This window comes from Sceloporus occidentalis, unplaced genomic scaffold (assembly GCF_023333645.1).
Source record: "Sceloporus occidentalis isolate IW3139 unplaced genomic scaffold, rSceOcc1.0.p SCAF_6, whole genome shotgun sequence".
Classification (NCBI taxonomy): Eukaryota; Metazoa; Chordata; class Lepidosauria; order Squamata; family Phrynosomatidae; genus Sceloporus; species Sceloporus occidentalis.
Window position 1 is genome coordinate 99,193,754 of NW_028316986.1, and position 72,089 is coordinate 99,265,842.

The window sequence follows — 72,089 nt, forward strand, 5'->3', positions numbered from 1 at the left end:
TCTGTGATTGATGTCTGACAGACACTGACCATAGAACTGCCCTGGAGGAGCCTAGTAGAGTATTATCTCTAGGAATCTCTAGGGCTTTCAGTGCAACTTTCAGATAAAGTTGACCATAGAGTTGCACTGGAGGACCTAGATATTCCTAGAGAGAACATATTAATCAAATCCGTGAATAATCAAATCCGCAAATATCAAATCCGCAAATATGGAGGGATGACTGTATTTATCTGCTTGGTTCTGCTGCCTACCAACAGGGCCATATAGCACATTTCTTTAATCTTCATCTACCTTCTCCTTAGGCCTTCCTATCTTATTCAGTCTGCCAGAGGAACAGCCATGCATTCTAACAAATGCTAATATTCTACAATCAATTGCTTTTTAAAGCAGGTTATTAACTTCTTCGTTCATCAAACAATCTAGTGAGTTAGGCCACTTTGATAGAAAAATACAACAAATTAAAAATGTAATGATCTAATCAACTAGTTATATCCAAATTCTGGTCAAGAGTTACACTGAAAAAAATTGCAATGTTGAATTGGTGGATTGTATGGTTGCACAATCTTTCTCTAGTATCTTAGCCTAGACCCCTATTGACTCTGTCATATCCACATGGCTGCAGGATTAGTGCAGTATAAACACAATGCATTTTAAAGTATCATCTGTGTTTGCAGCATTGAAGTCCATTCTTATAGTCTGTCTAGGCCTTATACTAATTTGAAAGCAAAGTCTGGAGGTACTTAGTTCTCAAGAAATATTCATAGCCTTCTGAAGTTGATTCCTTTTTAGTTTGTATCAATGGCAGAATCCGTTAAGTGGTTCATGACATCTCTCCCATTAAAATCAATAGGAGTTGGAGACAGTGAACTTTGGCTGGATCATACCTTAGATTTGGAATTTTAATATTAATAATCAAGAGTATGATCAAGTCCATATTAGTCATGTTAACGCTGCATTGATTTCCTTGGCTGGGATTTCAAACTATATATTAGACATTCCCACTGAATTCAAAAGGATATTCAAAATGTTTGTCTTTGAATGGACTAAATATGTGGTGCTACTACTGTATGTGTGTGATGTTCAGGTTTTGATGCAAAAGATGCCATGTCAAAGTGCAGAAAAGTCCAATGAAATCCCTATATCTACCATTCTGCACCCCCCCCCCTCATTTTGTCACATACCTTATTTCCCAGACTCAAAATCTGCACTTCTTTTTTAATGCCACTTCTTTTTTAATGGCATTACCCTCAGTCCCCCTCCCCCAGTCCTGTTGCTATGACACAACATGTGTGCTAGTGGGCCTGTTAAAAGGCTACCTTTGAATACCTTGTTGTGCTCTGATGCTCATTAAGTACTTGGCCTTGAAAACAACTGTGGAACTAAAAGACACTTGAAGCCCATTGCTATGTGCTATGTACTAAGACTCATGCTATTGTACATTAAAAGAGTATGGTTTCAGTCATGTTGCTGTGCACTAGTATGTGTTAAAAAATTTTTGAAAAAGTACCAGAGCTATCTGTTGTTGTTATTGTCACACACACACATGCATGGACACACACACAGATACACATAGAGATCCCTCCTGGAAATATTATTATGCCTTCTGAGTACATAGGAAAAGTGGCAAACCTGGTGCTACTTTTCAGTTAGCTTGCAAATGATTGTGAATGCCCACATCCACTCCCCTTCACAACAGTTTTGATTAGCCCTGTCTCCATCAGGGATCTACAGTCCATATGTTGGACTGCAGATTCCATGGCCCTCACCATTGGCTAAGGCTGATGGCAGTTATACTTTGAGAACATCTAGAATGTCACATATTCTTCTGGCCTAAATGCACAAAGATGTTACAATGGCATTTCTGGCATATGAAACAGATGCATGAAGTAACAACATGTCAGTTAAATTATGTAAGTTAACATAATGGATAGTAGGGGGGAAATCAAAATAACAGAAGGCCATTACAAAATTACCCTTATCTAATTAATTATCTCACTGATGCTGGGACTGATAATTGTTTATGACAGAGGAAGTCCATCAGAGTTGGGGGAAATCTCCATAATATATCTAGATCCTCAACCAATTCCATCTTTCCAATGTCACAGCAGAGAGCAACAAGCTATGATTTGCATGCAACAATCGCATATCCATGTCATATATCAAATCCACTTGGTGCCAGTCCACTGTGTCTGGAGGCAGATTGTTAATCTCTTTCTGTTCTTTCCTCCTGATCCTCCTGATGGCCAAGGAGAATTAACGCTATCATCATACCACTTGAAAAATGCCCGTCATTATGATAACAGACATAGACAGTGCTATTGAGCTAAAGCTCCCTGCTTTGGAAGGGGCATCAATATCAAACAGGTAACAGCACTGATTCTCATCCCCCTCCCTTCAAGTTTTTGAATAATGATACATTTTAGGCAACTTCAGTGCTTGCTTTTATTGCATCAGACACCAAAATATTTTTTATAACCAGTTAGAGGAAATGACAACATTTCTACTGCATTTGGTTATGATCACAAAACTCTGGAACTTAAAAAAATATATATATTTACATAAATTGGAACAACTTGTATGTAAGTTCGGGGATTTAAAAAAAAACTAATCACATTTTGTACATTGGCAATTTCATTGGAATGTGTCGAAGGATGAGTGTAAAGCAATTAGATTCTAATTGAGGAATTTGCTTTACTTTTTTTGTGGAGCAGATTAAAGCTTTTTACTTCTTTTGTTAAGTGTGCATTACGACTTATTGGAAATTAATGCATGCCATTTAGTCTTGATATGTAATTAAGTCACTTTCTTTAACTTTTCATTTCTCCAGTAGGGAGCCTTTTTCTTGTTAGTTCAGGGAACTTAATCAAGTCAAGGAGCCACAAAGGCATTTTTCCTCCTTTGACAAGCAGCAATCTGTATTGTTTTAGTTTGACAGGCAATGGTTTATACTACATAATTTAAAACCAATTATTTATCCTGTCTTTTCTACAATAAAAGCACACATTTAGTTATATAACCCTCCCCCCTAAGAAAGATTCCATCCAATTAAAATACAGATTAGAGTTCGATGCCCAGGGCTTATGGGGAACAGGATAGGGTTAGGGCTGGTTTTCTGGCTGGTTTTCTGGCCACATGCTTCTCTGAATATCCTCTCCAGAAAGCCACCAGAATCAGCAATTCACCATTTAATTCAATATTTGTTCACTCAGATTGTTTAACATTTTAAAAAGTGCTCTCTTTTAACCCCAAATCCAAGACTATGGATTTCTGATGCATTCCAGTGGCATTTTTGGCAGTCCATGCAACGCTCACAGTTCAAGAAAAAGAAAATTGGTCCCTGGGTCTTCCACAGTTGCCGCCTCAAATTAGAGATTCATGTTATAAAACAAGAAGTGTTCCTTCTGAAATAAGAGACAGGCCTATTTTGGGTGCATCTGCAGTGTATAAATAAAGCAGTTTGACACAACTTTAAGAGGCTGTAGCTTCTGTGGAATCCTGAGACCTGGAGTTTCACAAGGTCTTCTCTGCCAAAGAGTGCTGGTGCCTTTCAAAATGACAAGTCCCAGGATGAAGCCATGGCAAAGTGATGTCAACCTGCATTCTTTCAACAGTATAGATGCAACCGCAGAGTAAAATTTCTTACACTATTTTCTGCATTTTATTACTTATTCTTTAAATAAGTCAAATAAGGATGCTTTCACTGCTTGCTAAAGGATGAATACTGAAAAGCCAATATAGTCTCTTTGGAAAGAGAGTTCCTCCATTTGGGTGTCAACACTGAAGAGTTCCTGTCCCATGTGCCCAACAACCGAACTGCATTTAGTGGTGAGGAGGAGGGCCTTCTTTGAAAACAATATTGTTACTTCATGTTTGCTTTCATGAGCAGAACACTGTTTTCTCACTACAGAAATTTATCTTAGGTCATTTTCTACAGATAGTTTGCAGATATCAAGCAAGAGCCTGATTGAGACTATGGATGCTATGACTTTCTTTATTGTACCACCATAACTAGACAATATTTCTTTAAATATTAATTTAATGCATTTTTCAAGGTCACATTTCACAAAGCCGCTAATGTCACAGCATTGAAAAGGAGAAATAATATTATCATATAGAAGCAAGTTCATTACAGATACCCTGGTGCCACATAAGTATATGTATATTCCCACTTTATCTTCCTCTTTCATGCAGAAAGTAGAAATTATTATTATTATTATTATTATTATTATTATTATTATTATTATTACCCAATGTGTAAACCAGCCAGCTACTTCCTGACATTCTTGAAAGGGATTTTTCACATTTCCAAGATCAGTTTGGGATCCAGTTATGCAAATGTATAAATTGCACAAATTGCATGGTTGAAGTATGATAGGTCCTGCCTTGTTTCATGGATTTTTTAAAATCTGAAGCACTGAATGGGTTGTTTGTGGCTAATTGGAATCAGATAAATCAGAATTCTGTGTTTGCTGTGTATGTGTGGATGCTTTGCTTGTGCAAATTGTGGAAATCTCAACAAATTATGGAAACAACATGATTCTCAATCCAAAAACCACACTTTATTAGGGCAATCAAAGACATAAAATATATTACACATGTTTTATTAAAATAATTTTTATTATACAAAACAAATTATACATTGCACAAATTATACACATAACATTTATTTCACATTATTATTACACAAGTTTTTTGAAGCTCACAGGCTTCTACTTCAGGCAAAAATCATTTAAAAAAAGAAATGTGATGATGGAAGATCACAGAGCTGCATGTTTCTTCAGTCCAGATCACAAAGGAATTGTTTTGGTTTTTAATGATGGAGAAAAAAGTTTAGGAACTTGCCTTGCTTTTGTGTTCCAAACACCTTATGGCCAACAAGGGATGTGGCCTTTACCTACACCAAACCTACCTTCACCACCAACTTACATGCAGCTTTAGCATCTCAAGAAAGATGAAGCTTATTGACCTGCTACTATAACATTTCTTCTACTAAAGTGACTTTTAATATCCATGCCTAATGAAGAAGCTGATCAGCTTTGAAGATAGCTCCATATATGCTTTTATATTTTATATATATAAAGATGATCCAGAAAAAGATCATCCACAAAAAGATGAAAGAGGAGAAAACAAGCCTGTTCTAACCTAATATATGACTACATACTTGTAAATAAGTGAAATATAGCACTCTGGTTTAGGTGTGTGTGTGTGTGTGTGTGTGTGGGCACGTGCGCCCACACACACACACACACACACACACACACACACACCTAAACCAGAGTGCTATGTTTCACTTATTTACAAGTATGTAGTCATATATTAGGTTAGAACAGGCTTGTTTTCTCCTCTTTCATCTTTTTGTGGATGATCTTTTGCGGGCCAATGCTAATGGCCTTTGTTCTGTTCTCGTTCTTCTCAATTTGTCTGCGGCCTTTGACACCACTGACCACTGTCTTTTAGTTGATATACTTTCTGATCTTGGGTTCTCTGTCCTTGATTGGTTTAAATCTTATCTGTCCGACAGATCTTTTGCAGTGATCACAGGTGGTCAGACTCCGTCCTCTGTCCCCCTATCTGTTGGAGTTCCCCAGGGCTATTTTGGGTCCCCTATTGTTCTCTCTTTATACATTGTCCCTAGGAAAACTTAGCAGTTCTTTAGGTTTTTCCTATCATCTGTACATCGATGACACTCAGCTGTATCTTTCCACCCCTGGCCTTTCTCCAAGTCTTGAACAGCAAGTTTCATCTTGTCTTACAACTTTCTCTCAGTTGATGTCCAAAACGGAGTCTTCCCTTCAGTACTTCTTTTCTGTTTCTGTTGATGACATCTCTATTTGACCGGTCCAGGAAGTCCGCAGTCTTGGTTTTATTTTTAATTCTTCTCTGTCGTATATCCCCCAGGTCCAGGCCACAGCCAAAGCTTGTAGATTCTTTTGTTACGATATTGCTCCATTTCCCTCAACCTCCACTGCCTGGTCCATGCTCTGGTGGTCTCCCAACTAGATTATTGTAACCTCCTTCTGGCAGGGCTTCCTCTTTCTCACCTTCATCCTTTAATTTCTGTCTAGCATTCAGCTGCATGCATTATTAAATCCACTCACCACTTTGAGCATGTTTCTCCTCTGCTATCATCCCTTCACTGGCTCCCCTTCCCCTTCATTATTCAGTATAAGCTTCTCCTGCTCACTTTTAAAGCCCTGCATGAGCTGGCTCCTTAATTTAGCTCCCCCTCACCATCCCACTCATGCCCTCTGTTCTGGTAGTCAAGGTCTGCTGTCTCAGCCTAGGATTTTTATTGCTCCGTCCTGGATTCGCCCCTTTTCACTTGCTGCCCCTCATTCCTAGAAACTCCTTCCCCCACGAACATGGCTCATCACTTCTTTAACCAGCTTCAGACCTGAACTAAATATACTGTTCAGCGAAATGTTCCCATGCATAGCATGATTATTATTTGATGTTTTTAATTTTTTGCCTTCTTTGTATTAATATGTATTATTTTATTATTTTGTAGAATGTAAGCCATAGGCAGGCTTAGTTTTATCTTTTTTTATTTTATTGATTGTATGTACAGCGCTGTGTAAATCTACAGCACTATATAAATAAAGAATAATAATAATAATAATAATCTTAAGTAAGTAGAAATATGGTTAATAAAATTGGGGTGGGGAACCATAATCAACACTAGAAATTGTTTTGGGAAAAATGTGATAACATTATTTACAAAGTCAGCTGGGGAAAGCAGGCTGGGAAATAAACACATGGTGCCACAGCTCTGTTCCAGGCACTTATAATGCTTTTTGTGGTTAGATGATGTATATGCTTGAGAAGACAGAATCAAAATAATATTTCATCCATTATGAATATTAATAATTATTGTGATGGTGCTCACAATATCTGGATTAAAAAAAAACTATATTAGTTTTTCTGCTTAAATAAACAAATGGCAGGTATATGACCTATTGAGCACTGAAAGAACTGCTCTGGGATAATTAGCCCTGGTGAGAGATTAATTCAATATATTTGCTTTTTTAAAAAAACTGTCTTCCTGCAAGAAATTTTATAGTTGAAGAACTTTTTGTCCCTGCAGCACTGAAAATCTTTAATCCTTTCAAAGCCTATAAAAAAACCTGATGACTGTTGGACTGGAAAACAATGAGATGGAAATGAAGATGCTTATCTGACTTTACGTCTGTGTTGTACTGTAGAAGGAGGTATACAACAGAATTCTATGTGTGCACATGGTACACCTGATCTTTTGCCTTCTGTACTTGACTTCTAGGGATGTGTAAAGAATTCCATTTCATTCCAATCTCTGTTTCTTGGACTGCTCACAGACTGGGTGAAATTTGAAATCCAGAATCCAGTAATTTAGGAATACCCACAGATACGTTTGAAAATGTACACATTTGAAAGAGCACACAAAGAACTGTGTTAATTTCAACTGTACACAAAATACTACAAGAATATTTGAATGTGTACAATTTAAACCATATGGATATGGAGCAGAGCAATGAAACGAACAGATTTTGTCCAATTTAAAACAATATGTGGTGGAATTAGACATAGGTCAGATGCTAAAATAGAAAAAAGGAGTACATCTATGGATGTGGAGTTTATAGCTGTACAATTCCTTACTGAGCATGCAGGGAAACATGCATATAAGGCTCCACATACAAGCCACTGAACTGAACTGGACAGCATAGAGACACAGGAGCTTATCCAATGGCATTTTAATTCAGTTTACCTCTATCCAGATTAAATCTTAATGCGGGTGGCATCCTGATATTATCAGATGGGTTTTGCCACCTAATTTGCCACCCAAATACAGCCTGGGCCCATCCCCCCTTCCAGGAGCACTCAGCCAACCATTTTCTCAAGCTGGAAAACTTTCAGATCCAAAAACAGCTGGGAGGAGCAGCTCTGGAAGTTGGGATGGACCTGGGATGTATTCGGGTGGCATATTAGGTGGCAAAAATCATCTTCAGTGACTAGAAGATAAAAAGAGGTAACAGTTGTTTTTGTTTTCGCTATCCAGGCACGCTCATAGTGTTCAGGAAAAAAGGACTCAGTGAGGCATATTAGAAATATTTCCCCCAAATTCTAATTGTAAAATCATTTCTGATTTGGAGGTAAATGTTTTTGCCTTATTTTCCAAACCAAAATGACGTGAAGCAGTGGGGTATTAGGAGAGGCTCATCCTGAATAATTTACCTAAATAAATATTATTGTTCGTACCCATAAGTTAAATCACTTGGCCTCTGATTGAGATCACAAGTTCTGAAAGACAGGATTTCTTTCCCAGACAGACAAATGGACAGACACAAATAGGGTCATCACTGTACATCATGCTTTACAAGAAAAAGAACAAGAACACGAACAAGGAAAAAACTAGTTCCCTCCTCTCAGGGTAATAATCTAAAGACACAATGTACAAGGGAAAAGGAGGGCAATGGGGGAGATGATTAAGTTTTGGTTTGGAAAATAAGGCAGTATCTCTCCCTCTCTCCCTCGGAGGCCAGGGCAGTTGTGTTTGGGGTGGATGGAGGGCCCTTTATCTGCTTTTGGGCCTAGGCATGGTGGAACCGTGCCAGCCTCATGATATGGAAACGTAGTAGACAACAGGGAGAATTCTCTCCTTATAGTTCAACTGGAAACTCATTTTATCTACCAGCTCTCCATTTCTATACCTCAGTAATGACTGACATAGATCCAGCAAAACAATTTTTCATTCCCAAAACGATGCTGTCTTATATCTATCTTTCTACTGCAGTCTCCTGTGCCTGCTACAGAGTAGGACAGAAACCCCTCCAGAATAACATAAAAAGAGAACCTGTAAAAAAGAGAACCTATACAAGTATGAATTAGTGAGAACTCTCCTTTTTTATTTATTTAAGTTATTCTAATAGTATTTTTCATTTTTAAAAAGTCTAAAAGAAGATTACACTGTCAAAAGGCAAAAAGATACAATAAAATAGTAAAATAATGATAACACAGAAATATCATTCATTGACATAATTAGGAACATTTCCAATCATGTTATTGTTCCACTGGATCTAAGGGAACGTGTACAAATATATATAGCTCCAGCTCTTCTGTCCTACAGTTCTTTCTTTCTTTTATGGCTTATACATCCCATCTTCACCTTTTTTAGATGTTAAGTTTGCAAGCAGATTCTGTTCAGTTTTGGGGTTCTTTTTAACATCAGTCATAGCATGCAGTCTGGAATACAGTAAAACACTAAGAAGATTTTAAGATTATACTAACTCCTTCCCCCCCCCCCCACCTTTTGCTTTCTCTCTCTCTTTCTCTCTCGCTTTCTCTCTTTCTACTCACTTTCTATATCTAGACAAAATTTTGATGAGCTTTTAGATCTGCTCCTTAGCTATTATTTTTTCTTAGTGTTTTTTCTTAGGTAGCCAAAAAGAAGCATCTGTAAGAGTGGCAGCAAAAAAGAGTCTTACTAAATCAGAGTAAATGAAACCATTTTTTCCCTCTTTTGATGCCACAGTCTGTCACACTGAACTCAAATGATTCTCTCATCAGTGCTACAGGAAGCATAAGCGGCTGACTCGACAAGAGAAGAATGGGGAGAATATGAAATATGACAGATTAGACGGAGGATAAGTGTGCGCACTCAGAATGCAAGAAAGAGACAAATTACGCCTTCAGAGCACTTATGTATGGGGAGTCTCTGGCATTCAGAAGTGGTCTCTGGTGTTCTGGTGATCAGTATTAGCTATTGGGGGTCTGACAGGTGATCATCATCAAAAGATTCTGGCAAAAAGCTGGCGTGTATCAAAAAGCCAGATATTGTCTTATATGAGAAGACAGTATACTTCACCATTTTAGTTTTATTTCGCCCTCCCTCCCTTGCCCTTTTTAAAAATCCTTCCTGTCATATACAAAGGATCTCCAAAGGCCTCTGTTATCCAACATTGTCCATCCTTGACATTCTAAATTCTAGTTGTTAAGGTACTTTGGCAGTTTGCTAAAAGTGAGGCAGTGCTTATAATTTCTCTCCTGTCTTCATCTCACGAAATCCTTCTGCGCAGCAGCCTACAATCAGAGGTACTTAAGAAGTTACCACACTGTGTCTGGGGTCAGCTGACAAATTTTTGTGTCAAACATCCACTAATAAAACTGTCAGTCCTCTTTGCTGTGTGGGTCTTTATAAATGACACAGAAAGGGAAGGATTTTTCATACAACCCATTGCACAAATATTGTTTGAAGAAGGAATGGCCAAAATGTGGGAAAGTTACGTTTTTGGACTATAGGTAGGTCCTGGAATTCCCCAGCCAATGATCTTGATGGCTTGAGGATACTTTGTGGAAGAGCACTCTTTTCCAGGAATCATAATTCTTATATTATCCCACTTTTCCTACTTGCGGTGGAGGGACAATATAGGAATTGGGTTTAATCTATCATGGAATGGATTGGGGAGAGAGAATCCAAGCATCTCAAAATAATGTGTGATGCATCCAGACTCTGTTTTCACTGAAAGTGGAAAAACAGAGTAGGAGTAGGAGAAACATGTAGGACAAAGAGTCTGTGTCTTATTAGAATGATAAAATCCTAAAACTAGAATTTTTATTTAATATAGAGATGGAGAGAGGGGTGAAAACAGTAGGAATAAAAATGGTGGAAATGTGAAAGTTGGTAAAGTTATTCCTGTTAAGTGAAACAAGAGGAAGTCATGATGTCAACTAAATGATTTTGGGAACAGACAAGTGTTCAGATTTTCTCAGACCCATCTTTGGCATAGGCCTTGGACTTTGTTTTCTAAGGTCCTTTGATACCATCTTACACCTTTCCTCAGTCGTTCATTTCTCTTTCTAGCTCCTGTCATCTGAAATGCACCTATTTCTTTCACTCTCCTTATGATATTCCTGTCCCAAAACTGATCTTACCATGCAGCATCTCTATGGCAACTCCTCAGTGGTAATACTATCACTACTGATTATTATTATTATTATTATTATTATTATTATTATTATTATTGCAGTAGTAGTATTTATTTGTTTTCTGCTTTTTCCAAAAAATGAAACTCGAGGAAGCTTGCCACTTAAAAGAACAATACAACTAAAAACATACAAAAGATGAACATTAAAATAATATTAAACAATTTACAGTATTAAAATAATTCACCCTCAAGTTAAAAGAATAAAATGCAATTAAAAAGATAGAAAGTTCTTAAAAACACTTCACTTAAAACAATGGAGCACATGCTAGCCCATTCTTTTAAAGCTTTCCGTTCTATCTTTATTTTTTTAATGTCTTTATTCAAAAAAAGGAAAAGAAAACATACAAAGATAAATAAAAACCATCCTATACCACTACATCTTACACATCATTTACAACTATAGTCAATCATGAAACTAACATGTACCAACTATAAATACATCTTTACTACACATATTCCATCTATATTTCTTTATTTCACCATTAAACAGTTCACTAACACTTCCATTCTTCCTTCTCTAACAAAGCTCATTCCCTTTTCACTTCTTCTCCATTCTTCTTCCTTCACTTCTTTCTTTCCCTTTCTCACTTCTTCCACTTTCTAATACCTTCTAGACCCCTTATCCTCCTAACCCTTTTACACCCTTCCATCCTTCAATTTCAACTCTCTTTTCCATTCCATCTCTCCTCCCCTCTCTCTATCATACTTGCTTCTGCCTTCTTCCACTTACTCAAACTTTCCATCACTTCTCAACCCCCACTTCATGAACTTCTCTCAATCATACCCTGACTTCTTCCCTTGTCTTTTCTATGATCTTCTTTACTATCTCATGACATCCTGATAAACTCCCAAAAAAGACTGCTCAGTATTTCCTTTCTTTGTTTATCCACTTCATTCAAAACAAGAATTTCATTTCTAATCAATTTCTAATCTATTTAAGCCTATTATTTTCTACATCACGAAACTTGTTGTTATCAGACCCCACAAACTTAAAAAAAAATTATAACTGGTTTCCATTCCTCACAGACTATTTCTGCTGATTTATTCCTTAACTATTAATTTATCTAATTCTATTGCTTCATATAGTTTAAGTAACCATTCTTCTTCTCTAGGAACATCTCTTATCTTCTGTTTTTGAGCATGAGACAACCTATAGTTTTCAAGTAATATAATATTTTCTCATATGTATTCTCCTTATCTTCATCTCATATTCCTAATAGGTAGCATTCCAGTGACATTGGCATCTTAATATTTAGTATAGAATGTTTCACAGCATTGATTTTTCCCAATATTTATTTGCCATTTTGCAAGTCCACCAACAGTGGGAAAATATCCCAGGAGCCTCCCCACATCTCCAACATCTGTTATCAGATTTTAAAATATATTTTAGAAATTTTGTCCAGTGGCATATACCAACGGTAAAACATCTTATAGAAATTCTCCTTTAGGTTTTGCCCGACCAAATATTTAAGTCCTTTCTTCCACATTTTTTTTCCCAATGTGCCAAATAAATCAGGTGTCCCACATTCCTGGCCCAGCTAATCATCTGACCCTTTACAACCTCTTCCTCCATGTTCATTTTCAATAAGGCTTTATATAATTTGGCATTAATTTTCCACAAATCACCACATATAATTCTTTCTAGCTCCATTTTTTGTAGTTGACACCCAGGAAACTTTGTCAGGATGAATAATAACCAGCAAGAATTTGGCACATTGCTTTTCCTGGTTCAGGTGGCTCACATGTCACATGAAGGACCCTTCACATAATATGATTTTAGGATATAATCTGGAATCCTATTTCTCTTACCTGAAATGAATGACAGAATGTTGTTTTCAGACATTTTCTAGGTCCTCAAGTGTGATTCTATAGTCACCCTCCCGAGAAACATGCTGGAGGACCTACAAATGCCTAGAGAAGTGTTCTTTTTAGGAATCTCCAGGTCTTCCAGTAATACTGGTCAACCTCTGGTGTAAGCATATCTTGGGCCCGAGTTACCTGAGGGAACGCCTCTCTCCATATAGTCCGCCTCGCACTCTCAGAACATCAGGGAAAAATTTACTAGTACATCCTAAGGTGAGATTGGCAGCAACTCACCAGAGAGCATTTACATCGGCTGCACCAATATACTGGAATAAACTTCGGATGAATTCCACATTGGATGTCTTTAAAAAGGCTTTAAAGACCTACCTCTTCCGGTTAGCATATCCTCTGGACTCTTTATAGAGAAAGTTTCCTCTGATAGAAATGGCTAACTACAATCAATAGATTCCATGTATGTGTTTGTATAGATACGTTGTGATAAGTGTTTTTATGATGTATGTTTTTTAAAGATCCTGTGAACCGCTTTGATCGTTCCAGAAGAGCGGTATATAAATAAAGTATTATATTATTATTATTATTATTATTATTATAATATCAGAGAATCATGCCAAAGAATCTAGAAAATCCCTAGAGAGGACATATTTTTCTGACACATGATAGTGAATTCATGTTATACAAATGTGTAAAATGTGGGCTGCCTGTCCCAACTTGTTGAGGAGGAATTATGCTGTGGAGCAAATAGTGCTATTTTGGTGTAACAGCCCCCCCCCCACACACACACACATACATGCACACACTTTTGTGTCCAGAAAATGGGTTTCCTGAACAGAAAAGCCACATGTTTTTCTCTGTAGCATAATCCTTCCACAACATTCCAGGACAAATTCAGGGAGGACACTGCAGAGGAATCTTCATTTTCTCTCATAGCAGGGAGAAAACTACTGTAATGATCTGTCCTCACATAAGAGCATGAAACAGTTGAGGATTTACATCCCAATTTGTAGTAAAGTTAGAAAAGAAAGCAAGAAGTACACTGTAAGCCATTCAAAGAGAAGCAGGGCAGTCTGGAAATAATCAGTACCAAGTACCCCTTTTAAAAGTATAGTCTCTATCCAATTAAAACTAGCAATATAAATTGCAGCAAACCACTCAGTTTAAATAATATTTAGCTTTATGGCACACATGAGGGTTTCTTCCTAAGACTATCTCATACAGAATGAAACTTCGGTGAAACAACATTATAATTACCGAAGTAATATTTCATGGGAAGCAGATTTTTAAAAAATAAAAAACTTAATTTCTTACTATGTGGAAGATCTACTAATTGTCACAGTTTTTGCACTCCTTCTTGGAATGTCTTATATTGGTAATGACATGCCATTACAATCTCCTGAGCAATGCATATTTTATCGTAGGTTTTTGTTTTACATTGTAAATGTTCAACAGCTTGCTAAAACCATTTACTTATAAAAATTAGTATAAGGAAAACTGGATTGCTTTCTGAGAGGGTTTCACTATGTATGCTACCAGAGCCTAAGCCTTCATCAAAATATTTAAACCATCATTTAGGGGTAAAGGTTCTTTCCTCCTCCTCACATCCTCCCTGAGAATGCAACGGCAACTTGAGAGCTCATGGGAGTTTTCCTGTTCCTTCACCTACTGAATGGCCATTGTTCCAGCTGCCTTACTCCCTTGGATGTACAGTAGTAGTCAGAGCATGCATAGCACACCTCTGCAGCCATTCAGTGGCTGAAAGGATGAAGCTGTGCCCAAGAGCTTCCCAGTAGTTGGAATAGGGGCACTGCACACAAAAGTTTATAATACCACCTTCCACAATGTGAAAATACATACCAGAAGTTATGCCTGCATATGTTACGCCTGGATATGTTAGCAAGATGATTCTAGCTTGGCTGTTATTTTTCATCTTCTGTATTGCACATTGAAATGGATGCCCTAGTACAGTGATGGCGAACCCACTGCACGCGTACCAGAAGTGGCACTTTGGGCCATTTCCTCGGGCACAGGGCAAGGGAGAAGGCAGAAGAGGCATGCGCGTGCCCGTTTCTACCCCTCCCTGCCTTTTCCTGGCCTCCATCTGTCTCTCGGAGACAGCTAGAAGCCAGAAAAGTGCACTCCGGAGAAGGAGCCAGAGGAGCGCACCTCTGGCTCCTCCTCATAGCCTTTTCCCAGCCCCCAGCTGCCTCTTCAAGAGAGCTAGAGGCCGGGGAAAGGGCGGGGAAAGGAGGAGTGAATGGCGCGCGCCAGTGCCTCCTCCTCAGGGAGCTTTGCCTGCCTCCAGCTGTCTCTGGAGAGACAGCTGGAAGCAGGGAAAGCTCTGTGGGGAGGGAGGCAGGGGCCCTCCCCATCTCCCTCCTTCCCCACTTACCTTTCCCTGCCCTCTAAGTGCCCCCAAACGGGGCACCTGGAGGGCAGGGGCCCTCCCCATCTCCCTCCTTCTCCACTTACCTTTCCCTGCCCTCCAAGTGCCCCAAATGGGGCACCTAGAGGGCAGGGAAAGGTCTGTGGGGAGGGAGGAAGGGGCCCTGCCATTCCTATTCTTCCCCTTTTTCCTTTCCTCGCCCCCAAAGGGCTTTAGAGAGCCCTTTGGGGTGAAGAAAGGTCCGGGAAGAGGAGGACTGGGGCCCTGCCCGTGGCTCTTCCCCCTCACGGGCCTTTGCTGACCTCTAGCTGTCTCTGAGAGACAGCTGGGGGCCCGGAAAAAAGCAGGGGAAGAACCCTGCCCAGAGGGTGGAAGCTCCACCCACAGAGGGTGGAAGCCACACCCCCTGGGCCAGAAGCCCCGCCCCAGCAAGCAGTCCCATCCCAGGGGGCAGAAGCCCCACCCCCTGGCACGCGAACCTAATAAGGTTCGCCATCACTGCCCTAGTATCCACTTTTCACATAATATTTAGGTGTACATCTGCTATGTTTAAACTGTACATTTAATAACATATCAAAATACTGGTCTTTTCCAAGTGGAAAGGTCAGATATCCCTGACCTATGACAATAATCATATTTGCTGTTGCTGTTGGATTTTTTTTTTTTTTCATTTCAAAGTTCTATACAGGTTTTAAATCCAAAATTATCTCTCTTTTTCTCTCTCTCAAGGGGTTGAATTTGCTTTCCTCATTCTCAGAATTCTCTTGAAGAAATTTAGGAGATTATCGCACTTACAAATAATGTGACTGCTCCCCAACGGGATACAGTCACATTTCAGGTTGCTACCAAGTATAATCACACGTAATTTGCTGCCACTGCTGCCAGACAACTGCAACCCAGCTGCATCCCGGGTCCCAGCCATACTTTGGAGGCCACTTTTCCAAAATGGCAAGCTCTTATTTTGGAAAAGCAGCCTCCAAAGCATGGCTGGTAAATGCAATAATCTCCTTAGTCTTTTTGCTAAGGCTAATATTTAGTATTTCCAGGTACATTGCTGGACCTATCCTTTACCTGGAGACCTGTCTGAATTCCTTTGGATGCTTGGCATGGATTTGTTCTACTCGTTTTGGGTAATGTTGCTGTTTCCTGTGTTGCTGTCTGCTTATTCACAGTTTTCTGTCTTTCAGAACTCATTTGCACCACCTTGGCTGAAGGCTATGGAGCAAAAAGTTGGGCTTCTCACCCTACTCCTTGTTATCCACATTTTTAAAAACATAAAATCAGCTGTCAAATCTGTCAGACACAGATGAGCAACAGCCAAAGAACCATATTTAGGGACTAATCATCTAATTCTTTACAACCTCATCCTCTATATTCAATTTCAATAATGAATACCACATGTAGGGATGGGAGGAATATTTAAAAAATAATTTAAAAGAAAAGTGCTGCAAGTGTTGGGAAACTCTGAGGAAGTGAATCCTAGACTAACAAGAGCCTTTGTCATTCTGGACTTTTTCTGTCCTTCAAGAGAAAGGATGCATTGACATGTTACAAGAGTTTTAGTGGGAGTTTTTAAAAATGATTTTTCTCCTACTTTTTGCAAAAATTTCAGAATGATTTTTATGTGAAAATGAAATGTACAGTTCTTTGGTCAAGGATATTTGATAGCTGTGCTCCCTAGCTAGAACCTCCAAGCAAAAAAAAAATGCAATGTTTGTGACATGAATTTTTATTTTCCAGGAAATCCCACTTTTTGGGTAAATGAAAATTAACACATCAAAAAAATGCAGAAAAGCTCTTATAATCTCAGCCAGCAGGGAGTGCCTGAAAGAAGAGAAAATGTCTGCAGGTGATCAGCCAAATATGGAGAGGGCAGGTGACCATTTTCTTTGAGCTCTATACTCTGGACATCTCATGGAAATAGATGGGGAAGGGGCATTCATATTTAACATGAGGATGGGATTTAAAGGCCACATAGTGAAGCAAGAAAGAAAGATTTTTCTGCTTCCTTCAAAGTGTCCAAGTACAGCAAATGAGTAGACAGAAAAGAGGAGTAGGGTGATCCTGACTGAATATAATCCTTTACTTTCTGTAACTTAGAAAAGGAAAGAAAAAAATGGAGGGAGAGACAGTGTTCCTCCATCATACCAAATAAATCATTAAATGATCTATCCTGGGGTGGGGTGGGAGATATGTGGATCCTCCTTCAGATACCTTGGTTCCACGCTATATAGAGCCTGGTAGCCTAACAAGAGCATCTTTAAATGTGCTCAGAAATTTCAGTGCAATTGTTCCAATACTAGTGAACCTCATGTTACTCACTACCCCAACTGCTGCCTATTTAGCAGATGGCTGTAGCTGAGTTGCCTTCAAGGGCAGTTCCACATACAGTGTATTGTAAGATTCAAGCCTGGATGTTATGTAAGACAAAGATAATCATGCACTCAACTTGGTCAAATATGACAGAGAAAAACATGCTCATTTTGGCATGAAAAAGGTTGCACAGTGAAGCTATCCCCAGCATATTAAATTTTTGAATGAGAATTAATCCCCAGGCTATTTTGAAGGGAATGTGTAAACAAGGAAAACCCCTGCCTTTGAGAAATACTTTGCTGCTTTTCCAGCCATGTTGGTGCTTTGCAACAGCAAGGAAAGATTTCAGATAGGATGCATGATGCTATTATAGTTGCATAGAAGGGAATGAGAATGAAACATCAAACGAAGATCGAGATTAGATCAGAGAGCTGGAGGTGAATAGAGATGAAGTTAATTCTAGCAAGATGCCTCCAAATCCATAGAGATAAGAGTTCTAACAAAGAAAGGGAGTTTTTCCCCCTTTAAAAGCTATGTCTTATATATGCTAGGTTTCCCCTAAACTGTTGATTAAAAGGAACTATGGGCCTATACAGACTGGCACTTTGTGCCAGCCTGTGGGCAGATTCAGGGAACAGCATCCTCACACTGAATGTCTTAACTCTGCCCCCATGGCACCATTTTGGTCCACATGGTGCGCGCCATCATGATGCACCTCTAGCTCTTCATCCACATGATACAGTGCAAAAGGGGCATCATAAAGCTGCACCACCATACCTATGGCGCCCCTTAGAGGGTGCAAAAAGGAGCTGCTTTTTGTAGCTCCTTTTTGCACTCTCCAGAGGCCAGATCAGGGCCACAGCATGAGACTGCCACAGCCCCAATCCAGCCAGTAAAGGGGCAGCTGCATGCTGCCCCTTAGGGGAGTCTGTAGAGCCTCTTTATCACCCAGTTAAATCAAATGTGAGAAACATAGGGGGAGGGGAACTTTTCCAAAAAATGCCGATTTAAGAAAACACAACAAAAGTTACAATTCCTTGCCATCTGAGGTGAACCAATGCTAATTAAGGGCAGGAGATAGAGTAGGAAAAAGTGACAGAGTTGATTATCAGGTTGGATATTATGGGATGCAGTTCCTGTAACTTTAGTCCCAAATAGAGTGTGGCACAGGATGAGAGACCATAAAATTCCATCTAGCTATTGAAATTTCTTATCCACCAATCCCCAATTCTAAGCCATAGCCATCTCCTCCCAATGTGGCTATTGACTCTCTGGTGGAGAGTGGCAAGAAGGGGTGCAGAGGAACAACCAACTCCATTCTTGTCACAAGTGCTTCTATGCCTGCTAATCTTGCTCTTCACTGGTGTGGCAACAACCATGTTGGGAGGAGACTGCTGTGGTTGAAAGTTGGGATTTGGAAAGTGTTGAAGGACAGTTACCTTCATCCCACTTCACTAGCTGTGCAGTACCCTGATTCTGCTGCATGAGCTGTTCAGGATTAAAGTTACAGGATATCCTGTATCCAACATGGCAACTCTATTAGTGGAAGGGGGCAGATTAGCTACAAGTATGCCATGAGACTTTTCATTCATATGACTAACAAAGGGGGTCCACATCTGAATGCATTCATTGCTCCTTTCTTACCAGTACCCAAATCAAAAAAGGAACTTTGCTGTGCTTTTTGGTGCCATTTTCTTGCTTTTTGTCATCTTAACTAGATAAATGTGTGCCTATCTGCTTGTAGCCTTGACACATAGATGTCTCATTTTTTATTTCAAGGCAAGAGCACATAAAATGCCTGGTGTGGGTAGCTTTAATAATGCAGGGTGCCTGTGCTCCACTCTGCATTTTCATGTTTTATGCAATCTAGTCCTGTATGACTCATTCAGTATGAGAAACAAGCTAAATAGAAACAGGTGTTCTGATATGTACTATGGCTTTCACATGTTTATCCTTAGACTATACAATGGATTTGATTCAGACTAAAAATGCATATCTTGAAAGTAGTGAGTTAAAAAGTAACTATGGCCTGATCCAGACCGGCACTTTGTGCCAGCCTAGATACATAGTAAGGTTGCCCAGGGGCGGAGTGTCCGCATGCCCTGCAACTCTACTATGTGACAGTGGCGTCATGGTGGCCTCCCATCTACACGGGGGCAACCATGACACCACCACCACTGCTGAGCACCCAAACGTGGCACACAGGAAGTGGTGTCATGATGGGCCACTTCCTGGTTGCAGCGCCACAACAAAGCAGCTGCTCTAGGCAGCTCCTTTCCAGGAACGAAGCCATGGGAGAAAGGGGCCAAGCCCCCAACCCAGCAAGAAAAGGGGCGATCTGTACCGTGCCAATGTTAATTATAACATGTTGAGGGTGGAGAGTGATGAGGGCATTGCAATCAACATAACTACTCACATTGTTACTTTTTGCCATGCAATGAGTAAGGATTTAGAATATTTAGAGTAAATACTATTCATTACTTTTTCTTGTTCTTGTTCTAGCATTTTGAGGGGAATTTTTCAATCTTTAGAGGATTTATTTACTTTTTATATCGGTTTCTTTTTAAAAAAAAATGCTGTATAGTGAATAATGTAATAAGTTGCTAGAAGATTGCAATGTTAATGTTAATGTGTTATCTCTTTCAGCTTCATGATGAGTTACATAACAATTTAAATTTTAAAGGCAACATTACAGAAAAATGTACATTAATTTTGTAGTGACTACGGTGCAGTACAGACCAGCAGGGAAATGCCAGTCCTTTGTACTGCGCAGCTGCACTGTAGCACCCAAACCACGCGGTGCAGCTGCACAGTAAAAAAGAAGCTGCCTAGAGCTGCATAAGAGCTGCATCGCAGCCCTTACAATGCTGCTCCCTGTCGGAGACGTGTGGGTGCTCTGATGCCCACACGTCATCCATATGGCACCCCGTGTCTGCAGTGCTGCTCAAAAATGGCGCCAACTGCATGTAGTAGGGCTCAGGAGAGTGGTTGGTGCATGCCCCCAAGCCCTACTATTGCCGCCAGGGCATCACCTCCTGGCAGCCTGTACCAGACCATTATTAGCCACTTCTAACTTATCTCACTGGTTTCAGTAAGACCCAGGTGCAACTTTGTGTCCATATCTTGTAATCTTCTAGTAATCTCAGTTTACTTTTCTCCAGGTTACACAATGAAGCTGATAATATTTAGAGGTAAAGGTTGAAATGAATTGAGGCTGGGAAGCTTTTGGACTACAGCTTCCAAAATCCTCAGCCACCATGTTCAGAGTTGTAGTCTGAAAACATAACTTTTCCAAGTTTTAAAAATTAGAAGCACAGCAAAGCTAGAGGGTTAAAAAAAAGGTTAATATCATGAATACAAACAATTCCTGAAATGTAAGAAATGATAGTTTTTATTTGTATTAAAATAGATCCAGTGCTATGCAAAACTGCAACCATCTATTCAAAGACAACCTTGACTTGATAACCTTGATAACCACTTGAGAGTATTGCAGAGAACAATTTGTGCAACTTTGGTGGGTTACAGACCGCCAAAAAATATGTAGTGACTACGTATTAGGGTTAGGAAGGTGCGGTGCTTCTGCATCCCTCTAACCCTAATACGTAGTCACTACGTATTTTTCGGCGGCGGCCATTCCAGACGGCCGCCGCCATGTTTACGTCTTGGACGCATAGCGTCCAGACGTGTCGCGGCGCCTATGATGTCGCGAGTGCGCCAGCGGCGCCTCGCGGTGTCATAGCTGCGCCGTGGAAAGAAGCTCCATTTTAGAGCTTCTTTTTTGCTCTGTAACGGAGCCGCGCAGTTTGGCTGCAGCGGCTCCCTCACGGAGCAAACAGCGGCGGTGGCAGATCGCCGCAAAGCGGCGGTTTATAACCCGCCTTTCATTTCTGGATACCATCATCACAAAGTCATGATGAAGAAAGAATCTAGTTTTCTATTTTTGCTCCACTGAACATCAACATTGGTACTGCAAGTAGTGATGGGGCAAGTATCCTTAGTCTGATTCTAGACTAACAGGTCAGACCAAACAAGTATGAAGGGAGGTAGTTGAAGGTGACAGATTATTCACAATGTCCTAAGCCCTGCTGTCTCATGACGAATGGAGCAGGAGATATAAGGTGCTTTTTAAAATTTTCCTGTCACATGCAATTCCTGGATGGGAGGTGTTATTTCTTTTCCCACTCTTTCTAGTTGGAGGAGTCAGTCATGGCAATTCCAGGATCTTATAAACAAAGATCAATCCTGAGGTCTCTCTCATGAATGAAAAGCAATTGGATCCAGTAGATCCAAAGTTATCACTGGCTCACTACTCCCACATACCCATCTCACTGACCAAGCCATTATATTGGAGGCAGGCCCAGGGATTGAAAAGTTCACTGCTGAATTTAGGGAAGCATATTTTGTTACTGACTTCTTCAAAAGGTTTGTTTTTGTTACTGATTTCTTCAAAAGGCCTTCCTAGCCCCTGCCCCAGGAAATATAAGAAAGAAAACAAATGGTTGTTGTTGCTGCTGCTGCTGCTGGTGTTGTTATATTTTCTTATATCCTGCCTTTCTCAAGGCAGAGAACAAATATAAAACAATACAATTTAAAAACAATACAAAATATTAAAATACATAAATATATAATTTTAAAAAATTAAACAACTTTAAGGATTAAAAGTTATAAATTAAAATATAATATATTAAAATACAAATTATTAAAATTTGTATAGCCTAGCATTAAAAACCCAGTCCTTCTCAGCTTAATAGGCCTGACTGCACAGGAAACGTCTTTACGTGGCATTGGAAGGATAGGAAGGATGACACCATCCTGGCCTCTCTAAGGAGGGAGTTCCAAAGCTTGGGATCAGCCACTGAGAGAGACCTCTCTCTTGTTCCCACCAAACGCAGCTGAGAGGGTGGTGGGACAGAGATAAGGGCCTCTCCAGATGATCTCAGTACTCTCGGGAGCTTGTACAGGGAGATAATAGTCCTTCAAATAGCTTGGACCCAAGCTGTATAGGGCTTTATAAGTCAAAACCAGCACTTTGAATTCTGCCCTAAAACAGACTGCTAGCCAATGGAGTTGCTACCAAACCCCCAGTATAATGAGACCAGACACAAGAGATGGGATAAAACAGGGCCATTTATTGACCTATTTATTAACTTCTTAATGAAGGTGCAACTAATTCCTAACAAAAACCAAGTGTGGAAGAAGCTGCATCTGGTGTCTTACCCCAGACCACGTCTGCAGCTTATCAGGACAATAACACCTGAGCCCTCAACGACAACCCAAAAGCTGGGTTATTCGCTGGCCAGCCTGCATAAGTAAGTCTAGCCAGAAAGCCCCCTTCCCAACCCATGAAGATTAAAGAAGAGGTTTATCTTTCAAGCCAGACCTAAGGGCAATTTCGTTCTGCCATCTCCCAGGTCGCAAGGCCTAAAGAGGTGGTTCCAGAAATGTCCCTTCCACCCAAATGGTGTCCAAGGTGCTCACCAAAATATCATTCAAATATTTATACCTTGATATATCATTATATAAACTAATCAGAAATCAACATTTTAAGTCAAATAAAAAATTATCCAGACTCCACCCTAGCCAATTTTCCATATGCTGCTGGACACAGTATAGGGTAGGTGAAAAACCCATGGAAAACGGAAAAAATTACTACCCAGCCCCAAGACAACCAAGTAAAACTTCACACTATACCAGTGGCAGGTGGGTGGATCGATTGAAATCTCACAATGAGACCAACAGGGGGAGCAATTGGCAAAGCTTGCCACTAAACACCACCACCACAGTCTCACTGCCATGGCATGATTTAACTGTTCTAGTCTCAACCAGTGGGAGGGCAGCAAACAGCCTATCCCCACTCCAACTCCTCAGTCATGGACGGGTGGGTGGAATGGCTACTGTTGCAACAAGGGAGTTGTATGCTCCATGTAACCAGCTCCAGTTGCCTGGCTGCAGCTCTTTGGACCAGCTGAAGTTTCTGAGCACTTTTCAAAGGCAGCCTCACATAGAGTGCATTACAGTAATCCAGACAGGATGTAATCAAGACATATTCAACTGTGGCCAGATGACTTCTCAAGGAACTTCTCAAGCAGTTGGTGCACATGTTTTAGCTGTGCGAAAGCACTCCTGGTCACCACTGATATCTGAGCTTCCAGGCTCAGTGCTGAATCCAGAAGTATCCCAAACTATGAACCTGAGTTTTCAGGGGGAGTGTAACCCCATGTAACACAGACTGAATCCCTATTCCCAGATCTGTATTTCAACTGACCAGGAGAATCTCTGTCTTGTCCGGATTAAGCTTCAATTTGTTTGCCCTCATCCAGTCAATTACAGCAGCCAGACACTGATTTAGGTCAGAAACAGCTTCCTTAGGTGGAAAGGGGTGATATAGCTGTGTATCATCAGCATACAGGTGACATCGTACTCCAAAACTCCAGATGACTTCATGTAGATGTTAAAAACATCTAGGGGATAGGAATGAACCCTGCGGGACTCCATGGGCCAATGGCCAAGCAGTCAAATAAGTATCCTCCAGCACTATCTTCTGAAACACCCCTCCAGGAAAGAGTGGAGCCACTGTAGAACAGTACCGCCAAGCCCCACCCCAGTTCCCTGCATAGGTCATCCACCAAGGTGACCAAAGCAGTTATCTTTCGATTCCCAATCTGTCAGCAGTGGTAACAGCAGGAACTACATGTAGGCATGAACCAATATAGGGTCCTTTCACAGTATACAGTTATAGCACTATGATTCCACTTTAACTGTCATGGCTGGATCATATAGAATTATTAGCTTTGTTGTTGAATTCTAGCAGAGAATAATTAATACTTCTTCCTAAGATGCATATCTCAGGATTTCACAGAATGTTGCTATGCCAGTTAAAGTGGAATCACAGCACAGTATCTGTGTAGTGTAAAAGAGCTCTAGGCTAGCTCGGACTGCAGTTGCAATGACAAAATGTGAGTGGCTACAAATCCAAGCTAAGAGCTAGGAAAATCCTTGGCCCAGACAGTCCCAGAGCTATGACTATATTAGAAAAGCTCAGTCTGCATCCAGAGTGCAAGGCTAAGAGTATCAGCCTACCTTAAAGGACTATTAAAGAGACTATTGAGATAGAGTGCTTAAGAATAAAGTACTCAAAGCACCTGGAATGTGCTCTATAAAGGCCAAGTATCACTGTGTGTTTGGTTGCCAACAAGCTTCCTTCTGTGAGAGGGAAGGCTTTCAGTGCATCTCCCCTAGTGGGTCAAGGTCAGTGTTTTATTCCCTCTTTTCCCATGCATTTATATTCTTTTCACATTGCTTGCCTTCTATCAGTGAGAAGTCACTAGCAAGTCATTTTTCACAGCTCTCCAATCTTTGCATTGTGCTTTGTGGTTTTCATTTGCATGGAAAAGAACAATTCTCAGTGGAAGCCACTGCCTATGTTTGTTTGTCCTGGTTTTCTTAAGCAGAGACTTGGAACAGCCATCACATTTTTAAAGCTGTTGTTCCTTCATTTTGTTCATGTCATTTTCTTTGCAGGTCTGAAGGTCACAGGACATTTCTTTTAACTCTCCCCTCTCCTAGTTCAGAGAGGGAGCGAAGAGTGAGAGAGCTACAAGATATCATCAGTCCATTGTCTTGAAGATGAACTGTAAAATTAATGGAGGCCTGGGGCCTAGCAAATTGAACTGCATCCTTTGCATGCCATGTTCATGGGGAATCCTGGAAGAAATTTGAGGGATTACCCCACCAGGAAACCTCATTTGAATAGAAACTTTCATGAGCATATTTAAGATTATATTTATATTGCCAACACTAAACCTAATAGAAATGATGTCTTGAGTCAGTATAATTGAAGCAGCATGGGATAAAGTCCTCATGGGCCTCATGAGACATCAGCCCCATTCAGTGATAGAGATGCAGGAAATGAATGTAGGATTAAATAGTATTTCATACACACACACATATCACATGAGTTATTTTAAAAATTACTTTACACCTTACGACTTATGTTGAACCAAAGGCCTGGTCCATCCCCCACTCCCCATTTTTTAAAGCTATCCTTACTTTTTTCTTCTCTAAATTCAAGCCTGAAGATGCTTCTTGACTATTTAGCAATCTAGCATATGGGCAGAGTGAGTTGTAAAGTTCTGGTTACTCTCATGGCTCCCTTTCACTTTATTCATTTATTTCTTTATATCCCACCTTTTTCCTAGCCATGGGACTCAAGGTGGCATACAAAACACGCTGCAGAATTAATGCAGTCTGACACCACTGTAACTGTCATGGCTCTGTCCTATTAAATTCTGGGAAATGAACTTTATTGTGGCACCAGTCTTGAGAGAGAAGTGGTGGCCTTGTTCCCACTATGGTTTAAACCGTATCGTGATTCCAAATGATTCGGTTTAAACCATCATGGTACCCACTTAATTTGAATCGCTGAAATGATTTGGAAATGGGGGGGCATGGCTTTTACCCATTTAACCCGCATCAAAAAGACACTGATAAAATGGGGTGTTTTTTGGGCTGAATTGATTTATTTAGAAATACATTGATTCAGCCCAAGTGGGAACCAGGTGGATTCGAGTCAAATTCAAATCCACTCTATTTCCTATTGGCAGTGGCCTTCCCAGTCTCCCGGTCATACCTTCATGCCTTCTCCATCCTCAATCCTCCATCCTCCCAGCTTGCCTCTCTCCTTCCGCCCCAGGCTCTCTTCCGCCCTCAGCCTACCGATATGGCCAGAAGGACAGTGGGGGCATGGCAGGGAAGCCGCGGCTGTTGCTTCCTGCATCGATTCTTGAAACTGGCGCAAACATAGTGGGAACCACTCTGTTTACTGAACCAGTTTCAGGAATTGGTTCACGAATCAAATCAAGAGGTAAGTGGGAATTGGACTGGTGTCAAACTGTATTAGTTCTGCAGTGCAGATGCAGCAGGCATGGATAAAAGATCTCATCAATTAAAACATAGCAAAAATCAAAATACCATTAAAATATCAATATAATTAAAAGCAGTTAAATACATATCCATTAAAAGCAAGAAATAAGAATAAATGAGATCCAGTGATATGCAGTGGTCTGAGTGTTAGAGCATGACTTGAATGGGTTTGTTCTCAGGGCTTCCACTCAGCCATGGAAACCCAGTGAATGACCTTGAGCAAACCACACAGGACCACATGAAGGTAATTCCAAAACTCCTCTGAATAACTCTTGCCATTCTTCCAGTAGGTTATAGATGAGGGGATTTAGTTTAGGGAGATATTTTATTATTCCAGCTGTGTGAAGGCAAGTCTTTCTAGATACTCTGAGTGACGCAAGCAACTTTATTCATTTTCACATCGAAGTGGAATGCCTCTCAGGAAACAAAGCAAGCACAATTTTAGATTGTATCAAGACAGCCAATAGATAAAGTTTCAAGGGGGTGACACACTGTGTGTCAGTCTCATCAGATCTATGGAAAGGCAACCTATATAGCCGACACAGTGCTGTTATGGGAGAAATCTAAGTGGAAATAATAACCTTATTAGTGGAAAATACTGAACTAAAACAAAACAAAAAAAAAGGTGAGAAATCCACAGAAATAAAATATTATTTGACAGAAACTTTGTTCAGCATTCTAGAATTCCCTTTTGTTACTAGAAAAAAAGATCTATAAACAAGATACCAAGTTGTCAATATAATTTATACACAGCTGCTTAGTATCATACACAGCAGCATTCTGCAAATGCAGTGCATTATTGTTCATCCTAGGAAGTACATCTATGGCTTTTCAACACCCTGACATAGTGTTAGTGCACAACGGAAAGCCTAACAATGGGTTGATTTGTTCTGTTTCCACATTTCCAAAGCCATGAAGCATTTCTCAGCAATGGAATGATTAACAGCAATGGAATGATTACAGTTAGGAGAATTAATGGAAAATCGACTCCTTTCCTGTTGATTTTGACACTTACACCATTCAACTGGGATTTACAGAATATTTGGAGAGTTCACGAGTAGCCACATGATTCGACTTCTTCTGAGAGCATATTTCTTGTATGCAACAGGGCTCTATGAGACCTTTATGTAGACAAGCCTACTAGTTTATCCCAGAGGAGGGCTCAAATTTAATTTTCTCTGAGGGGGATGTACATATTTGTGCTTTTAAAAAATGACATATGAAAAGGTGGCAAACAAGACTTGCATGTCAACATACTAGAGTATACTCAACATGCTTAATCTCTAAAACTACAGTCCTATACCCATGTACCTGCAACTAATCCAAATGAGTGGTCTTACATCTGAGTAAATACATCTGAGATGTATGTGTTAATACACAGAGAGCAAGTGTGGTGTAGTGGTCTGAGCACTAGAATAAGATTCCAGGAGAACAGGGTCTAAATCTCCACTCAGCCATGCAAGCCCATTGGGTGACCTTGGACAAGTCATACTGTCATAGCCTCAGATAAAGGTAATAGCAAATCTCCTCTGAAAAAATCTTGACAAAACTCATGGGAACTGTGCCCTTAGGGTTATCATAAGTTAGAAATGACTTGAAGGCACACAACAAATATATGTGTATTCAGTCTTACTTAAATGTATCTTAGTATCAAGTAACATATTTTAGAATTACAGCCTTAAAAGTAGAACTATCAATTGCAGACTTTTCAGTCTGAGCAAACAAAGTTAAATGTGTACCCTAAAGACACCAGATCCCACCTGACCTTGGATGCTAAGCAGGATCAGCTCTGATTAGTATTTGGATGGGACATTTCCAACATATACCAGGTGCTGTTGGCTATATTTCAGAGGAAGGAGCAGACAAAACCACCTCTGAGTACTCATTGCAAGAAAACCTGATGAAATTCATGAGGTCACCATAAGTCAGCAGGCAACATGAAGACACATGAACGCACATGTATAAAATTTCTACCACAGGGCAAGACTTACTATCGATAGATCAGTGATTTCTCTTCTAATATTGTAGTGCTTTTACAATTCCACTGTAGTTTTAAACTTCAGATTACATGTCTATTCATGTCAGATACCACAGACAACCAGAAAAACTGAATTTGCAAGACCAGCTGCTTTCAGGAATAATACAGGTTGATGTCATTTTAACTGCCATGGCTCAATGCTATGGAAAAATAGGGAATTCTAGTTTGTTGTGACACCAGAGGTCTGACAGAGAAGGCTAAATGTCTCACAAAACTACAGTTCCCAGGATTTTATAGCGCTGAGCCATGGCAGTTAAAATTTTGTCAACCTGGATTATTTCTGCAGTTTGATTTATAATAAGAGGATATCTTGGATATAGGTAGAAGCTAGCTTGACAACACATAACAACAATTATTCACTTCTTCCTCAACTGCTTCACCAAGCAGACATGGTACTGTTGGTGAGACAGAAGGTAGTTACGTGGTGCTTAAGAAACATATGATTTCTCCCTGTCTGTTTAGATGTAGCCATATGTCCATTGTCCTTTAACAAAAAGCAGCAAATCATCCAGTTTTCTGCAAATGCAGTCAGTTTTCCTCTCTTTGTCCCAGTCTAATATGATGTTTAAATTGTGCAGTTGTAGCAAAACCCCATATTTTATCCAACCATTATTTTACAGTGCTGTTTGTAACATCCAGCTTTTAGCACAGAGAGCTCTAGCTTTCACAATCATAAGAAAAATTATTATTATTATTATTATTATTATTATTATTATTATTATTATTATTTAGGTATTTATACCCCGCCCTTCAGCCCTAATGGCTCTCAGAGCGGCTTACAATTATTATTTTTAATCAGACAGTTCCCTGCCCTCAGGCTTACAATCTAAAAGACACGAAACAAAAGGAGAAGGGAATGGTGGAGGGAAAGGGGATGAGGTCCAGTGGTTCTTCTCTCCCTCTGAGGCCTGGACCAAGGCAGATGGATTGGAGGGAGGGCTCTTCCTTCTTCCAGGCTAGTCCTGATGGAACTGGACCTGCCTGGTGAACTCCCTCTCAGGCCGGCAGATGGCAGTTATGAAGGGTGGAGTCTCCTTCCTTCAGGCTAGTCCCGATGGGGCTGGACCTGCCTGGTGAACTCCCTCTCAGGCCGGCGGATGGCAGTTATGGAGGACGGAGTCTCCTTCCTTCAGGCTAGTCCTGATGGAACTGGACCTGCCTGGTGAACTCCCTCTCAGGCCAGCGGATGGCAGAACTAACTAACAAAAACTAACTCCTTACATGACTGATAGACAAGTGTCTCTATATAATTAAAGAGTAAAACTGTTGATCAAGGGGTCAATCAGAATTTTATATCCTAGAATTGTATTATCAGCTGTATTAAGTGTATCTTCGCTGGGGATGTTTAGCCTGGAGAAGAGACGGTTAAGAGGTGATATGATAGCCCTGTTTAAATATTTGAAAGGATGTCATATTGAGGAGGGAGCAAGCTTGTTTTCTGCTGCTCCAGAGAACAGGACCCGGAACAATGGATGCAAGCTACAGGAAAAGAGATTCCACCTCGACATTAGGAGTAACTTCCTGACAGTAAGGGCTGTTCAGTGGAACAAACTCCCTCAGAGTGTAGTGGAGTCTCCTCCTTAGAGGTTTTTAAACAGAGGCTGGATGGCCATCTGTTGGGTATGCTTTGATTGAGAGTTCCTGCATGGCAGGGAGTTGGACTGGGTGGCTCTTCCAACTCTATGATTCTATGATTTGTATTATTTATCGAAAGGCATTCTTACATGATCAGAAAGTAATTTCCACTGTTCTCAATTTTTCCAGAAGTTAGTTCAATAATTCTTATTCCTCTTATTAATTGCAGCTAGTGATATATTCTACCTACCACTTTTTTTCATAGACATTAAATACATCTTCCATTTCTGAGCATATACTATCTTCACAGTAGTGACCACATATTGTAGTAATCTTCCGTATCTCTTCTACAATTGTTGATCCATCATTCCCAGCAGAAAATCTGATTCTTTATCTTTATCAAGTTTGTATTCATGTATTGGTCCAAATTCTGCAATAAGATGTTTAAAGACAGAAATGGCTTTATAGTATCTAATTATCTAGTATCTAGTATCTAATTATATTTTATCTTACTTTCTCTGATATTTTATAGCCAAGATATTAAGGCTAAAAGCAATGAGTACAAGAACAGAACATTCTAACTTGTCTGTTGATACGGCCATGCTCCCCACCACCACCATTTGTTTAGAATAATATTTAGAATTAAAAATGGTATAATGTACACATTTTTTTAAAAAAATAGCCTAAATTAAAAGAATTTAAAGCTTTTGCTTGATAAGGCCACTCGACATTATCGAAAGCTTTTTCAGCATTTAAAATAATTATCATTGTTTTCATTTAATCCAGTTACACAATCTAAAATATGTTGCAAATAATTTTATATATAATCTCTCAATATTTGGTTTCACTAAAAATAGATTCTCATAGGTATGCCTTGTGAAAACTTATTTAAAATGACACTTGTAAAATAAATTATTCAAAAATGAAATTGCTCTGCCTGATGTTACAGATGGTGTTAAGTATGTCCACAATCATGACACCTTAAGTATATTCAGTCTCATCTAATTTGAATGTTAAGACAGCTATTTAGATAAAAACCATTGGTAATCCTCAGGATCTATAGGTAGCACTAATTTCCCATGAAATTCTAGAGAGTTGCTGTCTGTCAGAGTTGACAATACTCAGTTAAATGAACCCATAAGCTGGTTTGGTAAACTGCAACTACCTATATTGATACGCCCTTTTTAAGGTATTGTGACATTCAGTGTCATTGCTTATGTTTCAATTAATTTATTGAATCCCGTTTTGAGAGAAAGGTGGGATATAAATCCAATAAAAATAATAAATACAGTGTTTCATTAGCTGTACTTTTTTCTGTATATTTTGCAATGGCTCTGACCTAAATCCAATTGCTAGTATAAACTAGTATAACTGCAGTGCATCATTGCTCAGCCAGTAATCAAAACTTCTGTAAGTACCATTTTTTAAGTGAGTCTGTTCTAGTTGTGACTAAGAACTGAATGTAGGCCTCTATTAATATTTCAATAACGCGGATATCAACCCAACATGACACAAAACATTAAATCACCCTATTTATTATGTCTTATTCCTAAATGCATTAATGACTATTTATGTTGCCCGTAATTAAAATCTCTCATTTTAAGAATTTAGCTAAGTTCTTACAGAAAAATACTTCACAACATTTAATTTGACCATTGTTTGTTGCATATAATGTTCTTATAGTTAATTTACTTGTGGCTTTTGTCACAGCCAATCATACATATATATATATATATATATATATATATATGAAATGTGGTTTTCTGTTGTTGTATTCTTGATCTCCCTGACATATTACCAAATCTCTTGGTATCTTTAAGGAGGCTGAGCAATCTGTTCCTAGTTAATTGATTGTTAAGAAATACACACTTCTCTTATGCATTTTTTGAATAAATACTATATTGCCTTTGGCTCCCCCCCCCTCCCCCCCGGGTTAAAGAAAAGAAGTAGCTTTCATTATTATGAGCAGTATCCAGCACTGGGCTTATACTGATAAAGCTCTGGAATCCAGTAGAAACAAGATTCTTCTGATTATTCCAATATCCAGACTTAAAAAAAAAAACTTTAAGTATAATAGATTAATTCATGCAACAAGTTATCTCTCCCTTTTAAAAAAAAAACCAAAAGACACGAAACATTAATTTTCAACAAATAAAATTAATTCATGCATAAAGGAATTACTTTCTAATTGGGGAGTGCATTAAATAAATTATCCATCTGTTAGTAATAAGCTGTGTTTAATCAAGGAATTAATTCATTACAAGGATTTAGGTTATTCATTAGTAAAGAATTAACACAGCATATTTGAAATGACATCTTGTAAGCAAACATAATTAGTACGCTTAATGCGTTAATTCTTTGAAGAAGAATCATTTCATAGAAAATGATTGTTTCATTAGTTTTGGGAAGTTCAAAAAAGTTGTTTGCAAGTACAGCTGATTAGTGGCTGTGAATCTTTTCAGCTTCACAACTACTCAAATGAATAGTTTCAGAAAAAGCAGATGAGATAAAAGTTTGTGAGTGTTTTTGTATTTAGATTTATGTCAGATGTCTCAAATTCTCAATCCATTCTCTGTAATCACCATTGCGAAAGATTTCCAACAATCAAAACGGTTCTGAACACCTTGGAACCCCATTGCACTTCTCACCTATGAACAATCACAGTTCCACTTTAAATATGATTCCTTCAAAGAAAGAATAAGTCTCTCCCATGGTTTTTAACAAGCTACTCTACCCCTTGCTGATAAACAAGAATTAATGACCCCCCCTTTTCCTCCATTATAATGTGTACAAACTATGTATGTTTTCTTAATGTGGCTTTATATCCCAGAATGCTATGTATCATTACCCTGGTTATCACCAGGGAGAAATCTCAGAGAGAAAGGAAATCCAACCCTTCCCTTGTCCCTTCCCTTGCTCAGCCTCCTCCTCATGGGGAGGCCTGATGAAGGGGGAATGGTTAATGGAGCACCTAGGAACAACAACAAACCACCCTACCAGGCATGTGGGTATAAGATCTCACAAAGTTCCTGATTCAGAAAACCATAAGAAGGTGTTGTGAACACTTATTTATTTACAATACCTCTCAAGATGTTTCATGTTACAGAAAAATTGGAGACCTATAATGAGAAGATAATAATAATGCATAAAACTTCATTAGGAAAATTCTGATAGTACAAACAAATTGGTGAGGAGGTAGCAGCCCAACTGGAGCAGGTGCTAAACTCTATTTTGATGACTCTTGACTCTTCTCTCTTTCCTGTCCCTTCCTATAGGGAAGCTGGTGGCTCCCATATCAATGAATCCACTCAGTGATAGGTTCCAGCACCTTGGATGACTTTTTTAAACTTCCAGCTAAAACCCAGATTCATTGTCCTGATAATGGAACCACCAGCCAGCAGTGGAGAAACTCGTAGCAGATGGCTCTCTTGGGGAAGAGATTCAATTCAGCTGCAGCTAGGGTAAATGTTGGAGCAAGCAGGACCTGTTGCAGTTGTCTACTTGAATATACATCATATCCACATCACTGGCAGACAAAATGACATGGTCCACCAATTATGTCCACTCTGCTCTGCATTTCCATCTTATATTCTTCCCCAGGAATGGCTATCTTGGCAGGGATGCCATAGCTTGATTTTATCAGGTTTCTGGAGTGCTCATTTCCCTTAATTTCAATAATTGGCAAGTTTTGTGTAGCTCTGAAAACACATAATTGCAGCTTGGCAAAGAAAAAAATCTCTCTCTCTCTCTCTCTATTCAAAAGTGTGTTTTGGCCTTTTGTCATCATTATTACTATTATCCTCCAGAGTATTAAGCAAAATGATGCCCAATCCTTAATGAGCATAATAATACTAAGTGATTAGCTACATTTAAGTGGCTACCCTTACATATTTGTGATAGTCTGGATTACTAAATCATGTTATTAAATCTTAAAGATGGAGTTATAAAGAGAATAATATAAACACAGCCCATTGTACTGGCCATGATAGTGAAGACCCATTTCTACTATTAACCAAATAAATTAACTGAACTATCATCCCCTATTCCCACAAACAGCTGTTTGCTATTACTTCATTCCTAGAGGCAGTATCAAAGGAGAGAAACCAGAACAAACTCTTATCACCTTCATATTCTGCTTCTGATCTTCCAAAGGCATGTATCTGCCAAATGCTGAAATCAGAGGCATCGATCTCAATATTTTCCTCCATTTATGGCAAGAACATACACTTGTAGAAATGCAAAGTCAATTGTAGCTTCCAAAGCCCACAATACCTCGTTTAAAATCAACCAAAACATCATAAAATTGCCTCCAAGCCTTCAAATTTCCCAGAATTCTTCATCAGGATTAGTAAGTAGGCAGGGCAAGGGAAAGAAAGAAAGCAAACCCAAATTAATTTTTAAAAAGAATTCCTTTGTTTATTCATTTATATCTTGCCTTTCTCCCAATATAGGGTCTTAAGGCAGCTTATAGGGACTCAAGGTAGCTTTCAGTTTTGTGTGCAGCATTAAGTGCTTTCTGTGTTCACCGAAGCCCCAAAACATTGGGCAACTGCAGCTATTAAGGGACACATATTTCACAGATACAAGCCTTAGTTACATCATTTTTGTGGGGTTTTTGGGCTATGCGGCCATGATGCCAGTCACAGATACTTGCAAAACGTCAGGAAGAAACTCTTCTAGAACATGGCCCAAAAAACCCACAAAAAACTATGGATGCCAGCCATGAAAGCCTTTGACTTAGTTACATCCTTTTGGACTATTGTAATATGCTATACATGAGGCTGCCTTTGATGGGTGTTCAGAAACTTCAACTGCTCCAAAGAGCTGCAGACAGATTACTAATGGGTGCTAGCTACAAAGAGCATACAACTCCCTTATTGCAATCGCTCCATTAGCTGCTGGTCCATTTCCAGGCACAATTGCTGGTTATGACCGTAAAGCTCTGCATGGCTCAGTTTCAAGTAGTTTGAAGGACTGTATCCTCCCTTACTAACTAGTCTGTGCTGTGAGATCTGGGGAGGCCCTTCAATCTATCTCATCACCCTCACAGGCCCATGTAGTGGGTGCCCTTCTCAGTGGCTGCCCCCAGGCTCTGGAACTCTTTTCCCAGAAAAGTTAGACTGGTACCCTCCCTATTCTCATTTTTTAGACAGACAAAAACTATTCTATTCTGGCAGATATTTGATGAGTGGTGATTTAAGACTCATCTTACACAGTGTGTTGGCTATTGCTAATTGTGCTGGTGTGCTAGTGTGTGTGTGTGTGTGTTTTATTGATGTATGCTTAAACCTGGTTTTAATTTTTTTCTGATTGTTTGATTGTGTTTTAACTTTTTGTATTTCGTGGATTCTTAACCATTTTTTTAATAGTTGTAAGCCACTTTGAGTCGCAATCTGTGTGAAAGGTGGAATAGAAAGGAGGAGGAGGAGGAAATAATTGAGGCAATATGGATGTGCTAGAGCAGACCTGCACAACTTAGCAATAAGGGCCAAAAATTAAAGTAGGCTAAACTTCTTCAGGATGTAAATAAGTTTTTAGTGGCTCACTTTCCAAGTAAAGATATAATTAATGATTACTCTATTTTGCAAATATGGTATATTATAACAATGGCTCACTTACAAAGAAGTACTGAACTGAATGTCTGAACTTGGAGAGAGCACCAGGTACTCATGTAACTTGGAGGGCAGCCAGATAGCAAAAGAGGGGTAGAAGCACTTGCATTGTTGCCACTCACTGCATGGCAAGAGTCAGCTGTGTTGGTATACAGCTGCACTCATTTTGTCCATGTTCAACACCAGTAATGACTGAAAACAAAGCAAAAAGATACAACTCTTGCTTCTCTCAGACTAAAGACAAACTCGCAGTGACTGGTTGCTGTGTGCCATATGACAAATGGGAGAGAGTGTACAGTGGCAATCGACCTGCCAAGTTACATGATGGGCACAATAGTGAGTAGTGGAAGGCAGGTTAATTGGGGCACAGACAAAGTATTTTTTACATCTTTACTTACTTTACTCTACATTTTTTTCAGGCCACTGAAATCCTTTGGAAGCCTGCCTGTGGGCTGTATGTTGTGCTGACCTGTGCTGGAGTATCCTTTGCCTCAGTTAGTTCCAGTTTCACCACTGTCTTGGAGCTGGATGGCTGTCAGTGGCAGAAATGGGGATTTCAGTCCCAGATGTGTCTGTTCACAGAGTGTCTGGAATCCACTTCGGCAGTTATGAATGTATCACCTAACGTTATACAATTGTGACTGTCTTTTATTAATGTTCCCTACATATGGTCTAGTTCAGGGGATATGTTGCGACTGTGAAAGTTCCCTCATTCGCACTTAATAGACAGCAGCTGCTTTGATCAACAGGGGTCTCTTCTCATCCATTGCTCAGTCAGTATCTGACTGACAGATCTCTGGTGTGAAAAGCAATTGCAACAGGGACTCTACTTTCACCTGTGACAATAGAGATTGCTCATGGGAAGGGGTGGAGATCAATCAGCTGCTTCCCAAGTGATAAGGGAATGGACCTTCATTGATTGCAGCTGCCACCTGGAAGCTTATTGCACTCACTTTCGTCCCCAATCTGGGCACGGACAGGGGACGTGTGCGGCTGAGGGAGAACGCATTTTATCACATGCAGCACTATCCACAAGCTGACCCCATGTGATCATCCAACACCAAGCCATCCATAATCAGTGGTCAGCCGTATTATTTTGCTCTGGCAGAAGCTTTTCGGTGGAGCAAAATCATGCACCTGATCCCTGATTTGGGATGGTTTGGCACCGGGTGATAGCATGGGGTCAGCTTGAGGACAGTGAGGCATGTGATAAAATGTGTTCTCCTTTGGCCGTACGCATCCCCTGCCCGTGCCTAGATCAGGGATGAAAGTGAGAGCGATAAACGTATTGGTTGGTAGGAACTGGAGGGGGGGGGGAATCAGGCCAAGATTCACTGTGTAGCACCATAACTGTGTTTATTATACATTCATAAGTGCCCAGATTATGTTCATAGAATCATAGAGTTGGAAGAGACCGCAAGGGCCATCCAGTCCAACCCCCTGCCATGGAGGAAATACAAATCAAAGCATCCCCGACTTTTAATGTTTATTGAACTGAAACTACCATTTAATGTTCGAAGCACCCAGGTAGTGAAAGATTTGGAAGACACCATGGAAGTCAAAACATGTCCAGCCATCTAACATTTTAAAGCATCTTTTTTTTTCTAGTGAGTCAGTGGACCGAGAAACAAATGTGGTAGCCCAGCATATGATATGGTGGCAGTGGGATGCCATACACTACTGTGCCTTTCACAAATTCAGAGGAGAACTGTTGCAATCATTTTCTGTGCAAGGGCTGAGCTGTGTAAAATGCAATAAACAATATTAACAAAAATCCAGTTTAAATGAATTTAAATAAATTTTAAATTAAATTTCCAGAAGACTTTTGGAGTAACTTTGCAGATCAAAGAGGATATTTTCCTTGCAAGGTTCTGACCATCCCTCCCTCCAAATGGTTTATTGTTGAAAAAACATATATTATCATTTTATAATAGAAAAGTGATTCCAATCCAAATGTATATGGTATTCATTTGGCCTTATTCATAGTAACCTGGGAAATCCAATCTTAAATCCTTCTTGTGCTATATCAAAAGAAAAATAAAATGCAAGCACAGCGGGCCCTCAGTATCTGCTGGAGTTTGGTTCTAAAACTCCACTGATACCAAAATACATGGGTGTTCAAGTCCCATTATACAGTATACAATGGCATAGTAAAGTGGTGCCCCTTATGTAAAACAGCAAAATCAAAGTTTGCATTTTGGAATGATTTTTTGGTGAATATTTTCAAACAATGGTTAGTTGAACCCATGGATGCATAATTAATGGATATAGAGGGCTGACTATAAGTCCCCTTTCATTTCTACTCTGTAAGAAAATATTAATTTACTATTTTTGTTGTTATATGTCTTCAAGTGAACTCTGACATATGGAAATCCTATCATAAGATTTTCTTTGTGAGGCTTAATCACTGCCTTTCTCTTTTGTGAGAGTATGGCGGGTTATAAACCGCCACTTTGAGGCGGGCCGCCGCCGTTTGCTCCGTGCGGGAGCCGCAGCAGCCACACCGCGCGGCTCCCGCACGGACCGAAAAAGAAGCTCCAAAATGGAGCTTCTTCTTGCGGCGCCTCTGTGACGTCGTGAGGCGCCAGGGGCGCATTCACGATGTCACAGATGCCGCAACACGTTCGGATGCACAGAATCCGATACGTAAAGATGGAGCCAGCCGTGTGGAACGGCCGGCGCCATATTGTACGGACAGAGTCTGTATTAGAGCAGGGGCGTCTAGAAGAGATGCCCCTTTTTTAAAATGGGACGTCCTGCGGACGTCCCAAGTGGCGGTTTGTAACCCGCCTATGTAACTAGCCTAAGGTCACCCAGTGGGTGTCTGTAGCTGTGATTCAGACTTTGGTCTCCCAGAGTCCTAATCAAATATTCAAACCACTGCACATCATTGGCTCCATGGCTCCAAGCAACCATGGCAGTATGCTAATATCTACCATACTAAAGGACTTTCGCTTCAGGATTATTGAAACAATCAAAACCCTGGGTGGAAAATATAAAGGAGAAATATGGAGGAATCCTTCATCTGTGACTATCTTGCACCAAACAGCTGGATGGACTGGGTCCAGTTCTAATGGCAGAATGTGCTTCAACTGGATCAGCTATTACATAAGGTTGCTGTGTGCCCCACACATTGGAATCCATACTCAGATTTAGACTGGAGCAATAAATGCAGTGGACAGGCATCAATTCTGTTTAAATAGATGTCATCATTATTATTAGATATACTTGGAGCTAAAAAATGATTTAAAATGAGTTCCAAAGGTTCAGCACTCCTTCCGGCATCTTTTTAAAAATTTATTTCAGAGTATCTATAGTTCCAGTTCTTTGACCGTCTCCTTAGGGAGCTTATTCATCTGACTCCTAGCTGTTAACTATTAAAAGGCTTTCTTTGTCTAACCTACATATTTCTTTCATAGCTTCAAGCTATGTTTCTTTCTACAATCAACTTCTGAAACTGTGAATAATCCCCTTCCTTCATTTATATTGTTACCTGGAAGGTATTTCTAAACTTTTGACATGTCCCTTGGGAATTTCTTCTTTATTTTTAAAGACTATACAAAGTTCATTTCCTCAATTTGTGCTTGTGTGTCTTCTTAAATATTTTTCCTTTTATTACTTTTCATTGCTTCACTTTAGGTTTGGAGCCCTCCCCATCCCTAACACCATTACATTAAACCCTTTAACCTGAAATCATATATTGTCTGGAATTCTGTTGGTAGCAATTCTGCTGTCAAGTAAGGGCCCATTCACACTACAAAAAAATCGGTTCTGAAACCGATTCAATCACGTGAAGTTCATACTCACCCCAAATCTCACACAAGCGAATCCGGGGCTTGCACACCCATTCCGTGGTAAATGGCCCCTAGCGCGGTGTTTTTGAAATCGGCGCAAATACCATTTCTTTTGAAAAAACGCGGGTCCTGGGAATGAGAAGTTGGCACCGATCGCGACCGAGGCAAATTGAGGGAGGGATTTAGGTCAGAGGGTTGGCAAAGGACAAGGCATTTCCTCCCCTCATCGGAGGGGAGGGGGAAGAGGAAAGAGCCCTGGGAAGAAGGGCTGCTGCTGGGCAAGGAGCAGGCAGGGCTCCTGGCGCCGGGAGGAAGGGGATGCTCTCCTCCTCCTCCTCCTCCTCCTCCTCCTCCTCCTCCTCTTCCTCCTCCTCCTGCTCTCCTGCTGGCCCCTGCTCCCTCCGGGGCCATTCAAGGCCACCTCTCTTGCTGGGGGACTTGGCCAACCCCAGGAGGGCACATTGCATGCCCACGGAGGCAGCCGCTTCCAGCCTGGAGCCTGGCACCCAGAGAGGGGCTCCCCCAAGAGCCAGCCTGGCAGCCGGGATGGCGGGAGGAGGAGGAGGAGGAGGAGGAGGAGGGGGAGGAGGAGGAGGATGAGGAGGAGGAGGGGGAGGAGGAGGAGGAGGAGGGTCGCTGGCCAGGCAGCAGCAGGCCTCCAGCAGCTGAAGCAGGGAGAGAGATGCCTCTCTCTCTCTCTCTCTCTCTCTCTCTCTCTCTCTCTCTGTGTGTCAGAGGGAAAAGGGGGGTGGTCTACTTCCAGCTCCCGCAGCCTCCCCATTGCTCTTCTCCCTCACAATCCCAAGGCTGGAAGGGATCCCCAAGGGACATCCAGTCCAACCCCCAATCAAAGAAACACCCCCCCCTTTTCAAGCAGCCTCTTTTGACAATCTATGCGCATGATTTTCGGGGTGACATGCCTGGGATGTAGGGAAATGGATGCAGCAGAAGCAGCCTCTTTTGCCAATTTATGCGCATGATTTTTGGGGTGACATGTCTGTGTGCTTGCTTATGCTTTATTTCCTCTTGCTCCTAGATTATTAATTATTATTATTGTTATTGTTATTGTTACTGTTATATGCGGATGCTACAGTCAGAATGCCTGCACTGCATTTCCCCTTTATTCCCAATTGATTCCATGGGTTAGAGCATTCCCTTCCCTCATCGGAGGGGAGAGAGAGGAGGAAAGAGCCCAAAGGGTGGATGCAAAGGGTGACAGGTGGCAAAAGGGGGGGCTGGGCTGCATAGGGCTGGGGGTGGGGGGGGGAGATTGAGAAAGTGATGGAGGAGGAGCAAGGAGGAAGAGGAAGAGGAGGATTGCCCAGGCTGGGGGATGTCGGGAAATGGATGCAGCAGAAGCAGCTTCTTTTGACAATTTATGCGCATGATTTTTGGGGTGACATGTCTGTGTGCTTGCTTGTGCTTTATTTCCTCTTGCTCCTGGATTATTATTATTATTATTATTATTATTATTATTATTAGTGTTATATGCCCAGGCTGGGGGATGTAGGGAAATGGATGCAGCAGAAGCAGCCTCTTTTGACAATTTATGCGCATGATTTTTGGGGTGACATGTCTGTGTGCTTGCTTGTGCTTTATTTCCTCTTGCTCCTGGATTATTATTATTATTATTATTATTATTAATGTGCTGCATTTCCCATTTATTCCCAATTGATTCCATGAGGTCACTCTCTCTCAGCCTCAGTGGAAGGCAATGGCAAAGTGTAAGCAGGAGGAAAGGGGTCAGTTCAGCAGAGGGGGAAGCTACAATGTTGCAAAAGACCTCACTTACAATCAATGTTACATTTTTAAACAATTTTTTTTGAGCAAAGGGAAAGCTACAAATGTTGCTTTTAAAAGCATAAAAAAAATGCATGACAATTCCATCCTTTGCCTGGGACAGGGGCAGATCTGACCCAAATGCCCACAGGTTTATAAAAAATTAACCCTGTGCCTGGCTCTTTAAAAAAAGGGAGGAGGGGGAGGACACTTTCCGATGCCCTGCAAAACGTCACCATGACGATCGCTTGATTGACAGCGGCCACCTCGCCGGCAGACACAGAATGCATTCGATTTCAAACAGAATGCATTCGATTTCAAATTTGTAGTGGGCACTTGCTAACGGAGCGATTCGGGGGAGGGGCATCCGGATCAGCCCAGTTCCCTCCACGTCTTTTATACCAGTCTGAATGGGGCCTAAGCTTCAGCCCATGGTGGCCCAATGATTGTGAGACATCCAAGGATCCCAGTCAGAACTTGCAAACTCAGGGCTATGGCTTCCTTGATTAAGTCTTGCCACTTATAATGCACTCTTCCCCTTTCCCTAGTGCCTTCCACTTTGCAAGCATTATCCTCTTTTCTAATGAGTCATGTCATTTCATGTTATGATCAAAGTACAATATCCTCAGATCATTTTGGCTTCTAGGGAGAGTTCAGTCTTGATTCACTCTTGTTGTGTGTCTTCAAACCATTTCTGATTTATGACAGACCTAAGGCAACCCTATCACATTGTTTTCTTGAAAATATTAGTTCAGAGACAGTTTGCTTTTGCCTTCCTCTAAGGCTGAGAGGATGTGACCAAGCAGGGATTTGAACCCTGGTCTCTAGAGTCACTGTCCTGGTGTTCAAATCACTACACCTCAAAGGCTCTCTTCCCATTTATCTGTCTTTTGCCAGTCCACAATAGCTAGAGAACTCTCCTCCAGCTCTTCATGATATTCCCAGCCCCCTCCCTCAGGAACCTGTCAAGCCCCAAAGGTGCTGACACAGCCATGCACTGAGCAGGCAGCAGTTGTCCTAGCTGCAGTCTGAAGAATAAAGAATGAGGTCACTTTCTTTGATCTCCTGCAAGTCACTTCTCTGGCTAGGAGACAGAGATGGCTGTACCCCCAGGGCTAGACAACTGCCTTGGTGGATGAAATGTCAGAAAGCTTTGCATGCAAAGCCTTACATTCTGCATACTCCAGTGCAGGATCTTTGCCATTATGTTTTGAGAGAGATTACATAATGACATTATCTATTGTAGAACACCAAGGCTTAGGAGTACTGCTCCGTTCTTCATATTCTGAACTATCCTAGTTTTATCCTTCATGAAGATGTTTCTAACAATGAAGAAGATACCCACTGTAATCTTAAAATCATCTGCCACATAATAGGTTCTTAAAGGAGCTCTGGTGTTGTACTGGTTAAATGTTGGTACTGCAGCCATTCACTCACAGTCACAGGGTTGTGAGTTCGATTCCAGCCAGGGGCTCCAGGGTTGAGTCAGCCTTGCATCCTTCTATAGATCACTAAAATGAGTACCCAGCTTGTAAAACACTTAGATACTGCTTAGTTCAGTACGAAGCAGTATAGAAATGTAGCTGCTACTGCTATTGCTGCTAAAGGCTTCCACAGTTATGGACTCTGCTTACATGGTGTACTGGCCAATTATTATTTAATGTCTCCTGCCATGAAGTGAGCTGATTGTTTCCTTGCTTCTGTAATATGCTGGAAATCTGGAGGAGTGTATAGTATGATAAAATGCTTGCTATCATATGGTTGCACACACTCAATTCTGCATGAAGTTGAAACTGCTATGGGATACATTTTAAAAAGAGAATTGCTAAAACATCCCCTCAGAACAATGGTCACTATATGACTGACACATATATCAACAAAAAGGATATGTCTTTTTCACAAGCATAGGATTTCACACTGCTGCAAGTTCATTTAATAATAATAATAATATGTTTTATTTATAGGCCGCTATTCCGCAATGATCATAGCGGTGTACAATAAAAATTGCAATACAAAATTAGCCCCTACCCACCCCCTCACTCCCTCCAGGCTGGACGATGACAGTTGGCCGTGGAGGGAGGGCTCTGTCCCTTCAGGGCAGTCCCGATGGTGATTGGACCCGCCCTCTCACTCTCTCCAGGCTGGACGATGACATTTGCATCTTAGAATGGGTTTGCATCTTTTTTTGGTGCTTCACTGTTCTGCTGACCACATTCTCCTCATCCATAACCCTACCAAGACTCCATGATAAAGCCTTTGCTATTTTCATGACAATTATCTGAAGCTGTGAATATGGGACTTTCCATGATGAATACAAACTCACATCAACATTTACTACATTTCTTGGTATGTTTAGGTTATTATATAAAAAAATAGTAAACTGTATTACCTTTAAGAAATAGTTCCTTCCATTAGTTCCTCCTATTTGTTTTTCAAAAATGCTTGGGGGTTTATACCACTTTGGATAATTCTATGTATCTATCTACATATACCTACCCACATATAAAAGTGGGAGGAAGGAGGAGATTGTCCTTATTTGGGCATTATCGCTTGAACCAGTGAAGAAAGGGATAGCTTGACTTCCACATTGACTGGGAACGTCCGAATATACAGTCATCCCTCCATATTTGCGGCTTTGATATTTGCGGATTTGATTATTAATGGATTTCATTAATGTGTTCTCTCTAGGACTGTCTAGGTCCTCCAGTGCAACTCTGTGGTCAACTTTAACTAAAAGTTGCACTGAAAGACCATTTGTAGCTACTCCAGTGCCATTCTATTATCAGTATATGTTGGACATTGACCACAGAGTTGCACTGGAGGACCTAGAGATTCCTAGAGAGGTGTCCTCTCAGGTAAAAACTGTGTTTTTGTTATTTGCGGTTTTTCCATATTCACGGGGGGTCTTGTTCCCCTAACCCTAGCAAATATGGAGGGACAACTGTATTTGGAATTAGAACTAGAATTAGAATTGTGGTGGGTGATGAATTTTGGAGAAAGGACAAATTCCCTAAAATAACCCATTACATCTTTCCATGCCATGCAAGAAGGTTTGAGTGGTGCTGGTGTACTAGGACATTGAGAATGGGGCTCACATGCATAGTCCCACATCTCCCTCTATGGAGGCAGTCAATAATGCCTGAAAAGGGCTTCTGACTATCTATGGCGGGATACAAACCGCCGCCGCCGCCGGTTAGTCTGCGGGGGAGCCGGAGCCTCCACACGGCGCGGCTCCCGTGCAGACTGAAAAAGAAGCTCCAAAATGGAGCTTCTTCTTGAGTCGCGTTTGCGACGTAGCGAGGCGCCAGGGGCGCACTCGCTACGTCACAACGCCCGCGACGCGTACGGACGCTCAGCGTCCGATACGTCAAGATGGCGGCGCCCATGTAGAAGGGGCGCCGCCATCTTGTACGTATTGAATACGTACTAGGGTTAGGGGGGTGCGGAAGCACCGCCCCTTCCTAACCCTAGTACGTATCCTATATGTACTAAATGGCGGTATGTATCCCGCCTATGTATCTAGTTATCTTTGTATTGGCAGACCAATCTGTCTGCTGTGTTTAATACATTTTAGATATACTCCAACATGTTATTGTTGTTAACTTCTGTCAAGTTAACTTTGACATATGGCAATCCTATGAATGAAAGACCTCCAAGTCATCTTGTCATCAACAGCCCTGAGTCTTGTAGACTTAGGACCATGGATTCTCTGATTCATTATATCCATTTGGAATTCAGTCTCTTCCTCCTGCCTTTTATTTTACAAGCATTATTGTCTTTTCCAGTGAATCATGTTTCTCATGATCTGGCTAAAGTACAACAGTCATAATTTAGTCATTTTGGCTTCTCGGGAGATTTTAGGCTTGATTTGCTCATTGGTCTTTTTTTAGTAATCCATGGTATCTTCAAATGAGTTGATTTTCTTCCTATTAGTTTCTGTACTGTACAGCTTTCACAACCATACATATAGCATAGGTTTCTAACTTCTTTATGTAAAATGCACTTAATCACAGTAACCCAACTGAGTGGAAGATCTGGGACAAACAACTTATCTGATACTAAGCCTTAATATAATAGTGTTTTCTGACAAACCTCTTCCTTTATTTTTTATTGAGCCAAGGTATGAAAAAATCTGTATAAATATCGATGTCTTCATCATTCACTTCCAACTTATGTAAATCTTCTGTGGACATTGTTTTTATCTTCTTAAAGTTTACCTGTGATCCTGCTTAATGATATATCTTGCAAAAAGTACCCAAATCTAAACATGGAAATTGTTTATATTTCATATGCATATACATAGCCTTAAAATAATTTTATACATACTATTTTTAATAATTTTGCACATGAAACAAAGTTTTTGTACACTGACCCATTAGAAAGCAAAAGTGCCACTATTTCAGCCTCTCATATGGACAGTTTTGGGTTTTAAGAGTATTTTGGAAATCTGGACAGGGATACTCTACCTGTATACACAAGTTACAAATCTGAGATTTCAAGAGTAACCTGATCAAGTACAGGTTGAATCCCTCTATTTTGATCTGCCTTTTGACTGACCAGGAACATCTCTCTTATCTGGATTAAGCTTCAGTTTGTTCAGCTTCAATTTGTTCACTACATTACAGACAGCAGACACTGGTTTAGAACCAAAAACAGCTTCCTTGGAGGATGGAAAGGAGAAATAAATTGAATTTCATCAACTTGGCATCTTCAAGATATAAATCATGTATAAATAATGTAGCACAAACCTCTGACTACTAAACAATTGATAGTGAATTTTTGTCTTTCTAGCCCTGATGCATAAATATTTTTGTAACACTAAAGACACACAGGAACCAACGTCTGCTTTTAATGTAGCTGCCCATATAAATGGCAGTGACAGAAGAGTTCCCCTCCCCAAATTCTGCTTTCACATTCTAAAATAAATAAATAAAGCTCTAATTAAAATTCAGCATTTGGTATAGCCTTTAACTAATAAATAACTATATATTTTTCACAGTTTAGGGGAAAGCAGGTCTAATTCCCAGTTCTGCTCACTAGTGGGAATTAGGAGATGGTGGAGATGCTCTTCTGTAATTGTAGAGAACCTCTATTTGTGTGTATGTGTGTGAGAGACACATCTTCCTCAGATACCTCACTAACACCTGTGAAATTCCCTACAGGTACAAATCTGTGGACAATAGAATACAAAGTGCAATATCAAGGGTAAGGTGAGGCAGAGGGAGCATTGGATCTTCCATCAGTGTCTGCATGATCAAGTGCCTAAAATACGCCATCTTGAAGTTCATGAAGTTCCTCAACTGGTGGTGCCCTGGTGGCGCAGTGGTTAAATGCCTGTACTGCAGCCATTCACTCAAAACCACAAGGTTGCGAGTTCAAGACCAACAAAAGGGCCCAAGCTCGACTCAGGCTTGCATCCTTCCGAGGTCGCTAAAATGAGTACCCAGACTGTTGGGGGCAAATTAGCTTATTTGCTGTTCACCACTATGATCTTTGGAATAACGGTATATAAATAAAACAAATTATTATTAATTATTATTAACTACACATCTCAACTATGCCTCCACCTCATTGGTTTCAATAAGGTTCAATAAAATAGTCAGCCTACCTTCTCATCTCCCACTCTGGCCAGCATGAACTAGCAGGTTGTTAAAAATGGTGGATGATCTACCACTTCACCCCCACCATCACTGAAATCACTATGTCTGTGTTGTAAGCTCTGTAAATTGTCCCTTTGTTGTTTTGGATTTTCAGAGCAAGGCCATTTCAGTGGGAAATTATCTAAGCCTCACTGATTTTCAGACAGTACATATTCACGTCATCCTTAATATCTGATGATAACCATTTCATTATCCTTGGCTAAATGTGCCACTTGCATTCCAGAAAGAGAAAAGGTCACTGCTCATTTGTATATGATAATGTACTCTTTTTGAAAAAAGCAAGAGGGACATAAATAATGTCAGACCAGTTTGAAATTGACTTAACTGTACAGTGTATGATTGTTTAATAACAGTCATTACATGTTAAGACCTTTGATATAACACATTGCAAGGGCCTCTACAGCTGGCTGTTGAACAGCAAAGATCATATAGGCTCATGACCAAAAGATTATCTTACTCCAGTTTTTACTATATAAAGTTGATTTATTAAACATATTGGGCAGATGCCCATATTGTGAACTTATAAAAATGAGATCTCTTAAAATGGTTTGAATATATACTAAGAGTGTTTAGGGAACAGGTTTTTCATAACCCCTTTGAACAGAGGTTAAACACTGAATTCATCGAACAAGCTACAAAAAACACTGGACTGGCTGCCTTTATTCAAGGAAAGATTTGAACCTGTGAAAAATGGCTGCATTGGCACTGCAGAAATAATGCAGTTTGACATTATTTTAACTGTCATTGCTCAATACAGTGGAATTATGAGGTTTATAGTTTTGTGAGATATTCAACCTTCTCTGTCAGAGAGCTCTGCTGCCACAAGAAACTACAGATCCTAGGATTCCATAGCATTGAACCATGGCAGTTGTGTCAAACTGCATTATTTCAGCAGTGCAGATGCAACCATTTTCACAGTGAAGCCTGTGTGCTGGCCAGTGGGGGTTCTGGCTGATGAAAAGATCCATCCTGATTTCTTCCCTAGTGAAGAAAGGGTGGCTCACCAAAGCCCTAGTCAAAAGGTCATAACAACTATTAGGCTGGGGGTTTCCTTCTCTCTCCCCTAAGTTCTATGAGTCAAGGGAAAGATGTGTCCTGAGCTAGCCACATTCCCATCCTCTTGAGACTTACAACCAGATGAGCAAGTATGAGACATTCATTCACTCATTCAGTATTTATGGATGTACCCCAAGGACGAAACTTCTATTACCCTCTCATTACCTGCTATGTGATCAGCTATTTTGAAAATAGAGCTCTCAAAGCAATTCATTCCAAATTTCTTCCCAGATTCAGTGCAGAATAGGCCAGGAGAGGAAAAAACCCTTTTCTGTTAAGGTGGTAGAAACAGGTAAACTTTGTAAGCCAGACACAAAAGGTCACCAGCCTCAGCCTGAAATGACCAGGCAGGTAGCAAATGAACTAACATAAGAATTTAAAGAGGTCAGGGAGGGCTGATGAGGATCTTTACTGCCCCCTTACTCTGCACCCATGCCCCCAACACCATGATGTACTTGCATTCCTAACATCACTTCCCCTGGCCTCTTTCCTATGGGCCAGCAAAGATGAGCCCTCTCTGCAAATGTGACCTTGCAAAGCAGACCTGGGGCTGAATTGGATTCAGCTGAAGCAAAACAGTGTATCTGCAAAAATTGATGGATTTCTCCACCAAATCTCCATATAGGGAAAATGCCAGATGAATAGGCAGGGGAGGATAGCCTCTGCTGTGTGGGAGAGTAATAGTTTTGTGAAGTTGAAGGTTTTCATGGCCGGCATCCATGTTTTTTGTGGATTTTTTGGGTTATGTGGCCATGTTCTAGAAACATAGCCACATAGCCTGAAAAACCCACAAAAAACAGCAATAGTTTTCGTCATGCCTCTCTGCATACTATTGTAGCACTTCTATTCTCTTCTTGCGGGAGATGGTAGTAAAAGCATACCTTTTGTTATTCTGGAAAAATGAATTCAAGAAAAGGCAAACTTTTGTGACCATCTTTCTCAAGAAGAGAATGGAAGTGATACAGCATGTGGCACAGAGAAAGCCAGTACTCTCCCACTCTTTTTCAGCTTTCTTTTCACATGCAATAAGGCTATAGGTGTTTGCTATGTCAGGGTTTTCAAGTAATATTTTCCAGGACTGGTTCACTCTTCTGTGCTCTTTGCTAGTTCTTTTTCTCTTGCAGAACCAGAGTTTTTGTAGAATCTGTGTGATCAGGAAAGGTGTTGTATTTAGGTATCTGTGTGAAAAATGCAGGGAATTCAAGTTCTGCCTCTGCTATTCTGTTCTCCCAAATTATCATCCTTTTGTACTTTCAGTGACTTTCATGCTGACTGAACATAGCAAGTCTAAATCTGTTTTTCATTCATTGTAACTACCTAGATTATGCGCTTATTATTCTGAAATTTTGAAGGCTTCTTGCCTAAAAGAACATGCAGTGACATGGGCCTTCTTCATACAAATTGCCCCCAAATGAAGGGAATATGCAGAAATTAATCACCTTCTCTCAATTTGGACACACACCTTCCACAAAGGACACTACCTCTTTCCTTCTGAAATCTTTAGGCTTCATAGTTAGGCTGTCTCTGTTTTACATGCCATTCTCAGAACAACTGCTTATTAAAAAGAATATGCAGGGGACAAGTACGTGCTTTGGGAATTCCAAAATAGTGATTTTCTGCCAGTGATGTCATTTCTGCAGGGTTTTCACTTGGTGGATGAAATGTTGGTGCTTATTTGCATGAGATATGATTGATTGATCAGTTGATTATATCTGTATACATTTTCATAAGCAACAAAGGCAAAAAGTAATTGATTCAGTTTTCATATATATTCATAAGTTTAAAATATTTTTAAAAATCTTTTATGTAAAATCTAAAGTGATATTACATTACTTCATGTTACCATTTTGAGAAGGACTTCAATGAAAATAGATATCTGGAAGTTCTGGAGTGGGCTTTTTGTGTGGTGCTGCACATGGGGGCTTTCTGTATGGTTTTCAGCAAAAAGCAAAACAAAAATTATACTGAAAAAATCAAAACATTTTGGGGTAATTGGTGAGCTTCGGGAGGACAGGTGAGGGCTTCAGTAGCCTGAGGCCATGCTTTATCCACTCTTTGTTTACGTTATATAGCAAGGGTCATGTTAGCAGGAATAATCCAGTTTCTCTGAGACAGTGAGCCTTTTCTATTATGATATTTCCCTGTTAAAATAATTAATGGGGTTGTTTTTTTAAAAAAAATCCTCTACTCAATTGGTTTGGGGCACACTTTCAATATATCAAAAGCTTTTAAATCAATTAGTTGCCCAAATATTGACCCAGTACAGATGGGCAGGTGAGACTCTGCCCCTTTCTGCCCTGGATGGAGGCCACAGCAGAAAAACACTGTGGCCTCAACAAGGCCTTTTTGCGCCACGCTCCAGCTGCATTGGTGCAGTTTGCATGCAACGATGATGTCCACATGCCACAGTGCTGTTCAGATGCTGAGGTACACAGACATCATCACTGCATGCCCCGTATCGATGATGGTGAGCAAATATGGTGCCCGGGCAGTTTGAGGAGGGTTGTGGAGCCCTGGTGGCAGAGTAGTAAAATCCTGTACTGCAGCCACTCACTCAAAACCATAAGGTTGCGAGTTCAATACCAGTGAATGGGCTCAAGCTTGACTCAGGCTTGCATCCTTCCAAGGTTGCTAAAATGAATACTCAGATTGTTGGAGGCAATTGGTTTACAGTTGTAAACCGCTTAGACACTGTTAGTTCAGTATGAAGTGGTATATAAATGAAGCTGTTTGTTTTTGTTTGTGAGTGTGGGGACGCTCAGCCTTCACCCTGCCCACAGACCGGCACTTTTCACCTGTCTGTACTGGCCATTGCTGCTGAACATTGCTATATAGCTTGAATATCTCCAGCAAGGTGTGCATTTTCATTTGCCCTGCTTACCATGACTCCTCCTATATGTTTCATCTCTGTCTACTAGTCCAAAACTGGTTCTTCATCTTGTGCTGATACCAGTGCATCCTCTGATCAGCATGGGGGTCACAGAACCACTAAGCACTCTTAAAACAGGTAAATGTGCCAGAGATTGGGAGGCACATTTCTTCAAGGCCCTGTAAGGCTGCATCTTTCTTGTTATGCACTCTCCACTCAAAGGGTAGCTATGTGGAAGCGAAATACGGACATTATTCCCAAAATAAGAATTCTACTCCCCCACTCCTTCATTTACAAATTTTTAAACTTCATAGTAACTTAAAACTTCAGATGAGCATTTAGAAATACACTATAGGCATCCAAACAAAGGGGAAGACAAAGGGAAGATGCAGATGGGCAGAAAGGGGTGGCAAGACACCACCCCTTTCTGCCCTGAATGGAGGCCACACCAGACAAACACTGCAGCCTCTGCAAAGCCTAAAAAGAACCCACTCCTGGCGGGTACTTTTTGCACTGGGTGCCAGGTGCCATTGGCACAGCTCGCATGCAATGATGATGTCCATGTGGTGCAGCACAGCGCTGTTTGGACACTGCAGTATGCGGACATCATCGTTGTGCACTCTGTATAGACGGGACAAGAAATTATGGTGCCCGCAGTGCATGGTAGGGCTTGGGAGCATGCGGATGCTCCACTCTCCCAAGCCCTAAAATCAGCCACAGTGACCAAGGGAATGGGAGAAAAGTGAACATAAGAGTCCTGGGAATGAACAATTGTCAGTATCTGTCTTGGCAGTGCTCAAAATTGGGAAACTGAAGGAAAATTTCATTGGATGGGCAGAATTCTTATGGGAAGGACGTTTGTTTGTTTTTTAAATAAAGTCATCCCCTTGGGCTAAACCAGCCTAGATTGCTTTGAAAGCATGGCAAAATTGATAGATGTGTTGGACAGGGAGGAGAATTAGAATAAAAAGAATAGAGGATGGGACACCCAAGGAAATGACTACAGGGTGCTGCACACAGCCTGCAAGTCCCACCTTCCCTTCCACTCTTATGTGTGAATTTTTATGGGTGTAAATGTTCCCCCAAAGAGCTCTATTAGACTATGATTCATCCATTACAATTGGACAAAATTTCATCTCACCTAAGTGTTTCAGTATTGTATTGTTTTGATTGCATTACATTAAACTTCAAACCAGAAAGAGCTGCTAATATTCTCTGAAGAGTCTATTCGTCAGGAGTTAGAATTGTAATATGATAAGCTCATTTTCCTTGCCCTATATCTTCTCCCCATTTATCTGATATTCCACCTATTTCAGCATCAACTTGTTCTTGTTCCAGTTTATTACTGTTCACTTACAGTCATGCCCATCCTGTGATTCAAGTATGAATAGCCTGTCCCTTCCAAGAATATTCCAAGGATCTGATATAGCGGCTCTATAAAACCACACCCACAACCACATATACATTGCAGTGATACCTTTACTAGAACAACCGAAAGGTTAAAAATATTTTATGCAAGCTTTCAAAGCTCAGAGGCTTCTTCATTAAGCATTGACGTAAAAAGTCATTTTAGGGGAGATATGTGACTATGGAAGGTCACAGAGCTGCATCTTTCTTGAGATGTTAAAGCTGACTTTAAGCTGATGCTAGAGAAAAGTTTGACGCAGGCAAAGACCATGTCCCTTGCTGGCCATGACTGCAAAAGTAAGGCAAGACAGTAAACTTTTTTCTCCATTGTTAAACACAAAGAGAATTCCTTTATGATCTAGCCTGTATCGGCCCAAAAATATGATATGACCATGTCTTGCCACATACTCTGCTTTGTTTCACTCATGTCTGCTTAGAAAATATTTGGAGTTAACCTGGCAATATTTCAGTCTACAGCTAGGATGTGAAGTTCTCTTAAATCTACTTGTCTCTGTGTTATTTGTTCCTTTCTTGAGATATCCATGTCATTAGTGCAGTCAAAAAGCAGAAGGATGAACAATATAAGCTACTGGGTATATTGCGCACTATCCTAGATAAATCAGTGTTAGCATCCAATCTAGATTCAGCTCACCATCAGTATGAGCCCTTAGAGGTAATTGCTTTGTAGCCATTCAGGATCTGCAGATAATGGTGACTACATTCAAAATGAAATCTTGGTCTTCAATTATGACCATTCCCAGAAATGAATTATGAATCCACTGTATGTATGCAGAGCAAGAGAAAGGCAGTAATTAGAAGCTCTAAAAGATACCAAATTGCTTTCTGCTAATGGGAACACATGGAAGAGCTCGTTATGATGGGGCATCTGAGGCTGCAGTGCTGTGGTAAAGCAGTCTGACATTTGATATATTGGATTACTCAAGAAAGGCATTACTTCCACATTATTAAAAGGCCAACATGATGTTGAGTGCATTTTAGTAAAGAATTTTCTAATGGAAACATCCTGTCTAATTGGATAAGGTTGTCCTAAAGAAATTCGTAGCCCAAACAGATTCAGTTCATTTGCTAGCTTTTATAGGAGATTTTCAGATAACTGTTTGAAATTCCAAAAATCTCAGGGGCCCTTTCACACTATTCAGTTGTAGCACATTGATTGCTATGCCTGTATCCTATGGATTCCCAGAGTTTGTAGTTTACTGAGGGACTAGAAATCTACTTTTTTAAAACACTCCTCCATAAAGTACAAACCCCAGGATTCTATAGGATATAACCATGGCAGTTAAACAGGAATTATAATACTATAATTGTGCAGCACGAAAGAGGCCCAGGTGCTATCCAGTGTAGCTAATACTATAAAATGTACAGTATAGTTAGTATGTGGACCAGTGATCTCACTGAATATAAAGCAGTGTCCTATATGTCAAATTAAGAATTGGAAAGTCTTTTGATATCTCTATAGGTAAATCCACAAAAAACACCTAGGGTGCATAGAAGTTGTTTAGCAATTTGTTTTAAAAATACTTAATAGTAATATGAGGGGTAAATATATTAATAAAGCCACCTCAGCAAAGCTCACCATAACAGATGGCAAATGTGACCTTCAAAGAAGAAAGATTGAGGAGACAATGTTTATTGATAAGTTAAAAACCAACTTCAATGTTAAGGACATTTTAAAACAAGTTTCTCAGTACATGACCTTCAACATGTAACAGATTAAAAATAGGGATATATGCAGTTAAGTAATATCAGAGTGCAAAAGTTATTAACAAGGAAAAACGCATGAACTAGGAAAGGCTGTAGCAGTTAGCTTTTGTGTAAGACTAGTGGGAAGGGCAGGATTCCATCCCCAACCTCTCCTCTCCTCTCCCCCCTGATAAGTTAATTGAGTGCAAATTACTTTTGCACTTTGAACTGTGTTTGCAGCAGTTGAAGCAAGCTTGGATAAAGGGGGAAAGTGGGAGAAGCTGGAATATTTTTAAAGCAGCTGAAAATGTGGGATGATAGATTAATAGGAAATGTCCTGGTCCAACTGAGACTGTTAGAGGATAGGTCAGCAGGGTTTAATTGGTCATTGGTACAGGTGATGGTGGCTAATTTATTTTATTTCCTGTGGTTGTATAAGTCCAGCATTTGAGCACTTTTATCTAGAAAGTTTTATTTAGAGAATACGACCTGGAGCAATGGAGTCAAACTACAGGAAAAGAGATTCTACCTCAACATTTGGAAGAACTTCTTGACAGTAAGAGCTGTTTAATAGTGGAACACACTCCCTTGGAGTCTCCTTCTTTGGAGGTTTTTAAACAGAGGGTGTCTGCCCATGTCATGAGTACTTTGATTGTATATTCCTGCATGGCAGGGAGTTGAAGTGGTTGGCCCTTGCAGTCTCTTCCAACACTAGGAGTCTATGAAATGTTCAATAGTAGAGCACACTATAGGCAGGAGGTATGGCACTAAGTTAGATCTGACCATTCTTTCTCCTTTTCTACAGTTTGGTCCATCAAGCAGAGAGGGGATTGGATCTACCTACAGTCCTGTTTCCTAGTAGACTACCTGTTGTTTACAGGACCAAGGAAACTCCTCTTACAATCCCCCAAAGCCAGAGCATCTGCATCTTTCTGTGTGGCAGGGAGTTGGACTTACAAAGTCAATGGCTCCAGATAATGGGGTGAACTAGCACAGAAACACCAAATGAGTAAGCAGATGGATGGATTAAATGGAGTGTTTCTAGCCAATATGACCTGGAGAAAACTCCCTTCTTAACCTCAAATATAATGGTGGCAAATGCTGACCACAAGCAAATCATATTCAATGAGATTTTCAAAAGCAAACACAAAATGGCTGCATGCCAACTCAACATCTGATCACTAACTGAGACCATCCCTGAAGTTCCTGAGGAAGTAAAAATGTTGTGATATAATAAGTAGGGGCTCTTTATAACCCAAAATATCCATGGCTGAGGTCTCTTAACAGAGAAACTAATTTCTCCACTGTCATTTCTCATGAAAGAGCAAGCTGCTAAACCAGCAAAGACATTGGCCTATTACAGACTGCCAAAATAAAGCTGCTTCGGGTCTCTTTGGAGGTATGCTGTTTAAATGATGCATGCACCCTAAGAATCTGGAAGCTGCACCAAAGCTGCCCTCCAGTGCTTAGGAATGGAGTGTGGCTTTGGCATGACCTCTAGACTCTTAGGACCCATGCATCATTTAAATAGCATACCTCCAAAGAGACCCGAAGCAGCTTTATTTTGGCAGTCTGTAACAGGCCATACTCTTGCATCCTGTCAAAAGAGACCTTGCAGAATGAGACTTCTGAAGGATCCAGATTAACTTTCCTTTATTTTCTGTGCAAAAGATTTTGTTGAACTGTTGACACTAGACTGTGACTAATTGGACCACACATTTATAATACTCCATATTGACAAAATTGACATTCAAAAGTTGAATCTGAAGTCTGAATTCAATGTAATTTTTTACCTCAAATTCAGGGTGTTGGCATCTCCTGATTGATTTTTTTTCAGGCATCAGATAAGATGAAATGTCACAAACTGTTGACTTCTGAATGTTAAATGCCATAAGAGATAATAACAACCACAGGAAAGTTAATTTTGGGGCACAATTCCCAGAATCTCCCAGCCAGCACAGTCAGTAGCCATGCTTGCTGGGGGATTCTGGTAGTTGCAGTCCAAAAGGTAACTCTTCCAAGCTTTAATATCAATCAACAGTTGTCCAGTACCAAACGTCCTTACATGCCTACAGTCAAATGCTATCAGTACTATTACACAGAACCATCAAATATTGTTAAACTATACAGAGGGCCACGGCTGTGTCACTGTGTCACTTTCATGCCACATGAAAGAGCAACTGTTAAATTGTTGAGATCAAGTACAAAATTTAATTAAATGAAGACACAAAATATTTGCAAAACATTCTTATACTTGGAGAATTTGCAGCATTAAATTTTACAGTCAAGTTGGCTTCAGTTGTTATTGGGTTCCATATGCCTGCCTTTCTGTGGGCAATTTGTGGCTTTTGTTATATTCCTTGCAACAATGACTGTTCCATCCTGACAATGGTGCCCAGAAGGAGTTTCTTTTTCCTTCTCTAAGCAGCTCTAATTGCAGCATCCAATTGCATCTAGTGGCAATAGCAAAGAACAGCTGCTCATTACTTTGCAGAACAGCAACAGTCCTTTCATTGCTCTCATCCTTTGATATCTTTTTTCATTATTATTTTTTTAAAAGATCCAGAAACTCATCCACAGCTACCCACTCTCCCTGACTGTGTCCAGAAAAGAGAGTTAGTATGTCATTATCAGCCAGCAAGCTATATCCTGGGCTTGAAGTGAGAGAAGAAAATGAAAGATACCCAGATTCCAGTCAGCCTAATGGACTGCCAGTGAGAGTGTAGGCAACTAACAGTTCTCTATTCATAATTTGGAAATTTATTGTATTTTTCAGCTTTTGTTTTTCTTTCTCAGAAAGATCCGCCACTAATATTGTTGTTATTTCTTCGTTTACATGAAATTCTGACAGATCTTCATATTGCTTTAATGTTCTTAATTCAGTATTCTTAAGTATATCATCAGGTCATCAGCAAAGGCCCTGAGTTTATATTGCATACCTTTCACCTTTATGCCTTCAATTGTTTTATTTTCTCTAACATTTTTATTCAGTATTTCCAATGTTATAAATAGTAGTGGTGAAAGCGGGCACCCTTGCCTAACACCTTTTTATACTCTACAACTGGCAGTCTTTTTCCTATTAATCAACAAAGAGGCTTCTTGGTTTCCATTTTTTGAAATTAATTCCTATACCCATCTTATCTAAAATTGTTATCATGAATTTCCAATTAACATTATCCAATGCTTTTTCAGCATAGGCTGCATCAAGAGAAGTATAGTGTCTAGATCAAGGGAAGTAATAGTGCCATTCTATTCTGCTTTGGTCAGGCCCTACCTGGAATATTTTGTCCAGTTCTGGGCACCACAATTAAAAAAGGACATTGAGAAACTGGAGCGTGTCCAAAGGAAAATAACTAAAATGGTGAAAGGTCTGGAAACCATGCCCTACGAGGAACGACTTAGGGAGCTGGGTATGTTTAGCCTCGAGAAGAGAAGGTTAAGAGGTGATATGATAGCCCTGTTTAAATATTTGAAAGGATGTCATATTGAGGAGGGAGCAAGCTTGTTTTCTGCTGCTCTAGAGACTAGAATATGGAACAATGGATGCAAACTGCAGGAAAAGAGATTTGATCTCAACATTAGGAGGAACCTCCTGACAGTAAGGCCTGTTCGACAGTGGAACATACTCCCTCAGAGTGTAGTGGAGTCTCCTTCCTTGGAGGTCTTTAAACAGAAGCTGGATGGCCATCTGTCAGGGATGCTTTGATTTAGATTTTCTGCATGGCAGGGGGTTGGACTGGATGGTCCTTGTGGTCTCTTCCTACTCTATGATTCTATGATTCTAAGAAAAGTGCCAATTTCTTATCTATATTCTTTTCATGACATTCAATCAGATTCAATAAATTCCTAATATTATCTTTGATTAATCTATTTTGTAAAAAGCCAGCTTGGTCTTCATTTATCCAATTTTTCAAAGGGTTTTTTAATCATTCAGCCACGATTCCACCAAAAATTTTGTAATCACAATTTAATAAAGAAATGGGTTTCTTGGAACCATGTTTTCAGGATATTATTCTCCAATATTTCATTCATTACCATTTGTAGAGATATTGCCAGTTGTTGTGCAAATGTTTTATAATATTCTATCACGAAGCTGTCTGACCAAGGTGATTTCCCTGATTTAATTCATTTAATAGTATTAATTAATTTTTACTGCAGTTTTATTTATTCAGACTAATATTATGCTCTTCTGTTAGTTTTGTTATATTTTGTTTTTCTATGTACTTTTTAAAAATCTTTTTCTCTTTAACTTTTTTTCCCTTTAAATAAAATTGGGTAGTATTTTACAAAGATCTGTGTTATAGATTTTTGGTCTGTATATATCTCTTTTCCCTCTTTTATTTTAGAAATTGTCTTTTTATCTTTGTCTTTCCTTAATTTGTATGCCAGTAATTTTCCGGGCTTATTTGAAAACTCAAACAATCCTTGTCTCACATATTTCAGTTTCTTTTCCAGCTTTTCTACTGCAATAATTGATATTTGAAGAATTAGAAGAAGAAATTAAGAAAAGAGAAGACCAATGTAAAATAAACCCAAATCAGAAAGAGTTAATAGAAGAAATCAAATGCCTACAAAAAAAATCCATGTAATTTTATGACATTTCCTTTCAAATAATATGGTGAATAACATATCCCCATGTTGTACCCCCACCTCAGAGTCCCTGAAAGTTCGGGGCTCCTGCCACTTATTCTATGGTAAGTAAAGCATTATCAAGCTTGTCATGACTACTGCTTTATTGGGTGTACTATACAGAATTCTTTCAGCCAAAAAATATTAGGCACTAACTTTTTAATGCATATAAGTATCTTTGTTAATGCCTCTGAGCCACCTGTTCTGCACAAATCATGACAAGAAAACCCTGCCTTAGGGTTATCATAAGTTGCAAACAACTTGAAGGCACACAAAGGGAACACAACAACAAACAGTTATTGTTACAAACTGGAATTATGATGGTAGCAGCATAGATACTCTTGGGGATTTGCAACAATTACGTCAGCCAGAACAATAGCCCCCAAAAGGGGAAGTGTAGCCCCTCAATATATCATTTCCATGTTCTACCTTCAATTAATTACTTTTTTTTAACAACAGCTTTCCAACATAGGAAGCTGCCTTATAACAGGTAAAGTTATTTTTCCATGAAGCACTGAATAGTCTGGTCTGACTAGGAATGTAAAAAATATTCCTAATTTTTCTGATTCTCTTCATGTTTTGACAGGACACCTTGTTGAAAAAACAGTGAACATTTGTGAGTTTTTTCACATGGTAGAATTTTTTTGTGAAAATGTAATGGATTGTTCACAATCTAGGGTTGCCAGGTTGGATACAGAATGGGAACAGATTGTGGATGAACATTAAGTACTATAGAACCCCCATCAAGCCAGATGAAGGTACCTGTCCTCCCTCATTAGTAGCTGAAGGATGGGGCATGGAGATTCTGGTAACAAGAACAGAGATGGGCACTCCTCTGTGCCTCCTTTCCCCACTCACCACTAGGAATGCAATAGCAATTTTGGGGGGTATGGCTGTGGCTGATCATGATGGAAAATTATGGTCATGTGGTATCTCTCAAATTCCCCAAACAGGATCTCATCGCCTGTTTGGAAGAAGGAGATGCTCTTTTCATTTGGAGCTGCAAGGAAAAAGATATACAGTTCCTGCTTAAGATGCACGATGGGACTATTTCTGTTTTTAACTTATGTTCTAATATTAATATTATTTAATTATTTTTTAAAAACACTTCTGCAATCTATGTTTTAGTTGTATCTTTTTTATTATTAGTGTAATCCGCCTTGAATCCCATTTCGGGGCGAAAGGGTAGGGAGGGATAAATCCCTTAAATAAAATAATAAAAAAATAAAATGGCTGACAGTTGAGGCTTGGAAGATGGGGAGGATAGGTACCTTCATCATGCCTGAGAGAGCTTTACATTTCCCTGTCCTGATCCACAATGTGTTTAGGATTAAAATTACAGGTTTCTGTCACACCAGAAACCACTTACTGGAGAAGGTGGATCAATTGCTGCCGGGCGGTCTCCTGGGTTGTTAGAGGTGCGCAACTGCGCACCGGCCCAGGAGAAACCCTCGGACTGCTATTGGACTCCATCTCAGCGTTTTTGCCAGCGGACCGGGGGAGAAGGCCAGAACACCTGGGGAAGGCAGAGAAAGGGGTGCGCCGGGGCAGCGGCGTGTATAAAGCCTGCCTGCCTGGTCCCCTCCTCCATCACGCCTCCTTGCCTCCAGGAACTGCTGTGTGAGCTGTTTGTTGCTGCCGGGCGGTCACCTGGGTTGTTAGAGGTGCGCAACTGCGCACTGGCCCAGGAGCTGCCCTCGGACTGCTGTTGGACTCCATCTCAGCGCACTTTCACAGCTGCGCAGTTGCGCACATCTGTAACTGCGCGGAAGGCAGGGATGACGAACCCGCGCCAGCTACCTGGCAGAGAATGATTGTAGTATCTTCTCTCTGCCTTCATTGCTGTATTGTGGGGGGAGGGGGAGGGTATGGATGTGGAGAGTGTTTTGGTTGGGGAGGCAGAGGGTAATTCCCTCGGTGTGAGCGGGGCTCCTATTGGAGTAGTGTGGGGCAGGGGGAGGTATGGCAGTAGGAGAGTGGATCAGCGTTACAGGGGAAGGCGAGATCGATGCTTAATACCTATCTCCCCTTCCTATCCCTCTTCTAACCAAAGAGATCTGAGGGTCATCCCAACCATTCCACAAACCCTGTCTCTGTTCCTGTGCAATGCCAGGTCTATTAAGAACAAGACCCACATTATTCATGACCTGCTTGAAGATAACAACTGTGACCTGGCTTGCATTACTGAGACCTGGCTTGGGCCTGAAGGAGAAGCTGTGTGGGCTCAGGCCCTACCTGCCAGGTACTCAGTGAAGGACCAGACCAGGTTAGGTGGGTGGGGGGGGGGGTGTTGCTTTGATTCATAAAAACACCTTGTCCCTATCCAGGAACCATGTCTGTCAAACTTCCTATACTGAGTGTATTTACCTGACCCTGAAGGCCAGTGACAGTCTAGGGATTCTGTTGGTCTATCAGCCACCCCGTGCGCTAACAGACTCCCTTAACGAGCTGACACAGTTGGTCTCGGAGCTAGTGCTGGAATCCCCCAGGCTCTTGGTCCTGGGGGATCTCAACATTCCCTTCACGGCCAACCAGATTCCATCTGGTGCGGCTCAGGAATTCATGGATACCATGACAGCCATGGGCCTGTCACAACTGGTCTCGGGGCCTACGCATTCGGCGGGTAATACATTTGATATGGTTTTTTGTACGGACATGGAAATTCCGTGGGCGGAAATAATCAATATTTCCGCCCTGTCATGGACGGATCATTTTCTGGTAGAGGCAAAAATCAAGGCATCTACCCAGATCCCTCCCGGGGGTGGCAGACCCATTAGAATGGTCCACCCTCGAAGGCTGATGGAACCCAAAAGGTTCCAGGAAGCCCTAGAGGGGTATATGGTTGGGAATGACGGCGATTCTGTTGACGCCCTGACTAACACCTGGGACACCGATCTCTCCAGGGCGATACACAGTATCGCTCCCAAGCGCCCTCTTAGGCCTGCTTCCAAAAAGAAGCCCTGGTACACGGAAGATCTCCGGGCAAGGAAGCGGATGCTGCGCCGGCTAGAGTGTGACTGGTGGGCACACCAGCGCTTACCCGACAAGGCTCTCCTAGACCGTCTGTTGGAGGACTACGGAGAGGCGATAGATGCAGCAAAGAACTCTTTCTTTGGTGCACGTATCGCGTCCGCGGAGTCGCGTCCAGCAGAGCTGTTCAGGATAGTGAGGGAGCTTACTCGGCTCCCCCCTGCCCTGAACCCTATTTTAGAACCATCTAAGGCCTGCTGTGACCAATTTAACAACTTCTTTGCGGATAAAACCTCTTGGATAAGGGAAGGTCTTGACACCAGTATTAGTGCAGAAACCAGAGTAGAGGTATCCAGAGCTTCCATGGACTCGATTATACTGGATCACTTTGAGTCTGTAGATACCGATGATGTGGACAAGATCCTTAGAAGTGTTAGGAAGACAACTTGTTCCCTCGATCCCTGTCCCTCATGACTAGCGGCTCAGGGGGGAACAGTAGTAACTTCCATGTTACACCGTATAATTAATACATCATTGAGGGATGGGCAATTTCCATCTAGCTTGAAATTGGCCATTGTAAAACCCTTGCTAAAAAAAGCCCTCCCTTGACCCCCTGATGCATAACAATTATCGGCCAGTATCGCTATTGCCATTTTTGGGGAAGGTGATTGAGAGGGCAGTTGCAATCCAGCTTCAATCGATCTTGGATGAAACGGATTATCTAGACCCATTTCAAACTGGCTTTCGGGCAGGTTACAGGGTTGAGACTGCTATGGTCTCCCTGGTCGATGATCTCCGTCTGGGCATGGACAGGGGTAGCGTGTCCCTGTTAGTGCTCTTGGACATCTCAGCGGCATTCGATACCATTGACCATGGTATCCTTCTGGAGCGCCTAGTGGAGCTGGGAATCGGAGGCACTGCGCTCCAGTGGTTCCGATCCTATCTCTCTGGGAGGTTCCAGATGGTGCAGCTGGGGGACGTGTGCTCCGACAAAAGGGCCCTTACATCTGGGGTCTCTCAAGGAGCCATTCTGTCCCCCATGCTTTTTAACATTTACATGAAACCGCTGGGAGAGATCATCTGGAGGCATGGGGCACGGGGTTATCAGTACGCTGATGACACCCAAATAGTCTTCTCTATGTCTCCGACTGATTCAGTGACCAAGGATGGCATCTCTCCTCTCGTTGCCTGTCTGGAGTCGGTAATGGGCTGGATGAAGGAAAACAGACTCAGCCTGAATCCAGAGAAAACGGAAGTACTCGTGATAGGTTCCCCTGGCCCAGGGATGGCGGTGGTTCCACCTGTTCTGAACGGGATCACGCTTCCCGTGAAGGACTCAGTACGCAGTCTGGGGGTGCTCCTTGATTCGTCGCTCCACCTTATATCTCAGGTGGATGCGACGGCCAGGAGCACCTGTTATCAGCTTAGGCTGATACGCCAGCTGCGACCCTACCTGGGCCGGGGGGACCTTGAAACGGTAGTACATGCTCTGGTAACCTCTCGATTGGATTTCTGCAATGCGCTCTACATGGGACAACCCTTGTACCATACCCGGAAGCTGCAATTGGTGCAGAATATGGCGGCAAGACTGGTCACTAATACACCTAGGACCAGCCACATAACACTGGTCCTTAAAGACCTTCACTGGCTGCCTATTTGCTTCCGGGCGCAATACAAGGTGTTGGTTATTACCTATAAAGCCCTAAATGGCTTGGGCCCAGGGTACTTGGAGGACCGCCTCTCTCCGTACAATCCGCCCCGCACACTCAGATCAACCGGGAAGCAATTATTAAGAGTTCCGGAGGTCAGATTAGTTACTACCACCAGGAGGGCCTTCTCTATCTCGGCCCCCAGTCTCTGGAACTCGCTTCCCGATGAGCTCCGTTCGGCCACCTCACTGAACCAATTTAAGAAGGGGTTAAAAACACACCTCTTCGAGCAGGCATACCCCTGACTCCTGACTCCTGACTCCCGATGTGCTCCCCCCCCCCCCTTGTCAGCACTGTTGAGCTGGCACGAGATGTGGTTTTATTGCTGTAGTTGGTGTTCTGATGTTTTATGTGATGTTTTGTATTTTGATGGTTTTAGATTGTATTTGCACATGTTGTTAACCGCTTTGATTTTTAGAAAAGCGGTATATAAATAAAAATTTTATATTATTTATTTATTAATTGCAGTGGCTGCTTCCCAGAAACTGGGTATTGGAGATGGTGGTTGGGGGGGAGTGGGTGTCAGGTTGGAATTCACTGCTTATGCAAATTCCATATAGTATTCTGATCTATTTCTTGGCTTTTAAAAATCTCTTGCTTTTTAACATTCCTGGTTTCAAATTGAATTGGTTATGCTATATATAAAGTGGGTTGGGATGCCATTCCACTTCTTTTCTTCAGACCATAATTCCTTCTAAAACTGAGACCTAATCATCAGACTTCCTCTGCCTCCCCTCACTGAGAAATCACCCCACTTCCTTTAGAACCAGCTTGTTTCCTTTTTCTTTGCCCTCTTATTATTCCTGCTATCAGGCTTAACAAAGTTACATGGTCAACGTGAACGTGTAAATGTGCCTAAGGTTAGTTTTGAAAGCATTTTTAGTTGTGCCAAATGATTTTGATGGAGACACCACCCATTTATAAAGATTACAAGTAGATTCCTGTGAACAATTTTCTGTGTGGTCTTAGAGTAAGAAAATAAAAGAAGCCATTCAATATCCTGGCTGATGGCAATAACGAAATAAATATTAGGTTTGTGCATTAACAATGCTGAGAAAAGGAGACAACATATTTTTCTTTCTGTCTACTTCATTTCTTGCATTGAGAAAAGTTTATTGTAAATCACATTAAAAGGCAAGGGGAAAGCCCCCACCTTGCTTCCATTTGGCATATGACCAACCTCCTTGGGCACACTTTTCCTGCACCAACCCTCAGCATAATATAACTGTGTTTTCATCACTCTGGAACAAAGCTAAGCCATGTAATGAGCACTGCTAGCAGTTAACACAATCCCTTCACACCAGGTGTTTTTTGTTAGCTGGCAATGGGCTACATTTTACTTTGTTATCTATTTGGCAGTATTTTATGTGGTTTTCTATACCACTGCCGGCATGTTGATCCTTGAAGAACAAGAAGGGAAAATCTCTAACTTTTCATTGAATGCCTACCTCTTCCAGTGCTTCACCTAAATGCTATAATTAAGCTTATTTTTCATGTTCCACATCTTCCCAGTGTGTTACCTTTCAATCACATGGATAACTGAGCCATTGATTCAGCTGGAACATTTTGGATTTTCAGCAACAGTATCTAAGGAGTTTCTCCACAAAGCAGCAAATACAGCAGCTTTCCAAGAGTTCAGCTGTGTCCCTCTATAAGATCTAAAAAGCCTTAAAATATTCTATATTGATTTGTGAAGGAGGGAGCACAGAGGAGTTTGAGGGAAGGCTACAGGACTTTTTGCTGCTTCATGCAACACCACTAACAGCTTTCACAGAGCATCGATAAAAAGTCATTTGAACTGTGCTGAGAAAAGCTCTGTCTCCTCTCCATCCCCATTCTGGAATTGGATAATGCTCCAGTCGAATACCTGTCCTCAGGCTCATACAATCAAAGTACAGTTTTATGAAGCAGTGGAGCAGAATAAACACTTACAGGTCCAAGAACAGCTGCATTCTTAAGACAAAAAGCTTCCAAGTTTTTGGGCTTGACAATTTGGTGTTCAGTTCTGCCTAAAGGCACCAGATCCTGTCTGATCCTCACAGGTTAGCAGAGTTGGTCCTGGTTAGTACTTGGATGGGAGACTGCAGTGAATCACAGGTACTATAGGCTATACTTTAGAGGAAGGAAATGGCAAAATGACCTTTTCTAAGAAAACCCTGTGAAATTCATGGAGTCACCATGTTGACAGGTGTATGTCTATGCACATACACACACAATCCACAGTGTGGCATGTAGATGAAATGTATAAAATATTTAGAGCAGAGTTTCCTGTATCTGTACTATAATTTGAAGTATCTTTCTGTTTCTCTGTTATGCTTTTGTATATCTGCATAGCTGAACACATAGTCAAAGGACTTTGAGCCTTATTGCACAAGGCATATAAAGTGCTATGCTCATGATGTCAGTGCTTCCTCCATGTTGCCATCACTGTTCTTTGTTGTCTCATGGGAGATCATTAAAAAAAACTTGTTCCTTTTACTAATGCAAAAAAAAAAAAAGTGTTGTTGACCTTTCTTAATTCTGTCACACCATGATTTCTTGTGATGAAGTTCAAGAGCACTCTTATGATGATTTTGGGTGGTCAATGTGTGAGCAGTGGGCATGTGCTTTCAGTGGGAGATCCAGCCACTTTCTGGTATCTGTAGTGGCTGGATCTCCCATTGAAAGCAAAGGATCAGAATGGAAGAGATACACAAGAGTCATAGAATCATAGAATCGTACAGTAGGAAGAGACCACAAGGGCCATCCAGTCCAACCCCCTGCCATGCAGGAAATCCAAATCAAAGCATCCCTGACAGATGGCCATCCAGCCTCTGCTTGAAGACCTCCAAGGAAGGAAACTCCACTACACTCCAGGGAAGTTCGTTCCACTGTCGAACAGCCCTTACTGTCAGGAAGTTACTCCTAATGTTCAGGTGGAATCTTTTTTCCTGCAGTTTGCATCCATTGCTCTGGGTCCTAGTTTCTGTAGCAGCAGAAAACAAGCTTGCTCCCTCCTCAATATGACATCCCTTCAAATATTTAAACAGGGCTATCATATCACCTCTTAACCTTCTCTTCTCTACGCTAAACATCCCCAGCTCCCTAAGTCGTTCCTCGTAGGGCATGGTTTCCAGACCTTTCACCATTTTAGTTCCTCTCCTTTGGACATGCTCCAGTTTCTCAATGTCCTTTTTTAATTGTGGTGCCCAGAACTGGACACAATATTCCAGGTGGGGCCTGACCAGAGCAGAATATAGTGGCACTATGACTTCCCTTGATCTAGACACTATACTTCTATTGATGCAACCTAAAATCGCATTGGCCTTGTTAGCTGCCGCATCGCATTGTTGACTCATGTTCAACTTATGGTCTACTTGGACTCCTAGATCCCTTTCACATGTAGTTTCAGTCAGCCAGGTGTCCCCTCTCCTATATCTGTGCTTTTCGTTTTTCTGCCCTATGTGCAGTACCTTACATTTCTCCGTGTTGAATTTCATTTTGTTAGCTATGGCCCAGTTTTCTAGTCTGTTCAGGTCATTTTGAATCTTGATCCTGTCCTCTGGGGTATTAGCTACTCCCCCTAATTTGGTGTCATCTGCAAATTTGATAAGTCAGGGTGGGAGTTCTCGGTTTTGACTTTCTGCTTGTCTCTTCCCTCTCACTTGCACTCTCTTCACCCTCCTTCCTCCTCCTCTTCCCCAACACTTCTCATAACCAATGGCTTGCCTGGCTCTTCTTGATAGAAAGATCTGCCAACCCTTATGTCCTTCCCTTTTCATTGTTATAAGAATGATGGAGCAGCTCCCTCATCTCTTACCACTTTTGATCACCCAGCCACTGCTGCCCAGCCACTAAATGCACAGATATAGGATGGGGGATACCTGACTGAAACTATGTGTGAAAGGGATCTAGGAGTCCAAATAGACCACAAGTTGAACATGAGTCAACAGTGCAATGCGGCAGCTAAAAAGACCAATGCAATTTTAGGTTGCATCAATAAAAGTATAGTGTCTAGATCAAGGGAAGTAATAGTGCCACTCTATTCTGCTTTGGTCAGGCCCCACATGGAATACTGTGTCCAGTTCTGGGCACCACAATTCAAAAAGTATGTTGAGAAACTGGAGCGTTTCCAAAGGAAAGCGACTAAAATGGTGAAGGGTCTGGAAACCATGTTTTATGAGGAATGATGTAGGGAGCCGGGGATGTTTAGCCTGGAGAAGAGAAGGTTAAGAGGTGATATGATAGCTCTGTTTAAATACATGAAGGGGTGTCATATTGAGGCGGGAGCTAGCTTGTTTTCTGCTGCTCCAGAGAACAGGACCCAGAAAAATGGATGCAAGCTACATGAAAAGCGATTCCACCTGAACATTAGGAGGAACTTCCTGACAGTAAGGGCTGTTCAACAGTGAAACACACTCCCTCCTTCCTTAGAGATCTTTAAACAGAGGCTGTTGGGGATGCTTTGATGGAGGGTTCCTGTATGGCAGGGGGTTGGACTGGATGGCCCTTGTGGTCTTTTCCAACTCTACGATTCTATGATTCTATGATTAAAGGGAGGGAGGAAAGCCAGGTGTATCAAAAGTGGTCAGAGATGAGGGAGCTGCTCTGTCATTCTTATAACAATGAAAAGGGAAAACATTGGAGGAAGTACTGTGTAGGCAGTCTGTGGGCAATAAGGTTTTGGCATGAATGGGCGCTGTAATCTTGAGGAAAGTAGAAAGATAAGACTGCATAGCATTTTTACAGACAACATAGTTGTATCAAGAGTTTAACCTCATGTAATAAGGCTCCTAGGCTAAGATCCTACATCAGAGTATAGTTCTGCACCTGCGCTGCAAGTCCATGTCTGTCTTCCGCCCCTGAAAGCTGTCAAGCCCTGGAAGGGGCTGCTTGCTAGTGGGGAAGGAAGAGAGGAATGATGAAATTCATAATGTGAAATAGCAGCTGGGCTTAGGTTGAGGGGGGGGGGGGAGAGATCAAATCTGCCTTCCCTTTTTATTTTCAGAAGACAGACCAACCATATCTTCAGGGTCTGAATTGTCTACCTTCATCCTTACCTCCTACCAAGAAGCAGCAGCAGTAGGGCTTGACAGCTGTTACAGGAAGATTTGGGAATGGAGCACAAAGGTAAGATAAATAGAAAGGAGGAGAAAGCAAGGATGGCCTACTCTCAGAAGAGCATATCTCTGTTTTGCTTGAATGACCGTCCCCAAATTCATCCGGATTAGGAAACCATGAAGTTATAATATGCAAAAGGAAGTTTCTATGAATGAAGGCACACTTTGTCCATTTGTGCCCTGGGGCATTGCAGTGACGTGTCTTGTGCACTACACCATTTGGATGTGTTGCACAAGACACATCATGGACGTGCATGCCTTATGGATGGTGCTGCGTCAAGATGGCGCAGGCTATACGTACTAGCGTTTGGGACTATGTGGTTGCTCCGCACTTCCGAACCCTAGTATCGGTGGCACCACACCGCTTTGGGCCAGTGACAGCAGGGATGTGGGAGTTCCCACTAACTGTGTCAGTGTCTCCTTAAATGCTGGGGGAATTGTTTAGTTCAGAGGAGGCCTGCAAGCATTTGAGAAACCTCAGGGACTGTTTTCACCTATGTACATCAGTATTAACTGTGGGAGTACTCCAGTTTTAATGAATAAAGAAGGTTTTATTTAGAAATATACAAGAAAGCACACAAACACATAGTAACAATTGCACCAGAAGCACCATATAGAGGTATGGAAATTAAATAGAAGAGAAATCCACAGAAAGCAGGGTGTGGCTCAGACAGCATCTAAAGACAATAGAGAAAGAGAAAGCTCTGGATGGATAGACAGAGATCTCGTAAAATATGAGCATGTGCATACAGTGCTTACTGTGCATTATGTGTATTATACCAATGACTGTAATTTGCACAATGATTTCCATTATGCTTTAAAACAGAAAACAGAACAACAATTGATCACTCTGCTTTGCTGTGGATATCATAGCAGAATCATTCTGGTAATGTACATGTTAAATAAGCTTCCTAGAAGCTTGGGAAAAATGGGGAGCCTAATGAATACCAGCTCATATGCTTGGGCATGAATGATTACAATAATGCCATAGTACTGTAGGCAATTAACTAATGCTTTATTTAAGATTTACATGTTCACGGTTAGCATGGATACATCCCTCCTGGGTTGTGACCAGATGTTTTGAGTGTGCAGGCAGTAATTTCAGTAGTTAAATCACCAAGTCTATGCCTCAGTGGTAATGGAGCCATCACTGTCCAATGAGTATCTTAAATGTGACTGTTATTTGGTGGAGAGTGCAGAGAAGGCAGCATCATAATGTGGGCAGTATAAATTCCTACAGAGGCAGCTGTTTTAATGAATGAAATCTGTGGCAGCCCTCTTCATCCACCGAGAGTACATGTGTTGCACAGTCGGAAGCAATCTCCCCTACCTATTCTCTTGTCAAGTTGAGTGCAAAATCATATGCTTGTGACTCACCTTCCAGCAAAAGTCATTCTACACAGCCCAGGGAATGAGAATATTTAGTTCGAGCTGGCAGAATCCAGGATTCCTACTCTGCTCTTCTTCTGTTGCTGCTGATTCAGGAAAGTAAATTTTTCCTTACTAAGTTTTCTCACACAATCACAATACAGAAGTTGAAGGGTTTTCTTCCTTCTGGCTGAAATTACAAGATTTTTTTTTTAAGTATTTTATTTTTTTGCATTTTTTTGCATTTTGGACCTACTTTGTGATGGGGGGACATGGCCTTTTTTACACAGAAATGCTTGAGACTTTCTAAAATAAAAGGTGTTTTTTGCATAAAAAAGCAAACTTTTTAGCAAAATACCTCAAACATGAACAGCATGAACAACATTCTTTGTGCTCTTGTGCAGGATGGGCCAACAACCTAGCAGTCTAACACTATTTTCAACAGTTTTTCCACCTACTCAAGATACCCTTTCTTGTCAAGGAAAAAGAAATTTGTGAATATTTGTTGCACACTGCTGGTGCCTCTTTTGAAATACTGTGGCATAATCCCTGGCGTCCATTCTGCATTCAATTTTAAAAGCATGTGCTGATAAGTTTTCATGAGATGGCTAGTCTTGAATGCAAAAAAAGTGTTAGCAGAATTTTTTTTAAAAAAAAGACAAACCCCAAGTAAGTCTTGTTATGATTATGAGAAATATTTTGCTGCTTCCAAAACTGATACTTTGCAGTGTGGCCAAGACCTCCATCTAAACAATGTTTTTCTGCCCTAATCCACATGTTAATAGTGCAGCTTGCAAACACTTCCCAAATAGCCTGCACCAGTAAATGATTACGGGAAGGGATTATTTTGTATTTTGCATTTTATTGTATTTTCTTTCTGTTGTATTTCTCTTATTGCTGTAAACAGCCTGGATTCCCTGTGATTGGGCGGGATACAAATAAATCTGTATTATTGTTGTTATTGTTGTTATTATTATTATAAATTTGTATACTTTTCCTACCTTTTAAACAACCATGGTCAATATAAACAGGCTATTCAATTCAGTAAAGATGAACCATGTAGTCTGCATGAGTGATATGGATTGACAGTGTGGCTATTGGTTCCCTTCGCTTCCCATCGGGGGCATTTTGGTAGGCTTTCAATACTTTTGATAAATGCACTTCCCTCCAAAAAAATATTAAGGGAAAGTAGCCTTCTACCACCTTCTTCTCTCCAGATATGCTGAATAGCCCCACTGTCACTGGATTTATTGGCTAGGGATTATGGGAGTTGCAGTTCAACATATCTGGCAAGTGCCTGGTAGGAGAAGGTTCAGGTAAAGTCGCTGGCACAGGAAGGTTCTACCCCCACTGCTGGTCTGGTCCACAAAAAGATTGCCCTTGTTTGCATGTCTCTCCTTCATTGAATCAAAAAAAAAAAAAATAGAAGAGGAGGGGGGACATTTGAGTAAATTGTGTCCTAAAGCCCAATGTCTCCATAACTTTTATCTCTTTAAACAAAACAGATGTTGGAGCACTTTTTGTCCATCAGTAATGTAATTGTGGGGGGTGAACTAGAACTGCTCAATGAACATCTTTTGATGTCAGTGAAGTTGCCAGGTTCAGAATTGGAATGGGTTCTTTCACTCATCCTCAAAATCTGTACAGAAGGGAGACTTCTCAGCTGGTAGGACCTCTAAGACAAATTTTGTAAGAAGGCAAAAGAGTTTTATTATGACTCTTGAATTTTCTCAGGGGGATTTTGTGCTTCCCTGAGCTGTCACTGGATTTCACCTCTACTGACACTTGAAGCAACATTTGAAACTAATTTAGAGGTTCCTTCGCAAGCAACATTCAAGGAATCTTAAGAGAAGTCTAGGGGGTGATAAGAACAGCAATTTATCTGTGGAATGGGCAAGAAGGTTTCCCTTAGGCTAAAACTAACTTCGTTTTGTACCAGTGCTATGCTTCTTAGTATTAAAGGGGTTCTTCCAGCTCCTGCATCTCTTGACATTTTCTCAGAGACCATACTTTCTCTCCTCTTAGGGAATAAAGATATATTGTAAATTATTTAAGAAAAATCTAACCTATAAAAATAAACACATTTAGCCTGATAAAGTTCTCAAGGAGAGATGTGTTCAACACATACAGATCCTCATATTTTCATACTTTTTCATACTTTAGTTTCTCTAAGAATTCTCTCAGTTTTAAATAAGATAGTCTGATTATTATTTTTAATGTGTGTGTGTGTGTGTTATGTGGAATATATTGGAATTATGTGTAAAAAGTAGTTGTCCAATACTTTCAGGGCCTTAGAAATAGTCAGACTGGTTAAGATAGGCATCTCTTCTCTCTTAACATCACAATACCAAATGTAAACAAATCCTTAATGGTTACTATAATACATAGTAATAAATTTTTCAAATGAACTGTATGTTTTCATG